Source organism: Paroedura picta, chromosome 2, assembly GCF_049243985.1.
Source record: "Paroedura picta isolate Pp20150507F chromosome 2, Ppicta_v3.0, whole genome shotgun sequence".
Classification (NCBI taxonomy): Eukaryota; Metazoa; Chordata; class Lepidosauria; order Squamata; family Gekkonidae; genus Paroedura; species Paroedura picta.
Window position 1 is genome coordinate 146027998 of NC_135370.1, and position 72089 is coordinate 146100086.

The 72089-nt window shown below is 43.2% G+C and overlaps 1 protein-coding gene across 2 annotated transcripts; it reads right to left on the reverse strand.

The window, feature by feature from the left end:
* Positions 1–16836: 16836 nt before the first annotated feature.
* Positions 16837–46101, reverse strand: MBIP (MAP3K12 binding inhibitory protein 1). 2 transcript variants are annotated; one of them, XM_077323136.1, is made up of 9 exons: positions 45895–46085; positions 37886–38005; positions 35942–36163; positions 35744–35840; positions 34931–34996; positions 27020–27172; positions 22849–22946; positions 20388–20426; positions 16837–18248 (listed from the first exon to the last, which is right to left on the reverse strand). In XM_077323136.1, exons 1-9 carry the CDS (start codon positions 46036–46038, stop codon positions 18144–18146), a joined length of 1044 nt encoding a protein of 347 aa, XP_077179251.1. In that variant the 5' UTR covers positions 46039–46085; the 3' UTR covers positions 16837–18143. The 2 variants fall into 2 exon arrangements, with proteins under 2 accessions (XP_077179251.1, XP_077179250.1); XM_077323135.1 differs by lacking the exon at positions 37886–38005 and having other exon boundaries at positions 45895–46101.
* Between the last annotated feature and the right edge of the window lie 25988 nt (positions 46102–72089).

The window sequence follows — 72089 nt, forward strand, 5'->3', positions numbered from 1 at the left end:
GCCAAGGTGACCAGAAAACCGGGGCCATAAGGCAGGATGTGCCAGCGGCAGTACGGCGGTGGCATGCAGGCCCCCTTCCCTCCTTCTCCCCTCCCTCCCTTCCTCCCTCCCCAACTGGCCTTAGAAGGGTGGTGACAGTGCTGCTGCAGCTGCCATAGTGAGATGCAGCGGTCATGCTGGCAGCCATTTCAGCCCTTAAGAAGGTACATGGGGGTGGGGGAGGTGACAAGAATGCTTCATCATGTTATGTTAAATCGTCTAATTCGGCTTTAAGAGAGTGGCAGCAGCCACAGGTATGGCCTGTAGAGACTGTCACAGGTAGTTTGGTTCTAAGACTCCAGCTCTTACCTTGTTAGCCAAACACAAGTTCACTTTACCCATACCATTTGTGGTGAGAATAAAGCTCTCAGGATTCTGAATTATAGTGAATAATAGCAAGATAGTGTTCTTTGAGAGTATTCCTCAGACCTCTACTGCTTTTTCTTGTTGGTGTTCAAGATAAGTACTATTCACAGCTTTTGGTATTGTTGTTTCCACAAAAATATGTTATCTATAATGAGTTCACCTGTAGCCTGAGGCAAAAATCAAGCCTCCAACCTCTCTCTGTTTAATAATTACTGTATATGCAAACTGCATAGATTGTTAGTACACAAGAACAAAACATAGGTGGAACTTGAACCACACAAATATTGCTATTTTTTCTGAAATCATGACTCTTTTACTAAGGGTCAGAACCTGTCATGGTATAAAATTAATCATTTCCATGTTCAAGTTATTTATTCTCCATCAGCACTGTGTGTGACCACCTGTGTAAATCTAACATTTGAAATACAGAATAGTACAGACGCACTGGGAAACCAATATGGCAATATAAAATATCCAAATTGGACGAATATAGAGTCGTCTGAAATATTGGTTTCCCAGTGCGACTGTACTTTTCTATATTTGTCTCTTCACTGGGACCCACCCCTCCCAGTTTAAACATTTGAAATACAGCTTTTCCCATTGTGCCTTTGCACTGAGGATCCCTCCCAGCAATAACTAGTTTCAAAGAAGCATTCAGGACATCCCAGAAACCTCATGTGGTGCAGTGTCAGGTTCAAACTGGACACCCATTCAATACCCTACTCAGCTATGAGAGCCAACTGCTCTCTCTCTCTCACTTTAACCTGCCCCTGGGGCTTGCAGGGGAGACAGATGGCATTTTGGTGAAGGCGGGAGGCCTCCGAGCTGGCCGGTCTCCTTGGAGGGAAGCATGCACTGGCAGCTTTTCAGGGGTTTACACCCTGCCCCGCCCATCGCTGATGTGAGCAAAGGGCTTGGAGTGACCCACTGGGACAGGAGCGGCTGGCAACCCCTCCCCCCAATCTCCAGACTGAATGTATACGGGCAGGTCTTTGGATGACATTCTCTCCACACATCAACTAAAGACAAATATAAGCTTTTGATAAATGCAGATTACATGTAATGTTTATTTTTCAAGATGTTGACATTAAATCTGCTTCTGAGATGGCATTAGCTATCCTTGTGTATAAGATCACTCTTCCATCCTATATTGTTGGTATATTATAGGCAATCTATAGTATATGATAGGGTATATACTGCCCTAATTAGAATCTGCCATGATTTAATCTCTGGTTCATGTCCTCTGGGCTGTTTATAGCTGTCTAGCTTTATATTCCATGAGTCCTAATAGTTTCATTGGATTTACATAAGCTCATTTGAAAATATCATGCTTGGGATGATAACATCAAGCATCTGCAGTAAGTGTGCACTTATTGAGAACATATATCTTGAAACTTCACGGAGGGAGGAAAAGACACTTTATGCCAGATCTTGAATGCACATTTACTGTGAAATAAGTGAATAATAATACTAGGTTATTTTGGAAAGTGTTCTTTTATGCAATCTCTGCATTTAACACAATCACAAAATGGCAGCCCAACAGGTGGTCTTTTCATAGTGTTAAGCCACAACAATTGGAACAAAAAGGACACCAGAATCTAATGTTCTTCAGAATTTAAAAAGGCTGTTCACTTCCTTTTGTGAATTTTCAGATTTAGCCATGTTCATTATTGTTGAGCCACAAATGCAAGACATTCTTTTTTGACATTCTGCCATAAATAGACACTGACTGAGGCTGACTAGCCAGCTAGCTGTTTTGTCACAGGCTAGCGGAAACGAGCCATTTAACAATGAGTAGGCACTCTTGGCTTTTAAATGGCCAAGGAAAGTACCTGTTTTGACATGCTGCAAACCTAGCAAAGTCTAGGATAACAAAAGTATATTTGACAAAGGATGAAGTTTCTTTTCCGATATTTCCCCCAGAAGTAAGTATTCCATTCTGGCCTAATGAAGTTGCAAAGACGATTTGGTGTCACGCTGACAGCTCTTGAAGGTTGGGAAATAATATAGTTGGGCTTTGTGGACTGAACCATTCAAAAAACCTCCTCTGGGAAGGCCCATTATTTTAAGGAGTAATTATGAGTTTCATGGGTCAGAAAAGAGGAGAGGGGAATAAGATACTTGTTTGTTAGAATTTTAAAAGCAGTTAAAGTACTTTGCTATAATAATCAGGCACCCAGTTCTATGCATATTTATTCAGAAGTAAGTCCGACTGAGTTCAATGTAGGTAACTGAGTATAGCCTCACTCTTACAAAAGTGACAATGGAGAACTCCATTCCCATAAAGTTTTCAGTGGCATTAATTGTGCTTACTTAGGAAGCATATTTTTTATAATGAATTTGCTTGCCTAAGTAAAGTTCAGAGCATAACTTTGAAATATTCTTTCAGTTAGATGCTAATAGTGGCCGACTCACCTCCAGACACCATTGATGGCACAGAGGGTGGTAAGGAGGACATGCTGGGGGAGGGTGAGAACAGCAGCGCGCAGGATGGGCATGGCACTGGCATGTCCCACCTGAGACGTGGGATGAGAGGTGTGAGCTCAGGGCACTTTAAAAGGCTCCACATGTGTGGAGCCCACCTCATCCACCAGAACCGCCATCAGAACAGCTTGGCAGGAGGCCAGGGGTGGACTGAGAGGGCTGGGGGGCCTAGTGGAGCAAGCGAATGAAAGAATGCTGCAAAGTGGCTCACCTGGTCCTCTGGCCCTGGGACTCGCAGGGGGTGGACAGATGGCATTTGGTGAACACGGGAGGCCTTCAAACCAGCTAGTCTCCTCAGAGTACAGCATACACTGGCAGCTTTTCAGGGGTTTATGCCCCACCCTGCCCATCGCTTGGAGAGACCCGCCAGGACAGGAGTGGCTGGCAGCCCCCCTCCCCCAGACTGAAGTTGGGGTGGGAAGGGAGGGCAGCCACACAGTGCCCATGTGATGCCATAGGGCAGGAAGAGTCTAGGCTCTTCATGCCTCAGGATAGGTCAAACAAGAGCATGCCCACGCCCTGGGGTGTGGGTGGGGATTCCCAGGAGGGGCCAGGTGAGTGTGTTGCAGGCCAGGAGGTGGCTGGTGGGGAGGCCTGCACACCCAGGCATTGATGGTTGGGGAGAAAATCCAGTGGCAGCAGAGGAGTCCTCCAGTGACAGGAGGGGCAAGCAGCATGCCCAGGTGGCATGGGGGTGTCCACATCAGCATCCGTAGGCAGGGTCCAGGGGCCTAACTCTAGTGGGGGCAATGCAAAGGGGGCCATGCCCCTCATCTCAGTTTTGGGTTGACAGGTGCACAGCATCTCCCTCCATTGGGTCCATGCAAATGTGGCAGTGTCCCAGGCTACAGTAATTCAGGCACCTCAAAGGCTGTGCAGGCCTGGCCTTGGGGATGGCTGTAGGGAAGCCCAGAGTGCAACACGGAGGCCAGCAGGGGCTACCCCCACAGCAGCCTCAGGCAGGTGTGACCCGGGACAGATTGTTCTTCATGGTGGATGCAGTTGGAGCACAAGGCAGAGCCACTATCTGGGCCTTGGGAACCCCCCTCCAGTGCTGGGAGGGGAACATACAGGGGTTCAGTGGGAGAGCCTCTGCGTTGCAGGCAGAAGGTCTCAGGTTCAACCCCTGGCATGTCCAGCAAGTCCTCTGCTAAAACTCTGAAATATCCTGGCCTATTTGGGCAGGCAATTAGGATCTCAGAATCATAGCGTTTCTGAGGTACCTCCAGGATTTAATGCAGGAACTATATTGATTTACTAACAGTCCAGGAGTGGGCAGTCAGTGACTGTGAGCACATAGGAATGACTGGGGCAAATCCCAGAGGTAACTGCCCAGTGTCAGCAAGGTTCCTGTTACCCCAGTATGAGCCTGGCACTCTGACTGGGATAGCACTACGTTGACAAATCTCGTCAGATCTCAGAAGTTAAGCACAGTTGGCTTGGCTAGTATTTCTGATGGGAGGTTTCCATGGAGTGTCAAGGCCTGATGCATGGGCAGGCTATAGCAAACCACCTTTGAATGTCTTTTGATGACCTTATTTCTGGCATTCCCTCCCCAGTCCTTTGGGGATGGGCAACTGGTGATGTGTTTTCAACACTGCCTGATACCTCAGAAAGCCTGGTGTTTGTGACTCCAGTTAGGATTTCATGGACAACAGGATGAGGAAGACTCCCTTTGGAGCCTGAAGGTGGAATAATTTTGGTTGATTTTCCATATTTTGGGTCTGTACCTGGACTGGATATGCAAGGTGCCAACATCTTCCAGATGGTGGCATGCACCAAGGTTCCAACATCCTCCAGATGGTGGCATGCACCACTTACCTTGAGAATGGCGGCCACTTAATGTTGCCTTGGCCGGATTTTCGGGCCTGACGCTTATACCGGTACAGCCAAAATCTCTGTTGCCTTGATAACAGTGCTATTTGCTGAGGGAGGTGGCTGCCAACTGGACACCCCCCTGACTGTGCTTGCCTGGTCTAGTTTACCTTTTTGGTCCTGGAGCAAAGCGACCTTGATTACTACCCATCTGAGGGTTTTTAAATTATCACAAGTAGTGTTCTAATAATAATAAAACTCCACATAAGGCTTTGTATGTTTTTGCATATAACAACCCATGCTTGCTTTTATTTTCCCCTAATCAAATATTTGAGTATTTGTTGCTATTTAAACATTAAATTAATATGAGGTACTTTTAACATTTGTTTACTAAATATGTCAAAATAGACACCTCTGAAATCTCATCAAAATCTATTTAGGGAAATGGATAATTTTCTGGAAAGTTTTCCAGTAATTTGTCCAATTCTAATTTTTCTGGAAAATTCCACATCACTGCTCTCTTTCTCAGTGTGTGTTGGCACAGTGTTCTCCGGCCACATATGGTCAGGGAAGAGCTAGAAAGGAGATAGCTGGAACTGAATTAAACAACATACTGGTCCAGTACAAAGAAGCTAGTCAAAACAGTCTAAAAAGAAAGCGAAATAGAACAAATACTGTGTTAATTACAGTATTGGTTATGCTGTTTTGTTTAAAGATCACTTTAAAAACACACCTATTTCAGTGTCATACATATAACCTGACTGAAACAAAATTTTAATAAATAAAATGAAAATATGATGGCTTCGAATTCTGCTAGCATAACAACCTCTTGGAATCATATTCAGGGAAACTCTAGGTCCTGTTTCTTAACCTTCCCATTGTGGGACTGAACAACAGAGCTAATTGGCTTTTCCAGCTATAGATCAATATACCTTTTTCCTTTTCCTTCGGAACTCTCTTAGAGGGAAGCACAGGCATTCATAATACAAAACCGGACATGTCCATAAACAAACAATATACTCACAGACACACGTGGCTGTGATTTTATGAACTTAGGCAGATTGTGAGTGGGTGGGAAGGAAGGGATGTGCCAGCGTTTGTCTCTTGGGGCCCTTCCTTGCATTCTCAGGGAATTGCTGATTGCCACTGTAGGATGGTAGTTGAATTTCCTCCAGGCCAGGCTGGATTCTGGAGATTTATTGTGGGAGGGGGGATCACTTGGGCATGAAATTGGAGACACTGTGGGTAGGCTGGAGATGTCCCGGAGGACTGGAAAAGAGCAAACGTTATTCCGATCTTCAAAAAAGGGAGGAAGGATGACCCAGGAAACTACAGACCAGTGAGTCTGACCTCTGTTGTGGGGAAGATAATGGAGCAGATATTAAAGGGAGCGATCTGCAAACATCTGGAGGACAATTTGGTGATCCAAGGAAGTCAGCATGGATTTGTCTCCAACAGGTCCTGCCAGACCAACCTAGTTTCCTTTTTTGACCAAGTAACAGGTTTGCTGGATTGGGGAAATTCGGTTGATGTCATTTACTTGGATTTTAGTAAAGCTTTTGACAAGGTTCCCCATGATGTTCTGATGGATAAGTTGAAGGACTGCAATCTGGATTTTCAGATAGTCAGGTGGATAGGGAATTGGTTAGAGAACCGCACTCAAAGAGTTGTTGTCAATGGTGTTTCATCAGACTGGAGAGAGGTGAGTAGCGGGGTACCTCAGGGCTCAGGGCTCGGCCCGGTACTTTTTAACATATTTATTAATGATCTAGATGAGGGGGTGGAGGGACTACTCATCAAGTTTGCAGATGACACCAAATTGGGAGGACTGGCAAATACTCCGGTAGAGACAGAGTTCAACGAGATCTGAACACAATGGAAAAATGGGCAAATGAGAACAAGATGCAATTTAATAAAGATAAGTGTAAAGTTCTGCATCTGGGTCAGAAAAATGAAAAGCATGCCTACTGGATGGGGGATACGCTTCTAGGTAGCACTGTGTGTGAACGAGACCTTGGGGTACTTGTGGATTGTAAACTAAACATGAGCAGGCAGTGTGATGCAGCGGTAAAAAAGGCAAATGCCATTTTGGGCTGTATCAACAGAGGCATCACATCAAAATCACAAGATGTCATAGTCCCATTGTATACGGCACTGGTCAGACCACACCTGGAGAACTGTGTGCAGTTCTGGAGGCCTCACTTCAAGAAGGACGTCGATAAAATCGAAAGGGTTCAGAGGAGAGCAATGAAGATGATCTGGGGACAAGGGACCAAGCCCTATGAAGATAGGTTGAAGGACTTGGGAATGTTCAGCCTGGAGAAAAGGAGGTTGAGAGGGGACATGATAGCCCTCTTTAAGTATTTGAAAGGTTGTCACTTGGAGGAGAGCAGGATGCTGTTTCTTCTGGCTGCAGAGGAGAGGACACGCAGTAATGGGTTTAAACTTCAAGTACAACGATATAGGCTAGATATCAGGAAAAAGTTTTTCACAGTCAGAGTAGTTCAGCAGTGGAATAGGCTGCCTAAGGAGGTGGTGAGCTCCCCCTCACTGGCAGTCTTCAAGCAAAGGTTGGATACACACTTTTCTTGGATGCTTTAGGATGCTTAGGGCTAATCCTGCGTTGAGCAGGGGGTTGGACTAGATGGCCTGTATGGCCCCTTCCAACTCTATGATTCTATGATTCTATGATTCTAGGCAAGTAGCTGTGAGTTCCTGCATTATGCAGGGGGTTGGACTAGATGACCCTGGAGATACATTCCAACTATGATTCTCTGTCCAGCTGTCCCACTCCATTCCACATAGCAAACTGCTTTTGAAATGTGAAAGAAAACTTCCAATGGCAGAAAGGCCTGCTTTTCCATATGAGAATGTATAACATTCTGCTGGGCAACCTCAATTACATCAGGCACCCAGAATGGGGGGGGGAGGGGATGATTACATTTTCTGGGAGCATAGGCACCTCACATAAAGTTACAGCCAAGCACCAGTGAGAGAACATCTGAGCTCTCCTTTCCTTCATCCTTCCCTTTCTGCTGCTACTACTACAACTTCAATGAAAGGAAGAGCAGAGGAAAGAGAGACAAAGATCATCATGCCCCAATACTGCTGCCATCAAAGCAGCAACACCGAGGTCCCTGCCATTGCTGCTAGTACCAAGGGATGCTTCAGGCGGGAAACGGAGAAATTAAAATGACACCAATAACACGAGTGTCCTCTGGTACATCACTTCCGGATAGAACCAGCTGTCATCATCACATGCCACCCCCAATGCTTCCCAGCCTTCTCACCAGTTGCCAGGCTCAGCCAGACAAGGGACCCTAAGGAATCTGAGAAATTGGTGGATATTATGTCTCCTCATCTGTTAGTGGAAATGCCCTTATTTTAATATTGTTGGAGCCCAACTACACATGATTCCAGAGTTAGAATGTCTAGTGTACAAATCTGTCCCTAAAAATGGCTGGGTGGGTGGGTGTTGATATGGATTGTCTCAGTCCCTCTATTGTGTCTGTCTTTCTCCTTACTGTGAATTAAAATAGCCTTTCCCCTCCAGTAAGCATTTTCCCAGGTAAGGCAGAGAAAGCAAGCATTTCACCACTTAGTTTGTTGTGTGAATAAAGCAATTTTAAAACTTTTTCAAAACCTAAGATATATAACAGTTGGCTATGAGGGTTACCTGGCCCGTGGTCTAGATAGCTTTGAAACCTCAAGGTTTACTTTGTAGTAAAAGTTTCCAAGAAACTATCAGGTACTGAAGGTAGCCCCAAGTGTTGCCTGTTAACGACAACCACAGAAATGAAGCTCTGCTGTGCCATGATAGCAGAGGAAATTGCTTGCACTTGTCCTGTATGGAAGAAAATCTATTAGATGGGGAAAACACATTATGGCTGAATAGTAGCTTGGCTCCATAATATTTGTACATGTTCACTGCAAACATACATTTAGCTGAATGTCCTGGACAATTGCAGGAGGATGAGCTGTGGTGCTTGATCAAATATTTGAATAAATACTGAACTATTAACATGACATCCCATGGGAAGGGATGAACATGGGGGCAGAGAGTAACTTGATGGGATAATCAAATTAATTTTAAGCCCCAATACAACTCCAGTCATACCTGTTCAAAATGATGTCTCCATATGGCTCTCCATAATGACTCTATAGCTGATTGTGGTATGTTTACTTTTAATAGTTACTTTAGATTGCAGAAAGGTGTTCAACCTCATCGAGTTCCAAATTTCACTCATTGTGTCATTTATATGCACAGAGAAGATGATAATTCTTATTTACAGCAGAAAATAGGTTCTGGCAGCTGATATATCTTCACAACTAGTTTAATACTCCCTAATGAGAGAAGATTTTGTGAGAAGGGTACATAGGCCATAAGGAAAAACAATTAGCAGGCAAATATATTAATAAATCATTTACTTGCCTTCATTGTGGATTTTCTGCAAAGATCTATTTTAATGTCCCAGCCGAATGAATCGTTCATGCTATTGTTGGGTTTTCCTCTATTTGGCATTGAATAAAAATCAGTACAATAATAGTATAAACGGCATGCAAATAGTTATCAACAGTAGACCATCTGTATTGGCCAGAGTTCCATGCCTCAATTAGGTGGTCATGAAAAGCTAAACAGATGTGGATGAATTGGGGGGGGGGGGAGGACCCTGAAATGGACTGAATGCTGCTGTTTGTTGTTCATGTGCAGACCTTTTTCAATAACTCAAGATGGGTAAATTGCACTAATTAACCTTTTAAAATTAGATGATTTCTAAATAATAGGTTTTAAACAATGCCTGTTCTTTGCATTGTGGTTCTAAGCACAATTTCATTTGAAGATTTACAGAGGTGATTACCTAACCCTGGCTCTCTTTCCTTGACAATTATTTTATGCTTGTACCCATATCCACTTCTCTGAGGAGGGTGATTTGGGCAGCTTCAAAACAATAATGAGGTGACATTCAAAAACTCTGCTTATTCCTTGTTCTGGGAAGAGGAAGTTCTACTTCTGCTGTTGGAATGGGCCAGATCCCACTCTTTATGGAACTGGTCAGTTATGTCAGAGGTCAGGGTTAATGGCACAATATCTGTGGCTCTCAGAACAGGCAGAGGCTTATCTTGAATTCCAGCTTGATGATCTCAGTGATTGCAGTATATTTATTGTGCTACTTTCCTGATGACACACCCCAAGTGGACAACAGTGCATGTGTGTGTGGAGGGGGGGGGAAGAAGTATGCTAGTCCCCCCTTACACATGATCATTGTGCTCACATTCTAGTGTCTAGGCATCAGGAGGAGTAAACACCAGCATGGTCATTTCCACTTCCCTATATGCTTTCTTTCCCCTTACATATGTCATCGGAAGCGGGCTCCTAATGCTGTTCAAAGGAGCTCCTTCCATATTACAATCTACGCATCATCACATATATGCAGCAATGTACTCTGATGTTGCCATAGATTTCTGCACATGGTTTTTGCTGGATTCGATTTGAAAGCCTGCTGCCTGAGGACAAGCAGGCTGCATCCAGTGAGGGAGTAGCCTATATATTTTTGCTCTGGGATTCCTGTATGTAGCTGGGTACCTAAGAGCTGTTAATATGCTCTTAAGCTTAGAAAGTGACTATTTACTAAGCAGTTTATGTAGTCCTGCAACATTTTGTGAACTAGATAAACAGCAAGTCAAGGGAGGCTACACCCAGACAGTAATAATTTGCATATATATAGTGCATTCGCTGCTTAAAGTTATCACCCAAATTAGTCTGCACATTCCAGGAGATGAGGGCCTTGAAGTTATCAAAATGGCTGACGTACTTTTTCATGCAATAACCCTGAAAAATCCCAGTTCAATAGGCAGGTATTTAACAGTGGTTTTCTACTGCCAGACACTGTTGCCCTTGGAAGGAAGAAGGTGGCTTCTGCTAATTTGACTCTTCCGCTGCTTAGCCCCACATTGTGACCAGTGATGTTCCTGGATCTCCTCAGAGCCCGAGAGCAGCACTTTGGTAGCTACACATTTCCAGTCCACTCATGTATTTTGTGTCCATTTTAATGGGGTTTTAATGGGGGTTTTAATTGGACATTAGTAACCCACCACGAGCTGGTATGGGATTAAATAATAATAATAATAATAATAATAATAATAATGTTTTTGTTTGATACAACAAGTGATGTTTGCCATATTACAAGTAGTGCCTGAACCTTAGAAAGTGGGTTTCCTAATGCAACCCGGCTAATTTGTGGCAGATCTAAAATTTGGACTGGAAATCTCTAGAATTATGATTGATTTGCTGAGCCACTAACCTTAGTACTTCAGAATACCATTTTTCTTGTTGTTCTGGGTTGGTGTACGGGATTTCTTCACTGTGGTCTAAATTGAACACAACTCTTGTTTACAAGGCGTTTACAACTTTCCCTCAATTCTTTCTGCACAATCTATTGTCTCAGTTATGCTTTTCTCTGCAATGGGCATTCAAAGCCATTAACGGACCAACCCCTCAGCACACAGGGTTTTTGTATGAAATGAATTCAGTAAACTTTACAATTCCTGCTTCTGGAGCCATCAGGTCACCAGAATTTAGCCGGACAACAGGTTTGTCATTTAGTTGTACCACTTCACACAGTCAGGCTTCCTTGTATGTACTGCAAGCTGTAAAATAAGAGATTGTCAGGCAAAACTGAACATTCACAAGAAAATGGACTTTTATAGTGTGGAATGGACTTGAGGGACTCAAAATGATTTGTAAAGTCGTTTTCTATTTGTTAACTTTCTCTGCTGTTCATTTTCTCTTTCTCCATCTCTCTAGCTGAGCAAAGTACTGTACCACAGTGCAATTTTCTGTGCCACTTCACTTTTACTTGAAGAATATACGTTCCCATTCCACCATAGCTTGCTGTAGATAGTGCATAAGTATGTGTGAACTCTCCAAACTGGAAATGAATAACTAGTTGCTCAGACTGAGGTTTAGACCCAAAGGCTTTATAGAACCATTTGGAATTATATTGGTACCTTGAGTCACTGGAGTCTCTTGCTGAACGCTTGAGCAAGGAGAAAATCAACAGTTCTTACATCATTTAGCATGTTTTCCCCAGAATAAGCAGATACAGATCTTACCAACTTCCATGTTTTGATCCACTGTATTTTTCTACTAGCCGGGGTTCAACAGTGGAAGACCAGGGATTGGGAGGGCGGGAAGGCTTCAGTAACTGGATCAGGGCACAGCTCTGCTCTCAGTTGTTGTTTTAAAATGCTCCTTATGCACATGGAAATGTTTTTTATATGTGGATGGAAGATAGCATGTCTTTCCCCCCCACCAGGGCTACTGGTAGCTAACAGTGTCAGAGAATTGCTGCTACTTTCATGTGAAATTAAAGATATTCAGAAATGACAAAAATTGATTTTCACTGATCTCTTGTGGGGGAGAGAGAGAAACACAGACAGATGCATGTGCACAGAGAGCTCATATTCTTCTTTATCATAGATTGTTTTCATACTTCTTGTGGTTTGGTCTTGTCTTTCGTAAGGGGAAACACTGCCTAAACTAGTCTGCTCTGCCACAGCCTGCATTCCAGAGTGTAAAAGCAACATATTTTGTTTTCTACCATGCAATGCTGCTGCCTGTTGAGGGGAGAGGCTGGCATGTTATGCCTCTGACTCTACTCCTCCCTTCCATCCTGCAACTGACTCTCTTCCAGGGACTACGAGTAAAATGTTTGTCCTTCTCCCTTGAAGGCATGCTACATATTGTGAGGGGGGAAAACTTGGTTTTTATACCCTGCTTTTCACTACCCAAAGGAGTCTCATAGCAGTTTACAGTTGCTTCCCTCTCCTCTCCCCACAACAGACCCCTTGTGAAGTAGGAAAGGCTGAGAGAGCTCTGACAGGACTGCTGGGTCAGAACAGCCCTCAGAGCTGTAATGAGCCCAAGGTCCACCAGCTGGCTGCATGTGGAGCAAAGCCCGGCTGGCCAGATTAGAAGCCGCTGCTCTTAACCATTACACCATGCTCGTAGGACCCAACTATATGACTTTTTCTCACCCAGGTCTGCCGTGCCAAATCAAACATTCGTAGGCAAGCATATACAGAGCCACAGATTAGATCAGAGAATTGCAACCAAACAGAACTCCATTGCTTATAAGACAATTCCTGCAAAGCCAGGGAGGACAGCACAATGACAGGCAAAAAGTGGGAACAACATTATGTACAGAATGCCTATGGAGATGATCCTCTTTGGCGTGAATTTTAGTCAACTCTTCCGCATAGATGCTCATCAGATGGTTGTTGTCACCATGTTCTTTTGCTACCTTTCCTGTTTCTTTCCCTAACCCCATGCAACTGTGACAAGCAGACAGTGATAGGCAGAAATAACAGTGGTTTCCAGAGACTTACCACTGTAATTATTTTCAATGATGATTGAGTAAAAGTAGTTTGGAATAGAGGAGGTTTAAATTCAAGGGGTTGTCGTTCTTTACTTAATTTCCAAAATCACACCAGTGCTATCTGACAGGTTGAAGCTAATGGCATGCATTAATAATAGGTGGACATTTAAAAATCTATTTCAAAATTATACTTTACAGTCAGACTCCCCCTTTAATTTTTATCCCAGATTATTTGCTCAGCATTCAGGAGTGAAAACTCCTCAGTGGTAGTGCAATTCTCTAATTAAAAACAAAGAGATCGTTTATGATTTATTAAGGGGAAAAATCTATTACTGTTCTAAATAATGTTAGATAGAATAGTGAACAGTTCAAGTTTCCTGAACCACTCATATTTCCTGCTGATGTGAGGGTTGTTCAAACAGGCACTTCACTTTTTGGTTTATTTATTAAAATCATGCAGTCGCCTGTAAGAAATTAGCTTCCTAGAGATGAATCACTCCTTTTGCAGAACAACTCGCAGCACAAACAGAATCAAAGTAAGACCAATTGGTACTGGTCCCACCCCCTACCCACCCACCCTACCCACCCACTCAATTAGGCACAATGTGGGTGATTTATTTATTTATTTATTGAATTTCTATACCACCCTCCTATAAGGCTTAGGGCAGTTTACATTTAACATCATGGGTATACGTCATAATCATAACAGTAATCATAACAGTGGTTCCAAATCAAACAGAGTATTATAACAAATTCACATTGTAACAACCACTTATAACATGAACCCATAGGGGTGTCTGGGGGGACCAACAGATGTTGTTGGGTTGGCCAGCCTCAACCAAATGCCTGTTGGAGAAGCTCCTTTTTAAAGGCCCTATGAAATTGTGGAAGTTCAGGAAGGGCCCTGATCTATTCAGGGAACTCCTTCCACCATGTGGAGGCCAGGACAGAGAAGGCTGTGGCCCTGTTTGAGGTCCAACGTACTTCTCGGGGGCCAGGGATCACCAGCCGGTTGGCGGTGGCAGAGTGGAAGGCTCTTGGGGGGTGCAGGCAGAGAGACGGTCTCTCAGGTACACTGGGCCCAAACCGCATATGATGGTTCTCATAGGATAGTTTTTCTAAAGTATTTGTTAATTTGTGTGGTTGTACTTGTTATTATGAAAGTAATACAGATGAACTGAACAAAATCTATTGTAAAAACTGTCAGAATGACCAAACAGGAACAGGAACCCTTGTAACTACCTTGAAAGGATCTTTATTTAATCTCTAAAATGTTCTATCTTATCATTCAGGATGTATTACACTGTTCTTGTTATTCTGTCACAAAGATCAAAACTACCCCATCAGTGTTCAGGCACTAAAGCACATATTTTTAAGAGGGAATAATTTATTCCCCTCTTTTTTTCTTTTTCATAGACCAGACATGATTCTAAGACTTGAACTGAAGGTTGGACATTTGTATTCAGATTGAAGAACTTTCTAACCCTTTCTGGTTCAGTGGGACAGCAGTAGAACCACCTTTCAATAGGCAGTAACCCTATCTGGCAACGGGAGCTTTGACTTTTGAAAGCCTATACTCGAAAAATCTTGTTTCTAAGGTGCTACTGGGCCCAAATCCAAGTCTTTTACTGCAGGCCAACATGGATACCCTCTGAAACAACCCGCTCGTGTATTAATTGCAGAATATAGTCACACGGGGCATTTATTCATCATATATTAAAACCTTCTACCATGGAAGATATGGTAAGTACAGAGCTCTCAAGAAGGCTTCCAAATAGGTAATGACCAGGTCCAAGAGGGTTGAAGTTTAGCAAAGGAACTAGATCATTTGCCTGTTAAACGCACTCTGGGACCATATGTACAATACATGATTTGAATTTAAGAGTCTCATGAATAAGTTTATGTACAATATTGTTAACTAGCCGCCACTGACTTATCAAGAATTTTAGCAAAACCATAATACATCAAAAGGCTGCCATGAGGATGGAGAAGAGTTGTTCTCTCTTGCCCTGTAGGGACGGACCAGAACCAATGGGATGAAATTAATTCAAAAGAAATTCCATCTAAACATCTGGAAGAAGTTCCTGACAGAGCAGTTTTTCAGTGGAACAGGCTTCCTCGGGAGGTGGTGGTTCTCCATCTTTGGAAATTTTCAGAGGCTGGATAACTATCTGATGGAGAGGCTGATTCTGTGAAGTGCAAGGGGGTGGCAGGTTACAGTGGATGAGCAATAGGGTTGTGAGTGTCCTGCATAGTGCAGGGGACTGGATCAGGAGGTCCTTTCCAACTTTATTATTCCATGATTCTAGTGTGAATCACAATTATATATCATGAAGGTCAAAGTATACAAGACTTGAAAGATCTATAATCAGATTTCCTAGTGTGTCTGTAACGGACTGGGAAATTTGCTTTGGGCAAGGCGTATGCCTAACTTTCCTTCCTGATGTTTCCTAAATCCTTCCTAAATTCCCTTCCTAATGCTTGGCTAATAGCTTTAGTCAGTGAAGTGCATTTAGACCATAGAAATAGAACAAAATACAAAGTTAGACATACGCTTTGCCCAAAGTAAATTTCCCAGTCCAACCCTAATGTACGCCAGTGGCTCTCAACTGGGGGTTGGGTCCCCTTTGGGGGTCGAATGGCCCTTTCACAGGGGTTGCAGCAGGGCAAACAGCTTGACTGGGGAGTGCCATCCACACAAAAGCCTTGCAAGTAGATTGAGATACAGCGTTTGTCTGTCTGGAACAGTGGAAAAGAGATCGGCAAGTTGTATGAGACCAAGTTGTATGAGGAAAGGTTGAGGGTGCTTGGTCTGTTTAGCCTGGAGAGAAGTCTAAAAGGTGATATGATAACCATCTTCAAATACTGGAAGTGCTATCATAGAGATGACAGAGCAGAGTTGTGTTCTGTTGCCCCAGAGGGTTGGACTAGAAGCAATGGGTTGAGATTAATTCAAAAGAAGCTCCTTACAGTTAGACCGGTTCCTCAGTGGAATAGTCTTCCTCCGGTGGCGAGTTCTTCTTCTTCGGAAGTTTTTAAGCAGAGGCTAGATCATCATCTGACATAAATGCTGATTTTATGAAGTTAGGCAGATTGGGAGTGGACGGGCAGGAAAGGATGTGTCAGTGTTTGTCTCTTGTGACCTTTCCTTGCATACCCAGGGAATTGCTGATCGCCACTGTGGGATGGTATGAGCCTCTTGTGGCACAGAGTGGTAAGGCAGCCGTCTGAAAGCTTTGCCCATGAGGCTGGGAGTTCAATCCCAGCAGCCGGCTCAAGGTTGACTCAGCCTTCCATCCTTCTGAGGTCGGTAAAATGAGTACCCAGCATGCTGGGGGGTAAACGGTAATGACTGGGGAAGGCACTGGCAAACCACCCTGTATTGAGTCTGCCATGAAACGCTAGAGGGCGTCACCCCAAGGGTCAGACATGACTCGGTGCTTGCACAGGGGATACCTTTACCTTACTGTGGGATGGTAGATGAATTTCCTCCAGGCCAGGCTGGATTCTGGAGATTTTTGGGAGGGGATCACTTGGGCATGAAATTGGGGTCACTGTGGGAGGGCAGGTAGTTGTGAGTTCCTGCACTGTGCAGGGGTTTGGACTAGATGACCCTGGAGGTCCCTTCCAACTCTGATTCATTGTAGCCATTCTGCCCCTCATTTGTACCAACATGTGTACAATAAAGTACTTCCTTTAAAGTGATGCTTGTGAATACGAACACAAAAAACAGAGAGGTTAGACTGCTTCCCAGTCTGCTTATTAACATTTATTATGTACTGCTGCTGTGTTTGATATCTATAATAACTAGTAACCCACAAAAAAATCCAATGGGCTTTAGTTAAGACAGAAAGAACAGATAACTTTACACAGCCAACCCTATTATTTCTAAAACAGGTCAGTTTATAGCCACACAGTAGCTATAGTCCTATTTGCTTAGGCTAATATGTATGCACAACGGAGCACTTTGGAATGTGGGACTCTGCCCTGCAAAACTGGTTTCGTCCTCTTACGTTAGTTATAACCCCAGACATTGTAACAGGAACTCAATTTGGGATAGTGGAAAACCTATTGGTAAACAGACCTGTAGAGGCACCCGTCATTTGAACACACAAGAAGGGCCCTGCTGGATCAGACCAATGGTCCATCATCCTCCTGTTTCACACAGCGGGCAATCAGTTCCTCCAGATGGTCAATAACAGGGAAAAGAAGCTGAGGCCTTACCCCAATGTTCCCTCCCTATTTTGGGATCCATATCCCTGAGCTGAAGGAAGAAAAGGGGTCATGCACAATACCTACCAAGAACAGTCTAAGAGGGTGATAATTTTTTCCCAGGTTGAACAAATACGAGGCTAAAATTTTGAACCAGTGCTTAATCTGTGCACTCACAATCAAAACTACAAGATCAGGAACACTATCTAAAAGGCAACGCTGCCCTACAGCCAGCCATGAAGTCTTTGGTATAACTCAACCAATTGTAATTGACAATATATTTATACATTGGTTCAGTACAGAAATCCAGTGTCAAAAACACAAACTGTATTTGTTGGTAACTCTTCCATCACACTGTAAATTGAGGTAACAATTCTGACATCCTCTATCAGAACACCCAGTCCCATCATACAAAACTGCAATTGATTTCACAGTTATCTTAAGTTCTATCAGTCTCTCTTATTTATGTCACAATGCTATACAAGTTACATGAACAAACCACATTGCCTATTATATAGTCTTTGGATAGAACAATAGTCACAAAGACACTCTCCTGACCCACAGACATTACATATAAAACATACTATTATTTTTACAGAATGAAATTGAAGTAACCCTTCCATGTATAAGCAGTTCTGCTGATCTTCCTTTCCAACGGAAGGGATGAAATAGTCGTAACATTAGTACCAATGCACTCTTCATTCTGAAGAAGTCTGCTTGATCTTGGTTTCTAGCATCAATTAGACAAGTCTGTATGACTTGTTTAGTTTCTTTTCTACCATGCCTAGATAACAGTACTCAGACAGTCTTAAAAGAATTAAGCACACATGAAAGCAAGATGAAGTCACATCAGAGAAGCTGGTCAACCACCTTGGACCTCTCTTCATTTGTTTTTCTTAGTAATGTTTGTTTAAGTGCATTGATCTTCTCATCAAGTTCAACCAAAGAATAGTTCTGTAATTTAGAAAGGAAACATAAATTTAATATTTAGGACAGAATCAGTTTTATAAACTATAAAAAATAAAAAACGTGCCAGAGTATTTCTGAATTGAAAGCTCCAATTGCTGCATTAATAGACAAAGAATATTTGAGCAGCAACTGTGTTTCATGAGTAGTCTTTTGTGCAGGCAGATATTGAGACTGTGTGCGTGTGTGAAGGCCACTGTGGAAAAGATTTCAAAAACTTCCTTGTAAATTAGGAGTGCCTCTCCTCCCACTAGTACTTTCCCACCAAACTGACAAACATGACTGGGAGGAAGGGCACTACTTCCCCAGTTCTCTCCAGGCCACCAGTGGAGACCCGAAGAAATTAAAGTTTCAGAGAGTTCACAGCAAGGCAGAAGGGAGTGCCTGCACATGAGACCACTTGATAAACAACAGTTACAGGTAAGTACAACTCTTGTTTTCTTCCACCTATCAAATAGTATTTTATAGCCTAATGCACAGAAGCAACACTGATGAACTAGGGAGGACAAACATTCAGTTCCATTTAGTAAAAACCTCTTGCAATAACTGAGATCCAGTAATAGTAATAGATTTATTTACTTTATTTACTTCATTTATATACTGCCTTTCTCCCCACAAGGATCCAAAGCAGCTTACATTATTTCATGACCTCTATTTGATGCTCACTATGACCTTGGGAGGTTAGGTTGAGAGAGTGACTGGCTCAAAGCCACGCAACAAATATCCATGGCAGGGTGGGGAACTGAATCTGGGTCATACAGATTCTTAGTCCAGTCCTACCACTACTATGCCATACTGGGCTCTGTCTGTTGTTGTTTGATGTAGTGGTTAGGAAACTTCTAATCTGGCATGCTGGGTTCAATTCTGCACTCCCCCACATGCAGCCAGCTGGGTGACCTTGGGCTCGCCACGGCACTGATAAAACTGTTCTGACCGAGCAGTGATATCAGGGCTCTCTCAGCCTCACCCACCCCACAGGGTGTCTGTTGTGGACAGAGGAATGGGAAGGTGACTGTAAGCCGCTGCTGTGAGCCTCCTTTGGGTAGGGAAAAGCGGCATATAAGAACCAACTCTTCTTCTTTCTTTAAAACAACACACACCCATGGCAGCTAAAATTCGACCAAAATACAGATATCAAACAGTCTGTCCATTACATTGGACTAGCTTTCCCAATTTTGAAAGTTATTTGAGTTTAAAAGGTGATTATCGAGGGCAAAAGAAGAAGGGGACGACAGAGAATGAGGTGGCTGGATGGAGTAACTGAAGCAGTAGGTGCAAACTTAAATGGACTCGGGGGAATGGTAGAGGACAGGAAGGCCTGGAGGCTCATTGTCCATGGGGTCGCGATGGGTCGGACACGACTTCGCACCTAACAACAACATTATATATATACATTATATATATATTCATGGTATTTGGAAAGTGAAGAGAGAACTTTCTGCTCCCTCCAAAATAGTAGAACTCAGAGGCAGTCAACAAAACTAATGTGCAACAGAATCAGAAGAGAAAGGGCTTGCATAAAGCATAAAATATTATATTCACTACCAAGATGTGGTTATGAAGAATGCCAGCTTTGCTTTAAAACAGAAGATACATCCACAAAATACTGGACCACATTAATCTTGGGTCTAATCCAGATGTGCAAGAAGAAGAAGAGTTGATTCTTATATGCTGCTTTTCCCTTACCCGAAGGAGGCTCAAAGAGGCTTACAGTCGCCTTCCCATTCCTTGCAAGAAGTACACATGTCAGTATTGCCAGCCCCAAGGTGATACAGTAGCATGGTTTCTCATGCAAGCCTGCAGACACTACAATAAGCAGACTCAAACACTACCAAAGCTGTCTGGAGCTCTGATCCTGGCATAGAGTTTTTGATGGTGACCATAAGTGACCACATGTGAACAATTAGATTACTTTGATAGCTAGTGTTAACTGGAAGGCATAATATGAATGCTGCCAAACAATGTGAGTTTGATTTGTATGCGTTTGTGTCTGTCAGGGAAGAGCTACTCAAAGGCAGGATTGTTTACATCACAGGGCAGAGGAAGAAGAACATGGGAGTGAAAAGGAAAGGAGCAACTGAATCCCCAATACATAATTACAAAGATACATTAGTAAATTTCACTTACTTGATTTGGCTGACTTTTCCTTCTTTTGCCAGACAAATTCTACAAAACATCAACAAACCAAAATGTAAATAAAGCTTTATATATTATTTTTATTTAGTAAATTTTTATACCGCCACTCTCAGACCTGCTGGCTCATAGCGGTTTACAATAAGCATAGCAATAAAAATCACAAAACCCTATATATACACAGTTGCAACAAATGTAGTAAAATATTACCTATAACAATAAGAAATCCACTTCCATCACCTATCTGTTTCACATAATATATTTCTGGTAAGGACTTGAAGGTCAAGCGTATCTCATGGCTTAAGTACCACTCAACGATTTACACCCATTCAGGGTGGTCATCCTGCCTGGATGAAATGTGCCTCCTGATCCCAAAGTGACAATCAGCATTTTCCTGGGCATACAAGAAATGGCCATAGGAGCTAAGCCCTGCAAGCCCTACTGGAGGCAGTAGCAATTCCTCAGACCAGTGGTCCCCAACCCCCGGTCCGGGGACCGGTACCGGTCCATGGATCAGTTAGTACCGGGCCGCAGTTCCTCCTCATCCTCCTTCCCGGCTGCTGCCTAGGGGGCTGCCCTGCCACTGGCTCACCTTTTGGTGTTCTCCAGCAACCGCCATGGCTAGGGCTTCCCCTCAGCATGGCACTGCACAGCTGCTGCTGGCAGCATCCCCCAGTAGGCGGCAGGAAGTCAGGGGCGCCAGCGGGAAAGCAAGCAGAGCAGGAGCTCGGGTGGCGGAGGGCCTTAGTAAAATTGTCAAGTGTCGACCGGTCCCCGGTGATAAAAAGGTTGGGGACCACTGCCTTAGAGTAGACTACTAGCTCTGGGAGGACTATAACGACCATGCTAAACTGCTGTCCCCTGGAAGTGGGCTGGACCTAGTGTCAGCCATGGCAACACTAGGGCTCTCACAATGTTGTTGGCCCTATTCATCAAGCAGACCACACCCTGAATCTCATTTTCGGCGCAGGTCTGAATGTGTTTCTGATCACAGCTAATGCCGTGCCCTGAAAGCTCAAGGTAAGTCTGCCAACTCCTCCTCAGTTGGGCACTGAGCTGATTTTAAGCTTGCTCATGGAGACTTATGGATCCAACTGGATTCCTGAATGGTCTCTAGGCAGGAAGGGTCCAAGTGAGGAAGTGACCCAGCTCAACCTGGATGGTGTGCAGCTATCAGCAGCTCGCTCTGCCAGGAAACTGGGTGTGATCTTGGATGCTTCCCTCTCAGGTCACAAAAGTAGTGTGGCTGGCTTTCTACCACCTTCGCCAAGCCAAGCTACAAGATCCCTACTTTGCCCCAGAACACCTAGTCACCATGAGTCACGCGATGGTCACCTCTTGGCTAGACTTCTGCAACTCACTATACTATACCCTTAACTTTGATCCAGTGGTCCAGAACGCTGCAGCCAAGATCCTCACAGCAACACCATGGAGGTCCCACATCCAGCCCATTCTCTAACAACTGCACAGGTTTACCAGTCGAATTCCGGATCAGGCTTAAGGTTTTGATAATTACCTTCAAAGCCATACACGGTCTGGGGCCAGAGTACCTGAGGGACTACATTTCTGCCAATGCCCCTGCAGCTGGCTAATGATCCCTGGCCCCAAGGAAGTCTTCTTGACCTCAACCAAGATCAGAACCATCTCTTTCCTGTCCCCCACCTGGTGAAACGAGCTACCAGAGGAGATCAGGGCCCTAACGGAACTAAAACAGTTCTGCAGGGCCTGCAAAAGGGAGCTCCCCCACCAGGCATTTGGTTGAGATAGATTGAAGCTAACATCGGCTGGGCCCCCGAACCTCTCTCTCATAAACCTGTATGACTGACCTGACTAACCATGGGTCTGTTAGATCATTTACTTTGTTAAAACGTTATTATCTCTGTTGATTGTTATATTATTGTTGCCTTTCATTCGATATAGTCACTGAGTTTGATGTACTGTTCTTGTTTTTGTTCCATGTAAACTGCTCTGGGCCTTATGGGAGGGTAGTATATAAATGCAATGCAATCAATCAAATAAACAATCCCTTCTGCCTACCCACTTACAATCTGTCTAAGTTTACAGAATCAGCATTTCTGTCAGATGGTTATCTAGCCTTGCTTAAACACCTTCAAAGAAGGAGAACCCACCACCTCCCTTCCTGATGCAGGGAAAATTTTAAAATCCAGACATATGATCCCCCCCTCCCTTAATTTGAAGGATTCCAGGGAAACTGTTGCATAAGTATATCAACTTAACTCTTATAAAAGGAAATATTTACACCTATGCAGTCGGTCCAAAAAGGGAGAGGGGTCAAGAAAGGGAGCAATTCCAAGTAAACAATGAAACTGGTGCAGAAAGCATTGAAAGGGCCTGTTGCAAACTGATGTAATGGAACAACTATTTTGTCTTTAATCCCTCCCATCAAACCCTCCCATCAAAATATGGCTATAAATGGACAAGAAGAGTTACTTACAACAGACTGAAAATATTCTGGTGACATCCCTTCCAGTTCAAGAATTTTATCTTCAAGCTTTTTAATTCTTTGATAAATGTCTTTCGGTACTGGTCCACCTACATATATATAGTTTTTCAAAAATGAGAAATATCAGAAAATCTACCATGACTAGAAATCAAGTCTCAAGGCCACCTATAACATTAGTCTTCCAAAGATGTTAACATAAGCGGGTAGGGAGAGAAAATCCGAATAAAATCCGAATAAATCCGTCAGGGGAAATCTACTATGGACCATTGTGCTATCCTTACTCAGTTACCAAATATAGTGGGAGATATGGCAAAAATTGTATGCAGCTTTTCTGGATTTGAAGGGAACATTTGATTTTATCTCTAGAAATTTACTATGGGATAAACTGGCAGACTCCTATACTTATTAAGGAAGTTACATTCCCAAACCAGCTGTCAGGTCAGATATAGCCGGCTTGGAAATCTGACACCTAAAATTACAACTAATAAAGGTGTTAAAGCAGGGCTGTGTTTTGGCTCCTTTTCTCTTCAATCTTTTTTTGAATGATCTTGTTCCTATCTTGTTCGGCATTGATGGGCATTGCCCAAAGCTTGGGCAATTACATCTCCCTGCGCTTTTATACGCAGATGATGCTGTGTTACTTTCTTGCTCATGCATTGGTTTGAAACATTTGCTTTATGGATGCTTAGAGTATTGCAAAGTAAACCAGCTGGTACTGAATTATGAAAAATCTAAGATATTGGTCTTTTCCAAGGTTTGGAAACCCCAAACTTGGAATATAGGGGCAACGTGCTGGAGCAAGTCAAACACTTTAAGTATCTGGGGCTTCATTTCCAATATAACTTATCCTGGGCTACACATAGGAGATATGCTATAAATACTGCAAAAATACACAAAAGGAGATCAATATGTGCCCACAGCACTAAGGGGTTTTAATGCCAAGTCTTGCTCCCAACTGCTATATGGAATTCTAATATGGATCAATGCACTCAACCAAGATCTCGAAGATGTGCAACCTAATTTTCTGCAAAAGATTTTAGGTGTTCCAAACTATATACCATATGCAGTGCTATGCCTGGAACTTAATCAAATATGTTTGGCTATTAAAGCCTGGTTGATAACCATTAAATTTTGGCTTCACTTGATTTTTAGTTTGGAAACAACGAGTCTTACATATTTAATGCTCACAGAAAATCGATCCAATTGGATAGAAATGGCTGAACATAAAATCAGAACCATCAGAATACCTTTGGACACTTTATATTTAGATTCATTCAGGTTTGCTTATAGGAAAATCAAGTGTAGAATTCTGGATATTGAATTACAAGAATTAACTAGTATAGCGGATAAAACATGCTCCCCACTTAGGAATTCGACCTAGACTGGAGTCTACAGCTCTCTATTTTTATGAATTAATTAATCCACAATGGAGAAGGACTTTTACATTAGCAAGGTTAAATGTTTTACCCTCTGCCTTGCTAACTGGGAGATTTAATAACATTCCCTATGAAAATAGAATCTGTCCATGTGAATTGAATTGTATTGAATCTGTCTTGCATCTTCTATTGTATTGTCCATTTTATGATGGGATTTGAGTCAAATTTTTATCCTCCTTTTTAACTAGGTGTGCCTGGTGGTGGTGGTGGTGGTGGTGGTGGTGGTGGTGGTGGTGGTGGTGGTGGTGGAGGAGGAGGAGGAGGAGGAGGAGGAAGAAGGAGAAGAGTTGGTTCTTATATGCCGCTTTTCCCTACCCGAAGTAGGCTCAAAGCGGCTTACAGTCGCCTTCCCATTCCTCTCCCCACAACAGACACCCTGTGGGGTGGGTGAGACTGAGAGAGCGCTGATATCACTGCTCGGTTAGAACAATTTTATCAGTGCCGTGGCGAGCCCAAGGTCACCCAGCTGGCTGCATGTGGGGGAGCACAGAATCGAACCTGGCATGCCAGATTAAAAGTCCGCACTCCTAACCACTACACCAAACTGGCTCTCATTAGGATGCGTGCAGCTAAACTTCAAAGTTTAGAATTGTTTACTTCCATAATTTATATGTTAGTATAATGGTTCTACTAATTTTATTATTATCCCTTGACTTTTACATGTCTGTAATGGTTTTATTAATTCTATTGTCCCTTTTATCACAGTAATAAAGGATTGTTGTTGTTGTTCCTCTCAAGGCAAAACACACAAAAAGAAAACAACTTCCAATTGTGTCTAAGGTATCTGGCTGGAATTTCTAGTAAAATGAAATGCCTGGATCCAAGTTGGAAGCTTTCCTACTTACGCACAAACTCTGATTCAGGGTTCCAAATGGAATTGCAAGAACCACTGGTTTAATGTTTTGCTCTGGATTCTAATATTTAAACAAAACTGCTTTTTCCATTTCTATAATCCTCAGAAAATATACTCTATGATGATACTAAATTCATCAGAATTAATGAAATTAGACTGTCCGCAGTCTGGGAGGTCTGTATACTGGCATTCATTGCATTTATTTTATTATTGTGGGTAACAGTGTTTTTCCTGCTGAGCACCTGTATTTATACATCACCTACTTCATATTAGAGCCTCTTGTGGCGCAGAGTGGTAAGGCAGCCACCTGAAAGCTTTGCCCATGAGGTTGGGAGTTCGATCCCAGCAGCCGGCTCAAGGTTGACTCAGCCTTCCATCCTTCCGAGGTCGGTAAAATGAGTACCCAGCTTGCTGGGGGGTAAACGGTCATGACTGGGGAAGGCACTGGCAAACCACCCCGTATTGAGTCTGCCATGAAAACGCTAGAGGGCGTCACCCCAAGGGTCAGACATGACTCGGTGCTTGCACAGGGGATACCTTTACCTTTACCTTTACTTCATATTTTGTACGTGTACTATACTGAAAACAAAGCATGACTTGCAGTGCAAATGAAAGTCATTAGTTCAGATTTACTCAGTCTGTACTCAAGAACTAGGATGGGAAACACCATCATGCTTCACCTATATATTCTAAAGCAGTGGTCCCCAACCTTTTTATCTCTGGGGACCGGTCAACGCTTGACAATTTTACTGAGGCCCGGGGGGTGGGGTAGTCTTTTGCTGAGTGCCACCACCTGAGCCCCTGCTGCACTTGCTTTCCTGCCGGCATCCCTGACTTCCCGCCGCTTGCTGGCCGGTGCTGCCAGCAGCAGCTGCGCAGTGCCACACCGAGGGGGAGCCCCAGCCATGGTAGCCACTGGAGAGCACCAAAGGTGAGCGGGTGGCAGAACAGCCCCTGAGGCAGCAGCCGGGGAGGAAGACGAGAAGGAGCCGCGGCCCGGTACCAACTGATCTGCGGACCGGTACCGATCTCCGGACCGGGGGTTGGGGACCACTGTTCTAAAGAATCTTGGAAGTTAAACGTTATTTCCATTTTACAGATGGTGAAGCCGGTAGTGACTTGGCAAGCCCCTAAGCAAATGGGTGCTTTTTTTTACTCAAAGGAATTTAAAAACTGGACAAACATTACAATTATCTTCTTAAAGTTTGTGATGTGAAGAGACCAGCTACTATGGGAGATGATTCCATTCAAGTAGTCATGTATGGTCCCTTCAGTATCCCTGGGTGGAATGCAAAACCACACACCTTCAAAAGCCATGCCCATTCAATCCTGCATGACACTTCGCCCTCTCAAAAATAAACAATGGCTACCTGGGCCAAAAGCAATGGAAAATGGGTACAGAATCCTCTTTCTATGGACTGATTAATCCCTCCAAGTGACTACATGGAAGAACTCAGTCTTCAAGAGATTATAGCAGAATAACAACAGCTGTAATGTGAGGTGATTAAAAGAGGGTTTTGTGTAACCACTGCTACCATGTACATAAGTCTTAGGTCACCATTATAAAGCCGTCTGTCAGACTTGTCAGCTAGCCCAAAGTGATTGTGAACACTTGCAGAAACGATTCTTAAGAAGGCCGTGGGAGTTGAGAAGACAGTGCAATTTACAGTACTTATAGTACAATTTAGGCCTACCAGAATCAGCTACTTTCAACGATTTCTCGCTGTAATTTTGGAATCCAAAAACTAAGTGGTATGGCGTGTAGGATACAAGTGTAGCCTTTCATACAATTGCTCCAAGAATTTACATCTTTGCCTGTTTCTGAAAGAATCGTACCACAGAGTCCAAAATATAACCAAGTCTCTCTACTAACCTGCATGTAACCTTAAATGAGCTTCAATATTTTGTAGTCGTTCTTCTATAGCTTGATTACCACAATCACGAAGAAGGGTGTTAGCTTTATGAATGGATCCAAGAGCACCTTCATTTCTAGTTTGAGGACCATAGGTATTTACAACTCGAGAAACTAGAATGAGAAAAGGCAGGCAGTATTAATCTTGACGCAAAAAGAAAACAGCTCACACATCACCATTTGATGATAGAATATAAAGCTATTTAATGTCCGACTGTATATCTGCCTTTAACTGCAAAAGCCATTCCAAAGTCCACTTTTCTGCTATTAATTGACAATATCAGGCAGAACATGCATGTTATACCATTAGCTACTGTTCAGTTACTGGGCTCAATTCAAGATGCTGATTAAAGATAGAGAAGTGCTGGGTCAGTGGGAAGGGGAATTCCACCAGAGGGGGTCTCTACCTCATGGAGCGGGGGGGGGGGACGACTGTACATAGACTTCTCTTCATAGAGGGGGAATTCCACCAAAAAATCTCTGCCCACTGTAGGGAGGGGAAACTGGACATAATCTTCCTTTCATAAAAAAGGGTGTGTGTGTGCATGACAAGAGATCAAACCATAACAAATCAGGAAGATATTTTAGCATGAATAATTTAGGTGGGAAACTCTTAATTTGGAGGAAAAATCAAGCTGTAAATATTATTCCAACAGGGACAAGAAAAAGGGGGGTGGAGAGAGGGATAGGAACCTTTCAAACCATCATTCCCCAAATGAGAAACACTGTATATACATCCGGGACCTCATTTTCAGTGCAGGGTTGGACATGGATCCAGTCATGGCTATTGCTGTGCCATGGTGGGACCACTATGCTCTGAAGACCTGGCTAAGTTTGCTAACTCCCCCTCAGTTGGGCATCAAGCAGATTTCAGCTCACCTGCAGAGACTTATGAATCCAACTGGATTTCTGAATGCTCTGCAGGACCCAATGCCTCCTGGCATTTCTCTAGATGGACAGGGCAGCAACTGGCATGACAGAAAGCTGGCTGCCATCAATGAGATCGTTCCTAGACGTCCTCTTCACTGCAGTCTCAAGTGTGCCCCCTGGTATACCGAGGAGCTCCACAAGAAGAAATAGGAACTGAGACGACTACAGCAAGTTTGGAGGAAGTCTCGTGGCAAATAATCGAGAACATCTTATTGAATGCAGATGAGAGCCTATGAGATGGCGAAACCAGTGAAACTCAACTTGCATCACATCTGCACACTCACACACAGCTCATCTATTCAGGATAGTTAAATCCCTCACCTTCCTCAATAAGGGTGCCAAAACAACAGCCAATTGAACATTAGCTGTGAGGCATTTGCAAGCCATTCCGCAGTTAAAATCTTGACTCTCCGCCACAACCTTCCTCCAACTTTAGACACAGAAAACGAACCAGAGGCCCCTTGGCTGCCTTTGGATAGAACCCTGAATTACTGCAGATGAATTTCACTACCTGAAGTGGACAGGATGCTAAAAGCAATGAGGCCAACCACTTGCCCATTAGATCCATCATGGTCCTGCCCTTAACCTTAATCTGGAAACTACAATTGGTTCAGAATGCTGCAGCCAGGATTCTCACAAATACACCATGGAGATCTGACATCCAACCGGCACTCCAACAACTCAACTGGCTCCCAATTGAATTTCGGATTAGGCTGAAGGTTATGGTAATTACCTTCAAGGCCATACACTGTTTGAGCCCACTGTACCTGCCTCTCTGCCTATAACCCCCAAAAGAGCACTATGCTCTGCCACCACCAACTGGCTAGTAATCTCTAGAATCATAGAATAGTTGGAAAGTACATTCTGGGTCATCTAGTCCAACCCCCCGCAGAATGCAGGACACTCACAACCCTATCACTCATACACTGTAACCTGCCACCCCCTTGGACCTGGCCCCCAAAGGAGTACATTGGACATCAACAAAGGGCTGAGCCTTCTCTGTACTGGCCCGCACTTGGTGGAATAAGCTCCTTGAAGACATCAGGGCCTTGGTCAAATTCCCAACCTAAAAGCAGTGGTCCCCTCCATGACCTGAATGATTGTGACCTCCCAGGGGCTCTGTTAAAGTTTTTCTATTGAAAATTGTTCAATGGATTAATGCTGGTAATCTGTTAAACTTATTGTCACACTCATATTTACTGTTAAAATTGTTAAGAATAATAGAATCATAGAGTTGGAAGGGGCCATACAGGCCATCTAGTCCAACCCCCTGCTCAACGCAGGATCAGCCCTAAGCATCCAAGAAAAGTGTGTATCCAACCTTTGCTTGAAGACTGCCAGTAAGGGGGAGCTCACCTACTGAACTACTCTGACTGTGAAAATTTTTTCCTGATATCTAGCCTATATCGTTGTACTTTTAGTTTAAACCCATTACTGCGTGTCCTTTCCTCTGCAGCCAACGGGAACAGCATCCTGCCCTCCTCCAAATGACAACCTTTCAAATACTTAAAGAGGGCTATCATGTCCCCTCTCAACCTCCTTTTCTCCAGGCTGAACATTCCCAAGTCCCTCAACCTATCTTCATAGGGCTTGGTCCCTTTGCCCCTTCTTGAAGTGAGGCCTCCAGAACTGCACCAAGTACTCCAGGTGTAGTCTGACCAGTGCTGTATACAACGGGACTATGACATCTTGTGATTTTGATGTGATGCCCCTGTTGATACAGTCCAAAATGGCATTTGCCTTTTTTATCGCTGCACCACACTGCCTGCTCATGTTTAGCTTACAATCCACAAGTACCCCAAGGTCTCGTTCACACAGTGTTACCTAGAAGCGTATCCCCCATCCAGTAGGTATGCTTTTCATTTTTCTGCCCCAATAAACAGAACTTTACACTTATCTTTATTAAATTGCATCTTGTTCTCATTTGCCCATTTTTCCATTGTGTTCAGATTTCGTTGAACTCTGTCTCTATCCTCTGGAGTATTTGCCAGTCCTCCCAATTTGGTGTCATCTTAAACTTGATGAGTATTCCCTCCACCCCCTCATCTAGATCATTAATAAATATGTTAAAAAGTACCGGGCCAAGCACCGAGCCCTGAGGTACCCCGCTACTCACTTCCCTCCAGTCTGATGAAACACCATTGACAACAACTCTTTTGAGTGCGGTTCTCTAACCAATTCCCTATCCACCTAACTATCTGAAAATCCAGATTGCAGTCCTTCAATTTATCCATCAGAACATCATGGGGAACCTTATCAAAAGCTTTACTAAAATCCAAGTAAACGACATCAACCGATGATACTGATATGTTATGTTATGCTGTAACTGTTATTATATGATGTTCCACGTATCCCATAACATTCCATGTAAACTGCCCTGGGCTATATTTGAGGGGAGTATAAAAATCTAAGAAAATAAAATAAATAAAATTATTAACTACAATGCCCTTCATGGCCTAGAACCCTAATACCTGTGGAAAAACCTCTCCTACTATACTCTGCCATGACATCTTTGATCATCTGAGCAGATCATGCTGAAGGTTCCTCCCTGTAAAACAGGTAAGACTGGGAACTGCCCACTCATGTACATTCTCTGTGGATGCTCCCATCTTGTAGAAGAGCAGGCCTGAAGAGATCAATCAGTTAGCTTCTCTCAGTACTTTCCTTTCTCAAAATATGCAAAACAAAAAGGTTGAGGAGGGCATTTGTATATTGGAAACAGAACTGCAGATGGACATAATGATATAGAACAGTGGGTCTCAACCTTGAGATTGCCTGGCCCCTTCTGCGGGGTCCCCAATTTGGTTGCCACCAAGGTGGCGGCAGGCAGCTGCGGGGGCCAGAAAGAACAGCGGCTGTCAGCAGGTGATAGTAACAGGCGGCAGAGTGCGGCAAGGAGCAGCAGGGGTCAGTGGCGGCAGCCGGCATAGGAGGGCAATGCCTACCTCCACACCAACCCAACTGCTGTACGCACACACGGGCACAACAGACGGGGCAGTGTGGAGGCCCTCCGCCCTCCTCCGCCGCCACTTTCGACTGGTGTTACCTCAAGGCTGGCGAGCAGGAGACGGTAGTGGGTGGAAGTGGGCGGTGGGTGGCAGTGGAGGAGCCATGGCAATGGCTGCCTCCATGCCGCTCCGGCTGATGGGCGCCTGCTTGCGCGTGTCACGCGTCGCACAGGCACACAGGAGACTCTGCAAGGCCATGTCAGGGCATTTTGGCACAGGGGTCTGTGCGCCTGGGATGGCTGCCTGCACTCCCTCCTGGACCAAAACACCCTGCTGTGGCCTCACAGAGGCTGCACCAGGGCTTCTCAGCCCACAGGTGACTGCACCCAGGACGGCTGCCTGGTGTGCCATCTCCCAGGCTCGTCTGCCTTTTTTGGGCTGATGGGGGAGGGGAGCAGAGTCCCCCCCCCCCAGCAAAAGCCCTGGCGCGCCTCGGAGATGGCGCGCCAGGCAGTCATCTCAGACACACTCACCCATGGGCTGAGAAGGCCTGGTGTGGCGTCTGCAAGGCTGTGGAAGGGTGTTTCGGCCCAAGAGGGAATGCAGGCAGCTGTCCCGGCCACATACATCCCTGGGCCAAAATGCCCTGACATGGCCTTGCAGGGTTCCTCCCTCCCACAATGGAAGCCCCAGTGATCCTGGGAGATGCCGTGCCAGGCAGCCATCCCATCAACAGACGAGTGCGAGCTGTGGTGATTTTTCTTTCCCTCCCTCTCTCTCTCTCTCTCTCTCTGCCTTTCTCTCTGTCTCTGTTTACAAATGTATGTTGGGCCCAACATTCCTCAACAGCTCAACACATAACCTCCATCCAATAGTGTACCTAGGGTACAGAAGCCATGGCATGCACTCTGGGTGCCACTTGATGAGGGGCAAAACTGCCAGCCTCCCCCCAAGAGCTCCTAGGCACAGCAGCGGTCAGCTCAGCATGATCCCCATGCGGCAGTAGTCCGGCCATGGCACTCAGGTGGATCTGCAAGGAGCACATGGTGGCTTGTTCAATCACCCAGCACTCGCCACAGAGGGACGGGGCAGGCCAGCCATGCTGTAAATAAACACCACACTGCCCACCTGAATGATGCCCTGAGCAGCCACCACAGCCTTCCACAGCAACCCCATGCACCTGCCAGCTCCCATCCCCTGGAGCAGAACCACCTGGCTCACTTGTTGGCTGGCTGAAGCAGCACTTACAGCTACATGAATCCTTTAGGGATGGGTCTGGGCTCCAAGCCAGTGAAGATGGCGATGGCTGCACCACCACCCAGCTAGAGGTGCAACTGTTAAAAAGCAGCCAGTTGCATGGTCCGCCAGCTGTAAAATCCATCCCCTTTGCCTGCCCCTTCCTTGGCCTCAAGCCCTGCCCACCCACCCATAGTGCCTAATTGGTTAGGTACGCTACTGCTCCCACAAATACACAGTTAACAAGCCAGACACAAACTATGGACTCAAATGCCAGTTTACCACCACAGTTTGCTGGGCTGATTGCATGGACATGTCATGCTAAGCCACAAGTTTTATTCAAGCTATGTTTTATAAAATGTGATTTACTAGTTTCAGAAGGCATCCATAGTTTAAAAGAAGCACTCAGGTAACAGTCTAACCAAGAAGAGGAAACGTTGTGATTTTATTTCTAGCCAAATGTTTTCACTAGGATATAATGAACAGTTACTTCCTGAAGGCATCACACAGCATCTAGTAAAATCAAAAACAAGCCACCAGATTTAGAAATGGAAGTCAACTTTACTCCAAACGGAATGTACTACTATTCATAGACATGGTTCATATGCACTTGAACTTGGGGAGGCGGGGAAAAGATCCTTAAGCTCACATATTGCTGCTACTCTTCTCTCCCTCTCATGACTGTGGTCAAAAAAATCAGTTTTGTGATACGTTTTGTGTTAAGTCACTTTTTTTCCTTGATCAGATGCAACATCATTCTACGGTTTATCAGAACAGACAAGAGGAAACATTACAAGTAAGAGGTGGAATTCACTACCTGTGATAGCCACAAGCATGTTTAAAAGAGGACTAGACAGATTCATATAGGATACATCCCTCAATGGCTGCCAGCCCTAGTGATTAAATGGAAAATCCATACACAGAGGCAGCAAATTTCTGAATACCAATGCTAGGAAGCAACTTCAGGACAAGGCCTCCGTGTTCTTTCTATTAGCCTCCAGAGAAACTGCCCGACCCCTGTGAGAAACAGGCTGCTGGACCCGATGAAACACTGGTCTGATGCCATGCCTGCGTGTTAAGTGCCATCAAGTCAATTCCAATTTATGGCAACCCTATGAATTAATGTCCTACAAAATGTCCTTTCATTAACAGCATTACTCAGGTCTTGAGGGCTGTGGCTTCCTTTATTGAGTCAATTCATCTCATGCTGGGTGTCTTTTACCTTTAAATGATGCTGTAGAGCTCTTCTAACGTAACACATCAAAACAAGCAAACTAGTATCAAATCAGTTTTGGTAATCAGTTTTTGAACTGAAGGAGGGTAGTATATACTCAAGTTTACTGGTTCTGATAAAACAGCAAGATTTGAATTGTTATATATTTATTTTGAACTTGTATACCATTGCTCTCAAAGAGATTCACGGTGGTTCACAGTAAAAACAATACAACCCCTAAAAATCCCCATAACACATTAAAACATGGCCATACATTCTAACCACTCCCCTGTCCAGCTGCGGGGAAAAGATTTGTGATCAGAGCATACAGCGACAGCTTGGAGGATCCAAGCCACAGTCTTTTGTTCAGATGCTAGTTGCCAAACTAGACATGATGGCACCATCATGGCCATTTTAATGTCATTTAAAAACTGGGAGGACCACTTCACTTGATTTATTTATTTTGATTTTTATATCATCCCGAGTACAAGATACAGATTAGAGTTTAATTAGATTAAAACAGAGCAATAATTAAAATAACAGGAAAACAGCTCCTAGCCGAAATTTCAACGTTGGGTGCCTAAAATCTAGACTCTCCTGCGTTCTCGGTCTGGATCCCCCACAATTATGGTAGATGGCAACATGTGGATTGGGTGGGGCCTGATAGAAGTTAGATGTTCACATTTTCATCAGCCCCAACGAAAGCCTGATGGAAGAGCTCCATTTGGCAGGCCTTGTTCTCACTCAGGCAGGGCCTGGATGAGTTCCAGGAGCTCATTCCACCAGATAGGGGCCAGAACAGAAAATGTCCTGGCCCTGTTTGAGGTCAGATGTATCTCCTTGGGGCCAGGGACCACCCATTGGTAGCAAAGTATCATGCTCTTCAAGGGGTGGAGATAGTAAGTCATGGAATGGGGGAATGGAGGGGGAGGAGAATGCCTCAACATGCCACATTGTGTTTAAGATATTTTAAAATGAGTTTAAATTGGCAGCAGCGTCCTTGTTAGTACAACATGTTTATTGTGTTATCTTGTCAAACTGACTTCAAAGCAAGTCCCACTGAGCTCAATGAGGCATAGGACTGCAGCTGGATAATTTCTTTAATTAAAACTACACATGCACATACATTTCTAATACTTGTTTCAGCAAAACCACTTTTGAATAACTGATGGCAAATTTTTCTAACACAGCTACATAAGATGCTTGCTCCTGACTTCTAAAACAAATTAAAATGGCAATCTAATGTACAAGTTTAATTTAAGGGGGGAAGCCCAATGAATTCAGGGGCATCTCACTTACAGATACATTTTGATATGATTAGGCATACATCTCCCCAGCTTGGGTCTTAGGGAAGAGAGAAATCTTCTGTTCTATTGTGAAACAATGTATCTATCTATAAAGCACTGCTGCTTGGCTCAAGCACCTAATAAAACTTACAGTCCTTTGTCATACTAATTGTGTGGTTTATCCTTCCTTCATCATCAGTTTAGAGAACAAAACCCTTCATTTAGAATGTTGATAGCAATGACAAATAGTAATGCTTACCCTTTATATGACTTTTGAATCCTGGATAAGGTGTGAACACCGCATCAGTTCTGGCACAGCTGTTTTCTAAAGAAATTTTAAAGTAAGTAATAATTAGGGTTATTATTTTTAAAACCTACATTTTAAAGCCTGAACAGAGTAGGCCAACAAATCTAAACAAGAAACAGTATACAGAAATGTTGTTGCTGCTAATGTTCACGCTGGGTTCCAGTTACTTCATCTAAGAATAGGGTCCTTATATCTTCCAAAGGATACCATGAACTGTTAGTTATACTGTAGATATTTTCTCCAGGAAAATGGCATTCTGGGGATGATTGGAAGAGTCATCCAGAGTCAGAAAATCCTCTTGATGGGTAGGAAACAAACACAGAAAGCCCCATACTGGATTTATTTTGAATGTTCATAACAAAGCATACCACTGAAAAGTGTATCTGTTTTCAGGATGCACTGCTCAACAAGCTAAATACCTGTACTTCAATACAATATTTACTATATTTAAGTGAATAAGTTAGTTTACAAATGTAATAGCATTCTGGTTGCCCCAGAAACCTGATGGGACTATATCAGAAAAATACATTTAAATTGAAACAAGTTTCATTTAAACCTCCAGGACTCACCTAAGTGTGGGATTATGGTGTTGTAAAAAGTGAAACAATATTCTCTGCATTTAGTCTAATAAATAACTTCTATATTATATTAAAAATCTACTTTTGCTTTTTTACTAAAAGGGTTTTCTTAAAGAGACGATCAAAATACGGAGTGAGAAATCATGCTTGGAGGACTAAGAAAATTAAACCCTGACTGGATAGTTACCTTGATTACAATCAATAACATTGCAAAATTCTCTGACGTTATTTTCATTGATCTCAGCTTGCTTCCTTTCAATGAAGGCTGATATTCTTCTGTCAATCTGCAGGTAACAGGAACAACTTGTATTTAGATTTCATTATTGCCATTCAAAGTGAAAGAATTGGCTAGACTAGGGGGGAAAAATAGCCCCGAGTAACTTACTTCAGCTTTCCTAGCTTTTATCTGGACCACTTCTGGATCAAAATCAGCATACATCTTTTTCGGGCTTGCAGACCCACAGCCTGTATCTTTCACTTCCATCTGCCCGTCTCTCTCTATTACACTTGAATTAGTCTCACACTTTCTGCCTTCTGTCTTACTAGAATAATCAGTGGGCATAGTGCTTTTTTCTTTAATCAAAGACTGGAGTTTTTCTATAAATGGCTAGGCAGAGGGGTGGGGGGGGGAGAGAGAGAGAGAGAGAGAGAGAGAGAGAGAAAGAATGAACTCAAACTGACAGAATATTTTTTTAAAACTAGAATTTTAAACCAAACAGCTTATAATAATTGTAGAGGCCATATGCTATTACCTTTGTATATGTAATCCAATCAAATTGGAATTAAAATATAGCATCTCCAAGTGTCACTGCCCTCCTGATCAGTGCCTTTTACTAATCTACGTACAGGGGGGGAAACCCTCTCCCTAGAGGGTCCAGCCTATCTGAGCAAATCTGCCTGTTACTCATCTGTTTTGTACCAAATCAAAGCATCAGCCTTTGGCACCAATGCCACTTAATTTACATGTCATTCAACTGCTTACTCAGAACATTAAGGCTTAAGTATTTTTCCTTCTTAACACAAGAGCCAGGACTCTCACTCTGTTAAAGCTCTTGCTTTAAACACTACATCATTGGCAATGTCTCCACTTGAAACAGCAGCCATCCAAAATGCATGAGAGAATACAAACACTGAGCTCCAGACATGTGCTTCTCTCAACACAACCAAATCCCAGAGAAAGCTAAATAAATACTATTTTTTCTCATATTATTCAAACGATTAATACTTGTAAATCCAGCAACAATGAAAGGTATAGGAAATATTAACCATACCCATAGTTCTCTTTCCTCACTCAATTATGCTAGATGAGGTATAAACACTCTGAACTTAAAAGCTTGTATTTTACACTACCAACTGAATTGTATTAGTTTTGAAATAGAAATAATACAGCTATTTAAGAAAGTTACATTGTTATTTCGCACACAGATGAAATAAAAGCTTCTTTTCCTCCTTGCTACCCCATTAATTGTAAAAAAACTCAATTTTTTATTTTTAAGCAATATAGAGTCTTAAATGAAGGCACAAATATTTTGAAACTTCTGCTATCAAAGCACTGCTAGTGCTAATGGGAGATATATAATAGCATTCTTGTTTTTTTTCAATGTGTGCCTTGCGCAGATGTTCCTAACACCTTTATTCAAAAGTAAGGCAACATTGCTATAAGCATATTTATACTGAGGCACCATGCAAAGCAAAAGGGCTTATGCTACCAGCTGACCAAGATGTCAGTGTAAAGCAGAAAAGTAGAATGAATTAGAGTTAGTAAAGCTTTTAAAAAGTCAAATGAAAATGATGTAACAGCAATTGGTTACTTGACAAGATGAAACATTAAATGCCTAAGAAGTTACTTAGAAATTAAAAAAAAACTGCTGAAAATATGGTTAATTGCAGAGACATACCAGGATGTTTCACGCTGGGATAATGCCACTTCTTGATCCACTGAAAGCACTCCACGAACCGCAGAACTCACCCAACGCATGGAATCATTATCATAGCATGACACACACCTGCCGTGTTATTGCTTAATTATAACCCACCACAGATGGAAATGTACTGCATTTACAATGCAAGTGCAGAAATCAACATGACTGCATTTGTACAGTCTACTTACCCACTGTAACCTACAATGCAATTCCCATAACTCTTCTGATAACCGCTTGAGATAATAGGTTTTAAGTCCTTTAGGAAGCTCAGTGAAATGCGCAAAATGATCACACCATTTTCTTAACCAGGAGTCCTAACCTAGAAGCTGAGATTTTGCAGAATGCAAGCTTGCACCAAAGAATTAGTTTGAGTTCTTGAGTTTCAAAGGGTACAATAAAACATATACCTGCAAATCTGAAATATGCTGCTGCAGAGCACTAAAGAGCAGCATGGGCTGAAGTGCTGATGTATGTTGCAACTTGCTCCAGTCGATGTTAATTTTCACAACATCTTCTTCAAGATTAAGCTTCAAAAGTGCAAACAAACAGTGTCACAAGGGGACTTCAACGCAGAAACCTTATCAACTATACAAATAGGCTAATATCCTGAATGAGACATTCCTCTCAGTCAAAAACTTAAGTGAAAGCACACAGGGGGAAAAAGTAGAACTACAATTCTTTTTCAGCAGTATGCTCTAATAATTTCTTTTTTCTTTCTGTTGGTACCTTGTAGTTCTGCTCCATGATACTGATTTTATTACATAAAACACAATTTACATTTTGTTTATACAAACGGCTGTTACCAAATTTGAGTACTGTACAGTTTTAATTTTTTTTTATCAGTTTCATTTAAATCAGTGGCTCTTTTATTTTTACAAAAATGTTTCTCTAGACTATAACATTTGACATCACAATTATTCATGCAAAGCACTTCAGAATGAAGGATTATATATAGTCTGGTAGTTGCAGCTCTCATTTAAAGGTCTGTGAAGGTTTAGCTACACTTTAAGCAAATATGAAAAATCACCATTAGGAAATGTGTTAATTACAAAGCCAGAAATAAAGGGCACCTTGTCCTGAGAACTTCTCTTGCACACATCCCATTAGAAAAAAGTGAGGGTTCTGCAGCAAAATAATATTGTGCTGTGTAAATCCCAGTCACTCCAATGGGACTTCCGCTGGAAACATTCTTATGGATTATTTCCTCTCCTTCTTTCAGAAGCTTTGTATTTTGTATTCAGCTTTTGTATTCAGAGTGAATACAAAAATAATTCCTACATTAACAGTAATGACATTTCTGTTAATTCAACAGCTCTCTCCTAAACATGCGTACTCAAAACGAAATCCCACTCATTTAAACGGCACTACAGCCTAGTTTATAGGTGCAGAACAACATGCAGGATCTGGAGCAAGAGTCTAATCTGTAAGTGGAGGAACCCATTTTTGAGGGTTCTTCATTGTTAACAACAAACCTCTTCCCCAAAACCCTTGCAAGTAAAACAAAAGGTGAAGGCAGCAAAAAGATGAAATCTGGACTAGAACCTTTCATGTTAGTTTTTTTTTACTCGCAGAAAGGATTTTTGTTTTTTGCAAAAATGTGAAGCAGACTTTGGAAGTTAAGGATCACATCCGCAATGGATCACCTCAATTTGCTCAATGTGTAGGCCAGCCTAATTCTCTAGGAAAGGTACACAGGATTGCCACCCATGTCTATTAGTCTCACAAACACATTCAAAGTATTTGTGATTGTTTCACTAAATACCTTAATTGAAAATCTGGTAAATCTATAAGCACAGATGCAAATCCTGTCTGCGCAACTGAAGTACAAAAAACTCCCGAACCCCAACATCTAAATGTCTGCCATTGCCTGCTGCATTAGAGAAATGGCTATATGATGATATAAACCTCAGATTCTCACTTTTGAATATTAATCTAGCCCTCCCCTTCAGACATTTCTTAAGGTCTAGGTCCTTTAGGCCAGGGATCCCCAACCCCTGGTCCGGAGACCGGTCCCGGTCCATAGATCAGTCGGTACTGGGCCACAGCTCCTCCTCATCCTCCTCCCTGGCTGCTGCCTCAGGGGCTGCCCTGCTACTCTGCCGCCGGCTAACATTTGGTGCTCTCCGGTGGCCACCATGGCTGAGGCTCCCCCTTGGCATGACACGGAGCAAGCAGAGCAGGGGCTCAGGCGGCGGTGGCGACGTCCCTCAGCAAAAGACTACCCCCCCCCGGGCCTCATTAAAACTGTCAAGCATTGACCGGTCCCCGGTGATAAAAAGGTTGGGGACCACTGCTTTAGGCTACAGTAGGACCAAATTTTTTAGCTAATGTAGCAATGCCATTTTAGAGTACAATCTAAGTACTGCTTTCAAGGAAGTCATAAAGAAATATCCTGGTTTTAGATGTCTAGAGGTCTAATTAGATGAAAGATTAAACATGACTTGGGCTGGGGGGATCCTAATTCAGTTTGTTTACCTTAACATAGTGCTACAGGAGAAAATAACCCCCTAAGTGTAGTATTATGGCAGGAGGGGCTTACTTTTCTTTTCACCCTGCACAGGGCAACCCCCCCCCCACACACACATTTAAGGTGAGTCCAAGGTCACATATGTTTAATGTATCGTCTAGTTCTTAATTACATATGTAGAACATTCTAGGCTTCTAGATGGCACAAAACATTCCAACTCTTTTTATATCTCTTGTGAACTCCAAACAAACAATAACAAATGAAATATGCTTTCTGTGATATTGTACTGATGATCCCATCTTTAGAACCTTTGAAGAAACAACAGTATAAATATTATTCTATCAAGAATGTTTAAGAATGAGATACACAACCCATGCCATTCTTTTTATAAGAATTGATTCAATGACAATTTAAAGATCCTAATAAAAGGTATCACACAGATAATATTTTTGGCTATAAACAATTAGTCCAGGAATAAGATAACCTTCTTAGAGCCAAGTATATTTTTCTGCTGCTTTTTGAAGGACTGTTCCTAGTTTGCATGAGCAGAGAACAAAGGCACACAGAAAGAGGAGATGCAGGTGAGATCACACACTGGCAGAGAGAATTTCTCCATGACTTTACTCTTGGTTGTTCCTCCTTACACTTTGACTTGTTTACTGTCCCTGGTTATTTTAGCCTGCTACCCACAGTCCTGGCCTTAACATCAAAAAAATCATAGCCCGCTCTTCCCTGATCATGTTCTTACAGTTCAGTCAACCCATAATGCCAGGCAAGAATCTGGTTTCACAGAGTAGTCATGTTGTTCTGCAGTAGAACAGTTAGATTTGAGTCCAATTGCACATCAAAGAACAGCAAGATTTGGGGGTTATGAGCTTTTGAGACTTAGAGCTCCATTCAACCAATCCACTTATTTTCCTGGCTGTTCATTTTAAATTTTTGGAGCTATATGAAATCTTCTCAGGAGTACAAAAAGTGCATATTTATGCAGAAGTAAATGTGTAAATATTTAATCTTCTGGTTTTTCTTTGCAACTGAGTTTTTTCCTAATTGGAAATTCCCACTTGGCTTCATTCACTGTGCCGTCCTGTTGACACACAAGAAAATTCAGGTAGTTTCAGCAGCAGGTCTCTTTATTACTTCAAGTTCAAAGGAAATTGTTGAAATAATTTAAAACTAACAGTCAATAAAATAAGTGGATTGGGATGAAGGGAGCTTTGACTCAAAAGCTCATACCTGGCAAATCTAAGGTGCTACTGGAATTAAATCTAGTTGAAGATCTGGAAAAGACTAGTCTAAACAATCCACTGGATCTCTTTAAACTCTATGGATTGTATAATAATTGAGACAAAACATGGCAGCTTGTGTATGTCAAGCTTTCCTTCGGTGAATAAAACACCTGTAATTCTTTTCCCCCCAAGTATTTGCTACCTTCAGTCACAAATTTCCTTTAAAACTATAGAAACAATCAACTTGGACAGAATTTACTATCAAGAATTTATGCTGAGAATCACTGTTGGCTTAAAAACGTATTGACCCGGATGCCACCCCCCCCCCCTTAACTACCTGCTCCAACTTGTCCCCCGGGTTGGTGGCTCATGCTACTGTGACAAATTACACCGTTAATAGTTCAAAGCTCTAACTTCTGCACATTGCAAAAGAATCACAATGCAGTCTACAGTTAATTTTCTTATTAGCAACATAGCTACGGATTCCCAAACATGCAATGAGAAAGTAATGACTCCTCAATCAATCCCAAAGCAGATGAGGCAGATCTAGATGGCTCTGAAGGTGCCTTCCAGCTCTATGGTTCTATTTCTAAGCATGTGCAGTATGTTTTTCTATAAACAGGACTTCCCTCTGCTCCCCCCCACCTTTTCAAAATTATTGCACTGAACAGAAAAGAAGTAGATGGGAACTTATAAGAGATCACTGGATTAAAGTAATTATTCCTTTTCACATTTTGGATTTTAATGCAACAATACTGATGTACCTCCTGCAAAGATGGTTACAGCACAAAACTTTTCCCTTCATGCAACAACACAGGGTAACAGTATAAAATAGAAGTTACTTCAGCCTGCTTAATTCAAATCAGATACGTTCCCCATTCTATAATTGCAATTTATAAACAAAATCCAGAAAAAAATCATTCTATTAAGAAAGTCAAAAATTAGGTAAAGATGCAGGAACTTGAATGTGAGCAGGGACTGTCCCTTGTTCTTTCAGAATCTGGAAAACTTCTGTAAGCACAAATCTGCCAGCACTGAAAGAACAGGGATGCTTTTGTTCAGCTCAAAGATCAGTAGGCACAATGGCAGACTTCTGTAACAGGGCTATGTTGCAACCCTCCTGTACTCTCTTCCATACTAAAACTGCCCTATATTGAATCAAACTACTGGTCTAGTCAGTATTGTTTACACTGGCAGTAGCTGCCCAATGTCTCAGGTACAGGTCTTTCATGTGACCTTACCTGGTCCTCTGAACTGAGATGCTAAGGACTATCTTGGGACCTTTCCTCTTGCCAAGCAGATGCTGTTCCACAGCCTCTCTTAACAGAACCCAAGTTCAATGAGACTTGCTTCCAAGTAAACATGCAGAAACTTTCAGGTCCCATTTAAAAAAAAAACTTGCTTCTGCAACTGGAAAGGTATTTTCACCCATTTTCCCCTTCTCCTTTCACCAAGAAGTATGTTGTATGCAACAAAGATATAGATGAACAGTATATTAGGTTTCTGATACTCTTATTTTAACACATATTCCAGACCCAGAAACAAAAGGTAACACATCTCTGTTAGAGTACAAAGGGCCAGTTTTTCCACTGGTGAAAAAGGCAAGAAGGGGTCCCCTTTGATCATCAAAAAGGCTATGTTTAGGAATATGTGGACAAAGGCTACATGTAATGCAGGCTATAATAAGGTGAGGAATTGTCTGAGACTGAGCAAAAAAGCTGGTTGAACCCAAACAAAAACTTATGTTTCATTTCACATCAGAATGTTTTATTGTATGAAATTTATTTTTATTTTTTAATTTTTATACTGCCGCTCTTCCAGTGGACGTGCGGCAGTTTACACAAGCTAAAACAGTTTAAAAAGTACAATAAAACCAAATGTGTGTAAAATTCACATTACTGCTTATTTATATGTAAACTTAACTTTATACCATTCAGTGATGATAGATACATTAAATTCTTAACCTGGTATTTCCTACCAACTCTAATATTCAATGAAATGGAGATTCTTATGAGAAATTGGGAAGAGGTTTGGCTAGCTTCAGAGGCTGGTTGGTTGTCATGGTGAAAACAATCAGGGTTACCTGTATAATAGAACATTTTTGGCAGAACTTAAACAAAACTAAGATGAGTTTGAGATTAGAATTTATGGTAGCAATAATTAGAAAATATGGTCATAAAAATACAAAACCCTGATGGATAAAAAGTTGGTCTGGCTCCAAGAAGCAAAGAAAATTCTTCAAGGCATACTTATTGATGTGGACAAATATTTCACAGAGAATGTTTCCACTTTCTTCTCAAATGTTCAATGTTAAGAGCTTCTCAAATGTTCTTTTAAGAGCTTGTAAAGATAATTAGATACTCTTCTAAGCAAATACGTCAGAAGGCTTTCTTCCCCAGGCCTTTATGTTACTTATTAATATACTTTTAATCCCCATTTTTTTATATACACAAAAGACTTATAATCTGATTTCATAGATGTGAGTTTGTGGCTGCAGTCCTAGGAATCCGCTCTTGAGTATGCTCCACTAACTAACATGGGACCTACTTGGGAACAAGACCTGTTTAAGATTGCCATTCTCTATATATAAATAGAGAAGGCCACAAAAATCCAAGGTAGAGATGAGGACTTGAGATCCTAGATCTAAATGTGGTTTTCATGTGTCTGATGCCCACCCACTAGATGTGACTGGCAAATATATAGCTTCAGATTGTTTACCAGTTGTGGCCAGTTCTGTCTCTTCCAAGTTCCTTGATGAAACCACTTATCAGAACTACACAATCTCTTAATTATCTGTCACTGTAAGAAATCCTCTTCCATCTTGTAAACAATTCTGTCCTCTTGTTTTCATCCTCTATGACTTTTCAACTAACTTTTTGAAGTCTGGACAAGAGCTAGTAAAGTGTATATACTTTATCAGCTCTTATATCTTACCATCAATGTAGCTAGAGACAAACCTACTCCTGGATCAATATGTGCTTATCTTTAATTGAAAGGCATGTAAAGGCTTGAGGATGCACTGGAAAATTTTGAGAATGGAACCACATTTGCCACACTTTGTCAAGTCTAAGAGCTTTGCTTTTTGTAGAGTGACATCATAATGTAATCCTTACAGTAAATGAGTTTTACCTCTTTCCAAATGCAAAATGGATACTTTCAAGCATTTTTTCCCAAAAAAATCTTGAAGCTAGTTATATAAATGTGATTATTTGAGATCTGCATGAAATTTTCCTTTCCTAATTACAGTCTACAAAAAAATTCAACTATCTATACTATTGCTTTAGATCCTGATAAAACATTGTGTTTTTAACAGCCTACCCCAGCTAGTCTGTTCTTGCCCAATCTTGGAAGCTAAGCAAGGACAGACCACCTAGGAAATCCAGAGTCACTATGCAGAGGCAGATAATGGCAAACCATCTCTGAACATTGCTTGCCTTGAAAACACTAAAGGTTCGGCATAAATTTGCTGTATCTTGATGACACTTTCTGTCACCATTTTCCATTCCCAGTGTTACGATATTATACAGTTCACAATAAGGGCAAGGTTAAAAGGAACAAGGGTTAGGGCAAGAGCCCTGTATTAGTTTCACAAGGTTAAGAATATGTTATCTGAGAAAGAGGTATTCCATTAACACAAAACGAACAGGGTAGCAATGCACCCATGATCCCAGTATAAAAGCTTAAACCAGTGGTACTCACTCTGTGGGGCACAGAGTCACATTTACAATCAGCACCAGCCCTAGCATGAAGCCAGCACCTCAGTGACGCTTAAAGCGTTCCTCTGATGGCAGCTGTTTCAAGCTGGAAACCAAGGAACAACCATAGTCTCCATCAGGTAAGGGCCTCGTCTGCTTTTCTGAAATGTATGATGGGTGTCACATTTTTAATTTATTATGTTACATTGGGAAATGGTGCTTGGAAGTGGCCCATGTAGCCCCGGGTCAGTGTGTATCATGGGCATAAACCAAATATATAAATTAGCACTAGCATAATGTTTAACACCCAAACAGAAATCACCTCACTTGAAAATGAATTCCCTTGATTACAAGGAAACATTCACTTATAGTGTTGTCCTAAACAATTATTCTAAACCTACTGAAGTCAGTGGCTTTAGAAATCTGTAATTCGGCATTATTATTCGGTGGAATCCCCTTGTATAAATCATCACCATGACATCAGTGGCTCTGCCTTCCATGCTGTGTACTTATTGTCAAAATTTAGGAGACTGGTAATCCCAGTAGTTTTGATTACACAGATCCCAGAGTGATAGCCAAGTTGCAGCTAAGCCAAGAGCAGCCAAAAAAAAAAAAAAAGGCTTGTGACACCTTAACAGACAGATTTACTGGGACAGCAGCTTTCGTGGGGGTTCTGTTATTGTTACTCCTCAGACTATTTACCCAAGACTCCAAAACCGAGCCTGGGCGTGAGACAGTAAACACGAGGGCAGGCACCTGAAGCACTGCACGGCTTTGGTCAAGCTCTCAGGCAAACAAGGCTTCGGAGCAGGAGGATTTAGAGACTTCCCCGAGGACAAACCTGATTCTGCTGCCTCCGCGCAGGAAACAGCCTGGGCTGGCGCTTGAGGCCCCATTAAGCGAGCGTCCTCTGCTGACACCAGGCGCCTGCCCCGCCCACCCTCCCGCTCTTCACAGCAGCGGCCCCCCCGCCTGCCCCCCTGCTTATTCCCCAGGAGCCGCCTTTCGTGGTCGTTATCACTGACCTGCCCCACCAACTTGGGCAGCGCGCGGAGGCAGCTTTCCAAAATGTCTAAGGCCGGCTTTTCTGTCGGGTCCTCCAGCGGAGCGGACGCCGCCGCCGCCACCTTCGAGCCGGGCTCTCCCGCCGCTTCGGCAAGGGAGGCCATAACGGCCGGCCCGAACAAATAACCGCTCACCGAGAGCAGGGCCGCACCCCGCCCCTCGCGGCCCGTCGCCTGAAGATGACGCACCAGAGAATGTGCTGCTGAGCCCCGCCCACAAGCGTTCCTGACGGGCCAGTTTTTATGCAGGCTCGAGCGCGAAGCTGGAGGGAGCTAAGCGGGCGCTGCTTTGCTCCAGGCGGTCGACTCGGGAGTTTGTCGCCGGTCCATCTGTTTTCCTTTCGAGGCTGACAGTATGGAGGAGCGTTAGATGGGCTGCCAAAGGCTGTGCTGACGCCTCGGCACGTTTTCTCTCCCCATGGACGATTAACTTCCTCCATCCGTTCTGTCTAGCACAAGGCTGATACATGCAGATCATGCAGTAAAAGTGAGATAATGCAGCAAAATTATAAGTGTGTGCATTGGAGCCTTCTGGACAGAGACGCCTTCCAGATCTGCAGTGCCAGGCATGTAGTTTCAGATGTTGCACCCTCAGAGTACGTTCTAGTGGCTTAGTGGCTGGACTGTGAACCAAGCTATTATCTGTTCAAATCTCGCCTCAGCTATGAACTGGCTAATAGTGGGATCCTAACCTTATATCTTCGTAAATCCATTTGGAATACCTGTCATGAGTCTATGGAAAGTGGTGGATAGAAATTTTTAAAAAATTGATAAATAATAATGTTCACTTACCTTGCAGATTGTTGCTAGATTAGTAAAATAAATTATGAGGCCCATAAAATACTACATAAATCTCCAGCAGCACATAAATTCCTAGTCTGAAGAATAAAACAAATTACCCTTATAGGAAAAACAAAAAGCAGTCTTAGCAAGAACTCTGAAACCCCATAGAAATATACATTAAAGAAGTAAGAACTTTTCTAGAAGTTGAAGAAATGTTTGAAGAAAAAAACTTCAGTTGCTCATTAGAGGGATATCTGATATTCTGATAAGATGCAGCCCTCTTCTTCAGATAGGTACACTGGAACTTTTTTGTCCCTGGCTATTGTCTATTGATTTGTCAGAACTGTGTACAGTACTTAGGTGAATGATTCAGCTTTTTGTCCTGGCAGAAGCAGCAGCAAATGAAAAAATAGCTTCCACTCAGCAAGACAAATACGGAAAGAAAGAAAAGAAAGAAAGCTTTTTATTTTGAATTTTCAAGCTTGGGGGTGCTGGATCCTATGCATGCATCTTAGTAAGAAAGTGATTATATATCTGCGTGCTTATTTCATTTATACCTTACTCTTCCTCCAAAGAACTCAGCAAGGGATCAGATTTGTCTTTCTCTGTTAACTTCAATGTAAATTCTGGGACAGAGCTTACCTCCTGGTGAATTTGAAAATCTGACACAGGGTGGTGGATGCAACTACAAAATGTCAGGGGATCAGTGTTGCATACTCCTTTGACAGTCTAACACAGAAGGCCTCAGGCCAAGAAGGCTCCCCCAAGGATGTGCTTTCTGGGAAAAGGATGTCGAGTGTGGGTTCTTAGTAATGGAATGGACAGGACAGACCCTATGTGACCTAGTAGAGAGGAAGCATCAAACTTCCAGTGGTCCTGTTTGCGAGAGACAACCCCCTCCCCTGTAACTATGCAGGAGACAACTGTTGCCAACCCTGTTGCAGACAGATGTGTCTCTGTCTGGGCCCATCCTCTCTCCACTGGCAAGATGAATGGCAGGCCAACCCCCTACACCCTGGTGCAGGAACCAGCCAACCAAAGCCAAGCCTCCTGCCCTGCCTGGGCCCAGAAGACTCCCACATGGGAGATGGTTGACTCCCTAGGCTCATTTTTCCTCCACAGGTGAGGTGACTAGAGCCTTACCTGGGCCTAGGATTCACCCACATGGTAGGAGTTTTATTCCCGGGGCCCTCCCTCGACAGATAGACAATGTGATTGCAGGGCAAGGCCAACCCTCGTCTCCTGGCTGGGGCCCAGGATCTGCTCACACAACTGTGGGTGGCTTCCTGGGCCGCTTTCCCTGTGAATGGATATTGTGATTATGGGGCAGAGCCAATGCTCTAGCTCTTCTTGAAGCCTGGGAACCACTACACAGTTGCAGGTTTTGTCTTTCTCTTTATCCCTGGGCTCACCCTCCCACTGTGGACAACGTGACTGCAGGGCAGGGCCAACCCGCCCACCCTGCATGGGGCCCAGGAGCTACCCCCAGCCCATCCTTTCTCTGTAGACAAACAACATGATTACTGACCTTAGGGCCTGAGATCCATGCACACAATTATTGGTGGCTGCATCTCCCCGGGCCTACCTTTCCATGGCGGTCAAGGTGATAACTAGACAGGGACAACCTTCCCACCAAACCTAAGGCCTGGAAGTTTCCTGCATAGCTGGCAGGTGGCTGCATAGTCCTGGGCCAACCCTCCCAGCCTGTCTGGGGCCTGGAAGCCACTCACACAGTTGCAGGTTGCTGTTTGTCCCTAGGTCCACCCTTCTTCTGTGGGTGGGAAATGTGATTAAGGAGGAAGACTAACCCTCCTGGTCTGCCTGGCTGTCAGGAACCACCTGCATAGTGGATAACTGCATGACCCTAGGCCCACACTCCCTCCATGCACAAATGAGTGCAGGGCAGGGCCAACCCCTCTCCACCAGTTCGCAGGTGCTTGCATCTCGCCAAGCCCACCCTCCCACCGTGATCAAGAAGATTACTGGGCAGGACCCACCTTCCCACCCTGCTCTGTTCTTGAGAAGTACCTGCAAAGTGGTGGACATGGCTTGCACAGGTTTAGATCCCATTTCCTGCCGACTTTTTTTACAGTCAAAACAACAAATAAGACATGCAGTAGCAAGAAAGTACACTCCAAAAGTATGCAGAATACTGTGTACAAAAACTGGAGGCTCTTATTCAAAACATGTATTACATATTGACAAATAGCAACTCATATTTGTTATAGAAACTACCGTCAGTAATTACCCCCAAAGTCATTAGTCCACACATTGCACAAAAAACCTCTGGAAAATACTTTGTAGGTTATCTTTACTTGGCTGCTGGAAGTTTACATGGAATTGCAAACACTGACAACATTCCAAAAGATAAGAGTCCTCTTATAAACAAATGAAGACCAACAGTATTCCAGGGTCAGTTAGGACTCACAAGTACAGCATGCGTTAGGAGACTCTTATGCAAGGCTGTGGTCCACTGGACTTGTTGTAGAAATAACAAGATATACCTGTGAGTCCCAACTGACCCTGGACGAAGATTTTTTGAAATGGTAACATACCTAGTAATGCTATTGATCTTTAAGAAAAGATAATCTACAAAGAAATTATTTTCCAGAGGCTTTTCAGGCAGTGTATGGATTACCTTGATTTCGGTTGGTTCCCTTTGTTACATTCTGCACTGACACGATTTCTCACCTCTTATTTGTTACACTCGTATTATTTTAATAAAATAGAGATCCAGTTTGGTATAGTTGTTAGGAGTGCCGACTTCTAATCTGGCATGCCGGGTTCGATTCTACACTCCCCCCACATCCAGCTGGGTGACCTTGGGCTCGCCCCGGCACTGATAAAGTTGTTCTGACCGGGCAGTGATATCAAGGCTCTCTCAGCCTCACCCACCTCACAGGGTGTCTGTTGTGGGGGAAAGCGGCATATAAGAACCAACTCTTCTTCTTCTTCAGTAAGGCTTGATAAGGTTCCGCATGATATTGTTATTGACAAGTTGGTAAAATGCAGTATGGATCCTATTACTGTTAGGTGAATTGATAACTGGTTGACAGATCATACCCAAAGGGTGCTTGTAAATGCTTCATCTTCATCTTGGAGAGGAATAACGAGTGGAGTGCCTCAGAGATCTATCCTGGGCCCTGTGTTGTTCAACATATCAATAAATGATTTGGATGAAGGAACAGAGGGGATGCTTATTAAATCTGCAGATGATACTAAACTTGTAGTGGTAGCAAACACACCAGAAGACAGAATCAGAATACAAGATAATCTTGACAGGCTAGAAAACTGGGCTAAAATGAATTTCAGTAGTGATAAATGTAAAGTTCTTTATTTAGGTAGGAAAAATCAAATGCATCACTCTAGAATGGGTGAGACTCGACTTAGCAGAAGTACGTGTGAAAAGGATCTAGGGGTCTTAGTAGACCAGACTTTGAGCATGAGTCAGCAATGTGACTTGGTAGCTAAAAAGGCAAATGGGATTTTGGGCTGTTAAAAGTAGTGACCAGATCACATGAGGTGATGTTACCACTTTGCTCTGGTAAGACATCACTTGGAGTATTGTGTTCAGTTTTGTCACCACAACTGAAGAAAGATGTAGAGAAACTGGAACATGTCCAGAGGAAGGCTACAATGATGATGAGGGATTTGGAGACCCTGTATGAGGAAAGGTTGAGGGAGTTTGGTCTGTTTAGCCTGGAGAAGGCAACTAAGAGGTGAATCTGGAATGGAGCTCATGACCTTGTGTCAACCTACAGTAAACACCCTGGAGCAGGATACGCATGGACCATCCAGCACGATGAGTAGGATTGGATGGCTAATGAACGAAAGGAAATCCCCCAGAATGCCATGCTGGCTGCGTTGTGGACGTTGCCATTGCCCATCTATGATAGAACAGGTTACCAGGATAAAGGGTGGCTGCAGCTTGAACATGCTGCCAGCAACAGCTTTTTCCATGGAAGGGTTAGCCATGCATGTGCTGCTATCTTGCTGCAGTAACCTTGGTTTGGGGAGCCAATGCCAAGCAAGCACCTTGCTAGCAGGATGACTAGAAGGAATTCTCAGATGCATTTGGGGACCTGGACTTTGGTGGATTCTGATGAACCGCTCCATCTCCCTGCTCAGAGAACTAAATTGGCTGAGTGAATTCCTCTGATGGGGTACAAACAAAACAAAGCCAGGGATGGCCCTGGAATGTATCCAACCCCCAACACCCCAGGACAATTTGGCCATGCCACATAATTGCAGACCCAGCTAGTAGGCTGAAAGGCCACAGTGATTCTAGACAGGGAGCCCATTGAATATGGAACATGACCAACCTCTACAACAGTGTGAATCCATGGTGTTGTACCTGACCCTGGGTGGTCTCTGCTTTTTAAACACCTATAATCACATAGCCAGGAGGCAGGCCAAAATGGCATGGTGGCTGCCAACAGGGAACCTGTTGGATCTGGAACATATCCTGTCTGGCTAAACAAATATGCTATGTAAAAGTGGAATTCAATTTTAATTTTTCCACCCTTTGCAGCAAACAAACAAACAAAAATTAAATTGCAGTACAGAGGAACCCAAGGCAAAGGAAAGTCCCTGACTTGGTAATCTAGCTAAGCAATCCCCCTGCCATGCCCCTCAGCACAGTTCTTTCGCAAATGCACCCTCCCTGTTTAAAACCACTAAGTGATCAAAGGGAACATGTGCTCATCCTGCACTTATATAGATCTTAGTCCCATAGTGATGAATGGGAACTTTGTTATTGGCAAGCAGCAGTGTCTATCATGCTTTGAAGGGTCCCTAGTTAAGTTCCCAAGACTGGAAAAAACCACCCCCACCATTGTCTAGCATTTTTGTGACAGGTTTTGTTTCCAAACAGACCCGAGCTGCCTCCAAAAACTCAGAGACCATGTGCATGCCGAATGTCACGTCCTGAATCCTGATTCAGCCATCACAACTTTTGACTCATCATATGGTTTCTGCCAATCCCTACTCCCCAGTCTCTGCCCCCAAATGTCCAGGAATTTTCAAATTCAGAGTGGCAATCCTATCCTGACTAAACAGTCCCAGCCCCATTATTATTAAATTGTAACTACCTTTGAATGTAAAAGAGTTTCAAAAGCGATCCAGGTAGATGTTGGGGACAGGGAATTACTACATTCATACAAGTCTTTCTGCTTCCTAGGGTATTTTGGGAGAGGGTGTAGCTATTGCCATGGAGAATGTTTTAGCTTTAATTAGGGTTGTCAGCTGTAGGTTAGATAATTCCCAGATATCTGGAGGGTGGAGCCTGTGGTGAGTAGCATTTGTGGAGGGACTTCAGCAGAGTATAATGTCATAGAGTTTACCCTGTAAATCAGCCATTTTCTTCAGGGGACTAGAGATCAATTATCTGTAGTCTGTAGACTAGAGATCAATTGTGATTCTGGGAGAACTACTTATTTATCATATAGCTGAGTTACATAGAGGGAGGAATTATGCTCAAAGGAGCCAGCAGTCTCCAATCAGCCAGTCAGGACATTGGAGAATATTTAAAATTTCATGAAGTTCCTAATCTAACTATACTAGAACCATCTTGGTGTAAAGTCTAAGAGCAGTTCCCTCTAATCTGGAAGGGCTGGGCTTGATTCCTTGTTCCTGGGTGACCTTGGATTATTTACAGTTCTGTTAGGGCTCACATAGTAGTTCTATCAGAGCTCTCTCAACCCCACCTACCTCACAGCATGTCTGTTAAGGAGAGAGGAAGGGAAGGCACTTATAAGTGGCGTTGAGAGTCCTTCAGGTAGTGAAAAGCAGGATATAAAAACCAATCCTTCTTCTCAATGCACATTTCCACCAGTGCCCTCTGTAGGAGACTCATAGAATAATAGAGTTGGAAGGGATTTCCTGGGTCATCTAGTCCAACCCTCTGCACTATGCAGGACACTCACAACCCTATCGCTCATCCACTGTAACCTGCCACCCCCTTGAGCCTTCACAGAATCAGCCTCTCCGAAGATGGAGAATCCACTCCCCCCCGTAGAATCCTGTTCCACTGAGAAACTGCTCCAACTGTTAGGAACTTCTTCCGGATGTTTAGATGGAATTTCTTTTGAATTAGTTTCATCCCATTCGTTCTGGTCTGTCCCTCTGGGGCAAGAGAGAAAAATTCTGCTCCATCCTCCATATGGCACCCTTTTAAATACTTGAAGATGGTTATCAGATCCTCTCTCAGTCATCTCCTCTCTAGTCTAAACAGACCAAGCTCCCCCAACCTTTCTTCATACGTCTTGGTCTCCAAACCCTTCACCATCTTTGTTGCCCTCCTCTGGACACGCTCCAGTTTGTCAAGCTACTTCAACATGGGGAGCAGTGGTGGCATCCAACTTGGCCCCAGAACACCTAGCCACAGTGATCCACGCAATGGTCACCTCTAGCATGGAATTCTGCAACTCACTCTATGCAGGTCTACACTTAACCCTGAGCTGGAAACTACAGCTAGTCCAGAATGCAGTGGCCAGAGTCCTTACAGGAACACTATGGAGGTCCCACATCTGGCCCGCTTTTCAAAAACTGCACTGGTTACAAGTTGAATTCCAGATCAGACTTAAGGTCTTGGTAATCACCATTAAGGCCATATGTGGTCTGGGCCCAGTGTACCAGAAGGACCGCCTGACTGTCTATACCCCCAAAAGAGCTCTACACTCTACCACTTCCAACTGGCTGGTGATCCCTGGCCCTAAAGAAGCATGCCTGTTCTCAACCAGGGCCAGCGCTGTCTGTATCTTGTCCCCTACTGGTGGAATGAGCTCCCTGAAGAGATCAGGGCCCTGCCAGAGTTATCACAGTTCTGCAGGGCATGTAAAATGGAGCTCTTCCGCCAGACATTTGGTTGAGGTTGACCGAACCAACAACATCTGCTGTGGTCCCCCAAGAAACTCTTCCCAAGAACCGATCCCTGAACTGACCAACTTATTGGACCGTAGTTGAAAATGTTGTCACCATTGCTGTTGGAATTGTTGTATGGAATTGTTGTCACTGGTCGCTTAAACCAGAGGTAGTCAACCTGTGGTCCTCCAGATGTTCATGGACTACAATTCCCATGAGCCCCTGCCAGCAGTAGTCCATGAACATCTGGAGGACCACAGGTTGACTACCCTTGGAAAACTACTGTTATTGTTGTGTTGTTTGAAGTTGTTGAATTGTACTTATCCCTACATTCTATGTAACCCACCCCGAGCCACAAGGGAGGGTGGTATATAAAACAAACAAAGAAATAAATAAATAAAACTCCAAAATGTATCTGCCTAAAGGATGTGCCCTTTATGCCTGTAATGTAGGGAGTTCTGACTCATGAAAGATTATGCTGGAATAAGTCTGTAAGGGGCTTGTAGCAGCCAAAATGAGCCATGCAACTAAAGCAGAGTTGCCAATTCTGGTTTTGGAAAATTTTGAAAACGGGGGTGATGCTGGGGGCAGGCATGGTATGGGGAAGACCTCAGGAGCATATAATGCCATAGTATCTTAAAGATTAGTTGTAATTCTTGTATAATTGTTTTAATATGTATTTATATACATATGTAATAATATATATTAATTAGTTGTTTTAATATGGATTATCTGGTCTTTAATTATTTACATTATTTTAAAGATGTGTGTTGGGTGTGTGTGATTTTAATGGTTTTATACATTTTAAAAGCTGCCTTGTTCGCCCTTGTCAGGGCAGAAAGGTGGGATACAAATTTTGTATATAAATAAACAAACAAATGACTGTCTCGTGGTTGTTTGTAACCTTATGTACACAAGTTTCTTTGGAATAAGCCTAGTGAACGCAGTGCAGGTTTGAGTGACCCACCCTTCTTCTGAGGAAATTTGGATATGGTTTTCTCATTCTTCATGCTATCCTTATGGAGTTCTTGCATTGTGCAAATAGCTAGACTAGATGACTCTGGAGATCCCTTCCAACTCTATGATTCTATAACACTGTGAGGCAGGTTCAGTGAGTTTATGCCAAAACAGCCATTTCTACAAGGGAGTGGATCTCTGCAGTCTGGAGAATAATTCCAGGAGATCTACCTATAGGTCGGTAACTAACCACCATCAATGTTTGGGTTAGTCTCCGCGCTTCTGTTGGACTGATTTTGTGAACTGGTTGCCACATCCTACTTTCTCAAGTGGGTTGAATGGCCACATTATGATCTGGACATGGGTCGAACAATTCACAATGCAGACTGATCAAGTGATCTGGCTTTAATACCTTCACACAGTGTTATGGGAATTAACCCTCCATCCCTTGGGATGAGAGCACAGGATTGCTCAAATACCGCCCCACACCCCCCAAAAAAGAATAAACTGAAGTTATGATGGGGTTTATGAATGCTATACTGTTTTTACAGCACAACAGTTCAATTTGAAGTTCCTTTTATATCCTTTCTATTTTTATGCATGCAGCCCAAAAGATGGACCTCTGACAAGCCATAATAGACTGCTCCTTTCCCAGGTATCGCCTGCTTGTTTCCTTTATCTGTGAATAGGAAATGGCTTAAAGGCACCTGTGTTATGAAGGTCCCAGGGGCAGCTGCCTGGCTACTGAATGCCTGATTATGTGTTAACATGCTTTGTCAGATATTGGCAGAATCTGTTCTCTTCTTTTGCCTTTTCAGCAAGGGTGCCATTGATGGACTGACTACCCATTTATAGAAATGTTGTCCATCAAACTGTGAGGAGGGACAATGGTGTTTTTCTGTGGCCAGTGACTGTGGGAAACTTTTCTTTGGCTATTCAGGCAATTTTTGTAGCTCTGCTCTGAAGAGGAGAGACTGATGAGTGCTAAAACTACAATTAAGCAAAGCCAGACTTCAATGGAAGGCTGTAGTGTAGTCTGCTGTTCTCATTTTTTTTTATTTGCAGGAGAGAGAAAAAAAATCTATGGGTTTTCACTTTGCTGTGTGGCATTCAGCGGGGGGCTATTACAATCCTAATTTTTTTTTCCCTTGGACCACCTAATTCTAAGTAAAAATTAAATGTAATGAGAGCCACTTGGAGTTCTGAATATTTTAAAGCATAATTCCCACAGAAGGGATTCGACCTAAACTGCAGAGAGCATCAGTTGGCTAATTATAGCTGCATTTATATTACAGCAGGTGTCAGATGCAGTCATCTCAATAAAGTCCACATAATACTCAGGGGGAGAAAATAACAAAAGCTTTTCTTTGAATGTGGGTACTAATTTCTGTGAGGTGTCATATGAGCACTGATACTTCTCCTGAGCAATAAGAAGGATGTTGAGACTCTCAGAATTTTTTTTGTGTGTGTGCTTTCAGATGAGTTGACACTGTAAAGCACTTGCTAGACAGACTTGGCAGATGTTAGGAGTTAATACCAGCATTACAGAGGTTAGAATATAATGCAGAGAGTCTTATGTAAATACTTTTAGATGATGGGCCCATTTGAGAAAGAAGTGCAAGCACCGTTCCAGCTCACTTAACAAAAACTAAAGAGGCCATAGTGGAAGAACTACAGTTCCCTCAGACTGTCTCTATTTTGGGATTGTCATGGATCTTCCAAACATGAGAGGAAGAGGGCTACTAGAAGATTTGGCAAAGACAAATCTTTAGTAAATACCCAGTCACACCCCAAATTTTTACTAGCTGTAGCTTGGGGAGTCTCTGAGTCTTCTACACCTCATGACTGCAATTGACTGGTGACCCCTTCAAATACACTAGAAATCAGTTGACTGAGGTAAAATGTGATGGCTTTTCATCCTTTCAAGTCTCTTGTGTCTGTGGGTTTCAAACAGGTAACCAAAGCTGGATTAAAAAGACATGTTGTGGCCCCAAACTATGTCAAGTTTAAAAGACCCATTACATTATCCCCTCGAAAGTAATTTAATTATTTGAGGGTATTTTTCCCCATGAGGTCCTGGATTATAGTTTATTTAATCGGTACATAAATCCTATTCTACATTAACAATACTTGAAAACTAATAAAACAAAGAGTATGAAGTGGTGTTAAATAGAGAATAAAAATCTCTCCTAGAGAACAAAATCATTATATGTCTGTCTTGAACAGGGATGCCAGTCCCCAGGTGGGACTTGGGAATCCCCTGAAATTACAGCTCATCTCCAGGTGACAGAGATTAGCTCCCCTGGGGAAAATGGCTGGTTTGGAGAGTGGACTCCAGAGCAGTATTCTCCACTGAGGTCCTACCCCACCCCAAATCCCACCCAATTCTGGCTCTACCACCAGAGTCTCCAGGTCTTTCCCAACCCAGAGCTGGCAACCCTAATCTTGAAAACCTTGTTTTCTAGTCTCCTCTATTTAGTACCAACTTTTAAGCATTTATATTCCTTCTTCATGTTTCAAGGCAGTTTACAGTATTTGTTAAAAACATTCTCAGTTAAGACCAAAAATAAAATAGCAGAGCCAAAACCTCTCTCCCTCTTCAAAAATGCTGGCCATTCAAACCCCCACAAAAGCCCTTGCAACTAGGGCCCTTGCAGCACCTCAAAGCCTCTCCTTACCTCTTTAGGGAGCCTGTTCCACAGAGTCAGAGCCATGTTGGAAGCGGCCCAGGTTCTGGTTGATGCCAGACAGGCTATCCTAAGTGATGGGATAGATGACAGATGGCTGCCAGATGACTTCTGTGGGCACAAAGAGATATATGGAAAGAGACGGTCCATGTTTCCTTGCAAGTGTCATAAGGCTGCCATGCTAATTGTTATTCTTGCTTTATAGTGGTCCTGCCCACCCTTTAAGCAGCAGCCAGCAATGGGAGCTGAACATGGGAGATCTCCTGTCCAATATCCCAGACCCCAGTGGGTAACAGGCACCCCAATGGATATGAGGAGGGGAACACAGCAGGGGGTTATAGAGCCCACCCTCCAAAGAAACCATTGTCACCAGGGAAATTGATCTCCGTAGTGGAACAGCTGTAATTCCAGGATATCCCCAGGTACCACCTGGATGTTGGCAACCCTAACTTTCTCAGACTCCTCCTCATTGTCCTCTTCCTTCTCTGACTCGTTGGGCAGCTATTCTCCTTATAAGCCACTAGGAGCTTATTTGCTGGTTGTTGTTGTTTTTTTAAGCCCGTAGCTTGCATATTGATATAATGGCATGTCAGTATTTCTGTTATCGGCTCAAAAAAAAAAAAAGACCCCCCCCCCCTTGAGTACTGAATGGCCACCATGGTAACTGGGGCAAGGGGAAGAGTGGGGAAAGCTGCCATCTGGAAATCCTGCTGCTGTGCTGCATGAGCAGCAACACCAGGGCTCCCATAGAAAAATATTGCTGTGTGGGAAAAGATCATTTAATGATTAAATCTGGAGTATTTATGTCCACTTTGCTTTCTACTTGCAGATGTTTCTGGCTTTGCTTTTGAGCATTATGAGTTTCATTCTATGCCTTTAATATATGAATGAAATGAAAGGGGTAGAAGGCGGTTTCTATGCCCCTGTGTTTTAAAGTAACATTTTAACCTGTGCCCCTCCATTAGCCCACTTCCTGATATCTATAGTCAACGCATCCCGTGGTTTCCTCCTTGTCCCCCTCTCTCAAAGCATGTAGGGAGTAGCTGAATCTTTCTTCCTTGGTCTTTTCCCTGTACCATTTGAAGGCATGTGTTCCCCTTGCAAGGATGCCTCTCCTCTTGGAAGGCAGAAAGCTGGATGGTCTTTGAATAAGGCTAAGCCCCTGCCTTCCCCAAAGCTGTACTGAGCTGCCACTGATCATCGGTTGTGGGGGAGGCTTTTAAAGGCCCAGGGGTGGCTCCCCTCCATTGCATGGCCATCCCCTCTCAGGGCTTGGACACTCTCTCCACCCCAGACAGCATGCTTTATGGGAATCATATATTTTTTAATCCTGTAAGCCAATGGTCCCCAACCCCCTGTCCGGAGACCAGTACCGGTCCATAGATCAGTCGGTACTGGGCTGCGGCTCCTCCTTGTCTTCCTCCCCGGCTGCTGCCTCGGGGGCTGCCCTGCCACTCTGCTACCATGGCTGGGGCTCCCCCTCGGCGTGGCACTGCGCAGCTGCTGCTGGCAGCACCCCCCAGTGGGCAGTGAGAAGTCAGGGGCGCTGGTGGGAAAGTAAGTGGAGCAGGGGCTTAAGCGGCAGTGATGACATCCCTTGGCAAAAGACTACCCTCCCTCGCCGGGCCTCAGTAAAATTGTCAAGCACTGACCGGTCCCCTGTGATAAAAAGGTTGGGGACCACTGCTGTGAGCTATCTTGGAGAAACCCTTGAGAGGTAGGGTACAAATTAGTGAGGCAACTAATAGAAGGACAGGGTGTGGGGTGGGAACCAGGGTGGTGGCATTGGGTAGTGGCATGATGTCACCAGATGAAGCCCAGAAGGGATTAGGAACTGCGGAAGACTCTATGTCTAGGAATTTCTGGTGACTCTGTGGTTTTACCAGTGATTCTCAGAGTGGACTGACATCCACTCATTTCCTAGTTTCCCTTGGTACTGATGTCACAACTTCACCTGAAACTTTTTTTTAACATTATTTTTCTCCCACCAGCCACAAGAGCAGCATTGGGAAACAGGAACCAGAGGCAGGAAACTGGCATGCCTGGAAGAATATGGCACCCCTTGGCAACCAGTGAGGGATGGGGGGGGGGAGCTTACCCCTGACCTATTGCTGGGAAGATGCATTTTCAGAAGTTTTTGTTTTATAATCAACAATGGACATAGTACTATTCAACAATATCCATATGCCAACTGCCAATTTTGTTAAAAATCCCCCGAAAGAGAGGAATGGTTGCTATGGGAGACTTTGGCAGGGAAAATGGCTGCTGTGTGGACAGGACCAGGAAAATCCGGACTTTGCTACCCACACAAAGTAGCTAGACTGGCTCTGCTCCAATCTTTCACTGTAGCAAAGGAGATTTTAAAAAGATTGTATAAAAGTTGAGGAAAACCTGAGATATATACAGAAGCACCACAGTGCTGGGGGGAAGCTGGGGGGGGGGATTACCAGTTCCCAACAGTTCTGAGGTCAGAAAAAACAACAGTCTGAGTTAGTATAAAGCACCTTTATATGTAGTAATCTACAGGTCATCAGGCCTCCAACTAGCTTTATCTCAGTCTTGGGTGGAAGTTTTTAATCAGTCTCTTTTAGGGTTCGCTGGGAACTGTATAAGTACCAAAGCTGTGGCATCTGAGTGGTTAAGGACAGAAGTCAAAGATGAGTAACCAGCACAATCATATCTACTGTCTTCTGGAATGGGACGTACAGGACTGGCAAAATCCTACAGTAAAAATTATGGAACTACTATTATTCTATTAAAAGCCATGATCTGCTAGGGAGGGGGAACTACCATCATCTCATACATCTTTTGCTCAACTGAGAGGGAGAACCAGTTTTCCTATCTATCCAGGTGACCTGAGATCTGTAGAGAGCCAAGCTTCAGGGCCATTCCGCACCAGGATCTATGTAGTAAATTGGTTTCGGAACGAAAAAAACGCCATTTTAAATAGTGGAATTCATCGTTATGCATACCTGCCTTTGTAGTGGAATCCAGTTGCGTTTCTATCATTTCCCACAGGTTTCCGGTCTCGACAAAAATCACTAGCCAGGAAGCGATATTGCCGAGCTTTGTCCCGCCCCTGGCCGTCAATCAAACAAGCAGCCAATGGGCGGCCGTTATCATGCTCCAGAAAAGCCCCTTTCCCTTTAAGGAAGGTTTAAAAAACACACACATACACGTTGCAACGAATCTGCGTTGATTCGTTGCAATGGAGAGACCCATCTAGCTAGCAGGTGGTGTTTGAGCTGCCATTTCATCGTTGCCACGCTCCCCCCGAGTGAAAAAAAACTTACCCCCCCCCCCCCCGCACGGACGCGATTTTTGGCCGAAAATAGAGTGAAAAATAAAGGGAAAATAAACCAGCAAACGGGGCTGTGTGGTGCTTGGCGCTTGGTGACTTAAAATAGCTCTGGGGAGGGACTGCAGCTGGGGAAGCCTCGCTGGGTAAACGAAGGCTCGCCGGTGCGTTGATCTCCGCTCGCTCCAAGAAAAAAAATGGTGATCGCTTCGCCGGAAGATCAGAGGAGAGAGCCAGGGGGAGGGGCTTTGCAGAAACTGCAACAATGGTAACGCACAGAACTTTCCTGCTAGTGTTGCAGATTGGTTGCAAGAGTGTAGCACTTTCCAGAGGGTGAATCCACTTTTTGGGATTTCCCTGAAAGCGCTACAACGAAGTGCTTTTTGCAGATTGGTTTCAGGAGTGTTGCAGATTGTCAACGACGTTGTGCATAACAGCAAATTAGTAGCGATTTCAATTTGCAACCATTGTGCAATTTTGAACGAATGCGGAATGGCCCTCAGTATTTCTGAGAGGAGGGAACTATGGGTACAAAATTCCAGAAGTCTGGATTATCCAGAGGGTATGTGTTCAAGGAGCATTTGCCCATTTCTAGATGGGATTGGAGATCTTTTGAGATTAGAATGGATTTCCAGACAACAGAGAACAGTTCCCTTGGAGGAAAAAACAGCATTGCAGGGTGGGGTCTATTGGATTACATCCCTGTTGAGCTCCCGCCCCTCCCCAAACTCAACCCTTCCAAGGCTCCCCGCACCCATCTCCCAGAGTTTCCTAGGCTGTAGCTGGCCAGCCAAGAGCACAGAAAAGTAACGTGGAAAAACAGTAACAAGATATCAGTTTGTAAATAAAAAATTGGGAGAAGACATAGGAAACCTTTGTCTGGGACCTGTAGTGGCACTCTGCAGCTCTACAAAGCTCCTACAAAATGGAAGAAATGGGGCCTTAGTTTTTTATGTGGCCAAAATCAGCAGAAGTTGCCAATGTGGAGGCGTTAGCAGACCAATCTCCTGCTGTGTTCTGGGGCATGCAGGTGACTGGACAGTTTTATGTTTTGCAATCAGTGTATTAGGATCCTCAATTACCTAGAGTGTTGATGTTTAAAGTTCTCTATCCAGTTCAATCGATCACCTTCCAAATGACAGAAGTGCTGCTGAAGCTAACTTGAGTATTACCTCTTTCTGTTTCATATTTGCTACTTTTCTGGTATTAGAGCAGGCACAGTTGCTTGGAGGTTTTCAAAGCTGAAAGAAAATGTATTTGCTGAATGTGTGCCTTCCTGATGAAAGTGAGCAATTTCATGATCTTTACACTTTTCAGATTTCTTTCTCCCGCCATGTCATGGTATGAATGAGCAATTCCTTCAGCTGCATTTGGGGGACTGTGGCAAAATTACAGCACTATGTTCAGTGAACAGCTCTCACTGTGTGAAACGCCAGGTGTCTTAAAACATCTGCTCTGAAGGATGAGGCCCCAGGGCTCTTGAATGGCAGCAGAAAGCACCACATTCAGCATGAAGGTGTTATGGAAGAGATTTGAGGTTTATTGGGGAACTAAATCTGTCTTACTTCCCTGTACCGAATGGCGCAGCTATATTCTCGTACAGTTTAGAAGAAGAAGAAGAAGAAGAAGCAGCAGCAGCAGCGTTGGTTCTTATATGCTGCTTTTCTCTACCCAAAGGAGTCTCAAAGCGGCTTACAATCGCCTTCCCTTTCCCCACAACAGACACCCTGTGAGGTGGGTGAGGCTGAGAGAGCCCTGATATCACTGCCCGGTCAGAACAGTTTTATCAGTGCCATGGCGAGCCGAAGGTCACCCAGGTGGTTGCATATGGGGGGAGCACAGAATCAAACTTGGCTCGCCAGATTAGAAGCCCGCACTCATAACCACTACACCAAGCTGGCTCTTAATTTAATTTAGTTAGATGTTTATACTCTGCTTTTCTTCCCACTGGTGATCCAAAGTGCTTTAGAATATTGTTCTCCCCTCCTCTATTTTTATCCTCGCAATAGTCACCCTGCTTTTGCACACCACCACACTACAGCAGCCCAAAGGGGAAACACTCAGAGAGGAGTATATTCCTTGGCATAATGTACTGGGCTTAAGAAATAATGTGTCTTTCTAAAATTTATCATATTAGAATGGCAGCATAATTTACCAACATAAATCAAGCATAGCTTGATCCCCCCCCCCCAAAAAAAAAGCTTTTCTCTATCATCTCTATCAGGAAGGCTATCATGTGCCAAATGACCAGAGAGAAGAATCCCTGTATCTCACATCCCTTCCTTGATATGTTTTGCATCCTTGTGTAACATCCAAACCTAGATGTCAAGATCACACTTTTCTCCTGAAGCAAAAAATACAAATATATACACTGTTTTCTTAGACTATAAAGTATATTCCTATTCAATAAACCAATTAAAAGACCAGGGAATAACAGATTAAGGCATAATATCTTCTATCTTTTAAATCCTATATTGTTATGGTTCTAGATGGGCAGATATCTGTCACACTGTGGACTATGTATCCACCAATATCTTCTAGACAAATCCTATGTCCAAAGCTCAGTGCTTTAACACTCTTTCTCTTCCATGGTTTGCTCAGTGTCAGCTGGTGTAACTTTCTGAGTGGTGAAGAGGCCTTTGAATCTTGAAACAGTGTGGTGGAGTGGTTAAAGAGATTAGATCCTCTAATCTGGAGAACTGGGTTTGATTCCCCACTCCTCTGCATGCAGCTAGCTTGGTGACCTTGGGTTATTCACAGTTCTCTTTGAGCTGTTCTCACATAACAGTTCTCTCAAAGTTCTCCTAGATCCATCTACACAGCGTGTCAGTTGAGGGGAGAGGAGAGGAAAGTTTTTTGTAAGCCTCTTCAGATAGTGAAAACCAGAGTGTAAAAAACCCAGCTCTTCCTATTTTTTTGAATATAGCTGCTCAAGTGATAACTATTTGAAGCCCTCAGTTGACAAGTGTAGTAGAGTTTAAACATTTTGTGGACATAAATTGCTTACATCTGATCTGACTTTGGACTTCAGGTTAACTATTGTGCTGTTTCAAGATGTTCCTTTAGTGTTTTTGATGTACAAGTAGCATCCATGTATACAAATCCTGCTTGATGTAATAGACACTGGGGAAGAATGATCTTGGTACAGTTAAATATATCTTACTAACATCCAGCTGAAGAACTGTGATGAGTAGAACTCATTCTGAAGAGTCTTCAAAGAATTCAACTAGACAGCCTTCATGGCCAGGATGCTAAGAGGGAAATGCTGCACTGAGCATCATTGGTTGCCTGTGAACATCACTGGCCCTCTCTTTGCTGGGGCACATTTCAGAGTGCTGCTGCTTTCCTTTAAGGGCCTAAATGGACTTGAACCATTGTATAGGCCACAGGCGGCCAAACTGTGGTTTTCCAGATGTCCATGGACTACAATTACCATGAGCCCCGGCCAGCATGGGCATCTGGACAGCCACAGTTTGGCTGCCCCAGTATAAGGTAAAGGTATCCCCTGTGCAGGCACGAGTCATGTATGACCCTTGGGGTGACGCCCTCCAGCGTTTTCATGGCAGACTCAATACGGGGTGGTTTGCCAGTGCCTTCCCCAGTCATGACCGTTTACCCCCCAGCAGGCTGGTTACTCATTTTACTGACCTCGGAAGGATGGAAGGCTGAGTCAACCTTGAGCTGGCTGCTGGGATTGAACTCCCAGCCTCATGGGCAGAGCTTTCAGACTGCATGTCTGCTGCCTTACCACTCTGCGCCACAAGAGGCTCTCACTCCAGTATAGGTCTATCTTTTTACATATATATCTGCCAGTCCATTGAGTTAATCTCTGAAGGCTTTTCTCTGAATATCCTCACCTATTGGTGGGTGTCTGTTGGAGAATTTTTGTTGCTTCTGAGGTGGTTGTTCCTTATTTGAGGAACTCTCACAGATATAGAAAAGAACACGAGTTTGGTAGCACCTTAAAAACTAACAAAATTTATGCCAGGGTATGAGTTTTCATGAGTCACTGCTCACTTCTTCAGTGATTCATGAATCCTCATAACCTGCCACATTTTTATCAGTCTTCAAGGTGCTACTGGACTCTTGCTATTTTCTCTTGCTGCAGACAGACTAACATCTGATCTATCTCATAGGCATGCTTGCCTGGTATTGTCTTTCTCATCTCTTAGGCACCAGGCAAAATCGGTTATGTTGAACCTTTGGTGACCTTTGTTTTCCCTCCTTCCTTGGTGCCTAATTCCATCTAAATACTTATCATGTTTTTTATTGTTGCTGCTGCAGTGGTTGAAAGTCATTGTTATTTTCTTGATTTTTATTGCTTTGCTTCTGTTGCAAGCCACCATAACTGTCAATTAGGACAGAAAGGTAATATACATGACTTTAAAAAACCTACCTGTTCTTTTTAAAAATATGTTTCATGTCTCTTGGAGGTGGGAAATTTCAGAATTGTGTAAAATGTTTTAAGGGTAATGTTTAGGGAATCGTTAAAAACAAAACATATTGCTGACTGCAATAACAGTGTGTTGTGAACTTCAGATGAATTTTTGCAATGCCTTGGCAGTCATATTTATAACAACAAATACTGGTTTTATTTTCTGAACTGAGCCATGATTTCAAAATTGTTCTGTGATAACATGGAAGGACTTCTATTTTTCCCATTCAAGCAGTGTTCCAAGTACCTACATACTACAGGTTACTTTACAGGGCATCTAAGAATCAGAATTCATTGCTGAACAAATCATATCTGCCTACATAATACACAGTAATTTTCATTAAGTGAACAGCATAAAAGGCACATATTCAGACTTGCTTTGACCCAAGAGCACAATAATATACAATCATGCACTTTGTTTTAAAAGCTAACATATGTACCATAAACTCAGTTTACTGTGTGTTTCAGAGGTACATCAAAGCACCTTCAGCTCAAAACCTCACTGTGTGTCATGTGACCCTAAATCTCCTGGAGGATACGTTTCATTTTCACCTTTTCCCTTCTCAGGGCTGCATCCATATTTTTTTCCTCTGTTGTATCCACACAAGTATTCTGAATGGAAGGTCAGTAAGAGAGACAGTAACTGGTCCAAGACTGACCAGTGAGCATCACGGTTGAGGAGTCATTTGAATTCAGCTCTCTTCATTTCTAATTTCAGCGCTCTTAACTAGCGTACCTCACTAATGCAATTTTCAAGGTGCAAACCAGAGCAACTGGCTGGCGACTACCCCACGCTCGACTGGAGAGATGTATGACTTAGAAAAATGGGCCACCCAAGACTGATTGATTCATTCAGAATAATCCCTTCAGCATCCCTGACTTCCTCTTCACACATTACTCTTGATGAAGCAGTTATTAATCAATGCTTTCCTATTGCCCTTCCTATCCGGTACTCGTAGGACCATCAAACCTCTCCCACCACTTTGCCTACCTCTGGTAGAACTATCAGCTCATTGTCCTCTTGCAGTTTGGCAACCTGCATCAGGATACGTTTTGCTCTGCCAATATGTTACCTTGTTGCCTCAGCAGTGTGTATGTGTTTTTAGGCTTCTTGTAAATCCCTACTTGCATGTGGGTCTCTCCTGTTTTGCTCCCCAAAGCTTTGCCATTTCCTCTTCAATTTGGCTGCTTCCATTGACCACATCAAGACTGGTAATTATCACGCATCCCCACAACACATACACACCAATTCTTCCTAGTTAGTTCTTGTGTTTCCTATGTGCACCCATGTTTTATTCTGTTTTATTCTTATTTTCAATATAAAACGCTTTCCTGTAAATATTTTTGGTTATTTTTGAGGGTTCTCATAGACCGTTTATGCACTGGAGGTTGCATGCCAGGCTGCAGGCTGGAGTTTTAGTCATGGCAGGTTGACCCACCTCTTTCTGAACCCACATTTGGCCTGGTGCACCTCATCCGTCCCCAGTTTGTGCTTTTGCACGGGAGCTGGGGCAGCGAAGTGCCCAGTGCATAATCAGTCATAGGGACAAATCCACATTCCTCTCGCTTTGTCTCCAAGCTAATTCCCCCAACTGAGTAGAGCCAGGGGTGCAAACATCATAGTTTATGACACAGATCCTACCTGGCAGGGTGAACAACACTAGAGGAGACTGTCCTCAAAGACTCCTGACTCCAAGCCATTGAGGGCTTTACAGTTAAAACCAGTGTTTTGAGGTGTTTAGTGTAATTTCTAACCATAACCAACCACGTTCAGAGAGTATGGATGAGGAATCAGCAGAGTGCAATTTCTCAGAGTGATTGCCTCAAGGTTCGGTGCTCTCCCTGTGCTGTTTCCTCTATGTTTGAGGCAATTTAATGAGGTTGTCCAAAGCTTTGGAGTTGGAGGTTATCATTGTCTAGGGTTGCCAACCTCCAGGTGGTATCTGACTTCCCCTGACATTACAACTGATTGGCATACTGCATAATTTTACCTCACTCACCTCTGGTGCTGTCCCAAGCTCTACCACCAAACCTCCAGGAATTTAACAACCTTGAGTTAGCAACTCAACCAGAACAACTTTGTAGACCAGTGGCAGAATATGTGACATAATTGTCACCTACACACAGATTCAGCCTGACATTGAATAAAATAAGAGTTTATAAAATAAAATTCTTTAGCTCCTTAAGTGTTGTTGTTAGGTGCGAAGTCGTGTCCGACCTATCGCGACCCCATGGACAATGATCCTTCAGGCCTTCCTGTTCTCTACCATTCCCCGGAGTCCATTTAAGTTTGCACCTACTGCTTCAGTGACTCCATCCAGCCACCTCATTCTCTGTCGTCCCCTTCTTCTTTTGCCCTCGATCGCTCCCAGCATTAGGCTCTTCTCCAGGGAGTCCTTCCTTCTCATGAGGTGGCCAAAGTATTTGAGTTTCATCTTCAGGATCTGGCCTGCTAAGGAGCAGTCAGGGCTGATCTCCTCTAAAACTGACTGTTGTTTTTATCTTGCAGTCCAAGGGACTCGCAAGAGTCTTCTCCAGCACCAAAGTTCAAAAGCCTCAATTCTTTGATGCTCGGCCTTCCTTATGGTCCAACTTTCACAGCCATACATTGCAACTGGGAATACCATAGCCTTGACTACACGCACTTTTGTTGTCAGGGTGATGTCTCTGCTTTTTAGGATTCTGTCTAGATTTGCCATAGCTTTCCTCCCCAGGAGCAAGCGTCTTTTAATTTCTTTGCTGCAGTCCCCATCTGCAGTGATCTTGCAGCCTAGGAAGATAAAATCTGTCACTACCTCAATTTCTTCCCCATCTATTTGCCAGGAATTAAGAGGGCCAGATGCCATAATCTTCGTTTCCTTAAGTGTATTAAGGGTAATTCAAAACCATATAGACATTATTAGTAATAATAATACCACCACATCAGTGTAACTTTGTCATTTTAAAATATATGACCACATTGTTCCAGAATTCCAAATTACTTACTATCTATTTATCTATCTGTGTATGTGTGTGTGTGTGTGTGTGTGTGTGTGTATAAATTAATTCTTTATGCATTTCTATACTTTCTGTGTAGCTTTTAAGTGTACAAATAGCCTAGATTCCTTTACTGGTCTCTTTAAAAAAATGTCTGTGGCATCTACTTCATTTCGCTTTTCATTCTTAGACTTAAAGAAATCCAGAAGTTAGTGAAGCATGACCCCTTCATTCCTGAGACTGCATTGGCTATCCTTAATCAAGCTGTGCTTTTCTAAATGTCTCCATTTAATCTCCTAAAATGCTTTTTAAGACCTTCCCCCCTGCTACAAAGGAATCAAAACTAAATGGTCTGTAATTTCCTGAAGTGTTCCCAGATCCTATCTTAAATAATGACATTAGGCTGGCCACTTTCCAGCCATCAGGTCTCTCCTTAATGCAGTCACTTTGTAAAACCTCTGCTGGATCTTGGATAAACTCTCTCCAACTGTCTCCTGCGATGTTAGATAGAGGTGGCTTGACAATATGTCCTCTAGGGATTGCTATTCTCCCCATGCTCTGTTATGTAATGCAAGATTATTTTTATTATTAAGTAGAGATTGATTTTTTATTGTTATCCAGCATGGAACTGAATATATGTGTGTGCGTGTGTTTCCATATTAAAAACCGGTACCCTCGATATTGTTCACTCAATACATATAAAGAAGCATTTTTTTTTCGCAGTAGGCTGCAAAATTAATTGTAAAATCTTCACAGATTTTGTTTAATTTATAGAAATATTTCAAAAGTTTCAAATGGCATGAAGTGTTCCATATGAAGTTCGGGTGGTAACAATACTGTTTAAAATAAATAAATATCAAAGTAGGCAAACTATCAGTGGAATAATTCTAAACTCTCAATGCAGTCCTGAATAGAGTTACATTTTGTTTCCAGAGCCGTATGGAAGGGCGGTATAGAAATCTAGATAAATTAATGAATGAATGAATTAAATAAATAAATAAATCTTGTTCACCTTGAGTTCAGTAAGGCTTTTGATAACTTTCCACATGATATTCTTATTGACAAGTTGGTGAAATGGATCCTATTACAGTTAGGTGGATTGAGAACTGGTGCTTGTAAATAGTTCATCATCATCATCTTCTTCTTGGAGAGGAGTGCCTCAGGGATCTGTCCTGGGCCCTGTGTTGTTCAACATATTCATAAATGAGTTGAATGAAGGAATAGAGGGGACGCCTATTAAATTTGCAGATGATACTAAATAGGGAGAGGTAGCAAACACAGAATCTGAAGACAGAAGACAGAATCAGGAAACAGGATGATCTTCACAGGCTGGTAAACTGGGTTAAAATGAATAAAATTAATTTTAATCATGAAAAATGTAAAGTTCTGCATTAAGGTAGGAAAAGTCAAATGCATCACTATAGGATGGGTGAGACTAGTCTTGGCAGTAGTATGTGTGAAAAGGATCTGGGGATCTTAGTAGACCAGATATTAAACATGAGTGAGCAGTATGACTTGGTAGCTAAAAAGGCAAATGGGATTTTGGACTGTGTTTAAAGAAGTATAGTGTCTAGATCACGTGAGGTGATACTTTACTCCACTCTAGTTAGACCTCACTTGGAGTACTACATTCAGTTCTGGGCACCACAACTGAAGAAAGATGTAGAGAAACTGAAGCATGTCCAGAGAAGGGCAACAAAGATGGTGAGGGGTTCGGAGACCCTGTATGAGGAATGGTTGAGGGAGCTTGGTCTGTTTAGCCTGGAGAGAAGGTGACTAAGAGGTGATATGATAACCCCCCCCCAAATGGAGTAACCCATCTGTGGCTCTGAAGTAACCCTGGGGTGACTACTAACCCTTGTTGAGAATGACTGATCTAGATCATCTCCGCTGCAGAAGGCCCTTCCCAAACCCATTTGTGCAAGATGAATCCTTTTCAATAGGTCCTTACACTAACAGAAGTACTATTGAATGAAGAAGCATGCTCTGCAGTACTCTGCAGTAGATGTTGCTTGCCTATATGGAACATGTCCATATCCAAACCAGGGTATGGGGCAAATATATGAATTGGTACAATTCCTTTGAGACATATGGAAATGCTGGTGTAGATGCTTGAAGTTAACATTGATGTGTACACAGACATCTTGGTCTGGCTTATTGCACAGAGAAAACCTATTACATTTAATATGTCCTTGTGTTGTAACCAGGTTCAATTCACATTTGGGTGCTATTCTCTCTCAAAATAAGGCCACCAAGGGGAGTTTTTATTTTACAGACATTTGCTAGCCTTCTCAAAGCAACCTGCATAGGCTTACAAGGTGGCCCTTTGCTCCAGGTACTCCCCCTATTTATTTCCAGATACTCCCCCTACTTATTTTCCTGGGCTCCAAGATCACTGCAGATGGGGATAGAGAGGTTGTCGAGAGGCATTTAGCTGCACTGGATGAGTTCAAATCCCCTGGGCCGGATGAAATGCACCTGAGAGTACTCAAAGAACTTTCCAGAGAACTTGCACAGCCCTTGTCCATCATCTTCGGGACCTCTTTAAGGACTGGAGATGTCCCAGAGGACTGGAAGAGAGCAAACATTATTCCGATCTTCAAAAAAGGGAGGAAGGATGACCCGGGAAACTACAGACCAGTGAGTCTGACCTCTGTTGTGGGGAAGATAATGGAGCAGATATTAAAGGGAGCGATCTGCAAACATCTGGAGGACAATTTGGTGATCCAAGGAAGTCACAATACGAGAAAGGAAGAAAGGTTCAAAACACAAACAGAAAAACAGAACCTTTCCAAGGCAATTGGTACAATAAATTTTATATATCAATATTTTTTTAAGGACCAACCAAAACGGTTTCTAGATATACTCCGTTTTCCCAATTTTTCTTCAGTGGTTGATTCTTCAACCAATTTTTCTTCAGTGGTTGCTTTAAGATGCTTAGGGCTGATCCTGCGTTGAGCAGGGGGTTGGACTAGATGGCTTGTATGGCCCCTTCCAACTCTATGATTCTATGATTCTATGATTCCTAAATACAAAATGTATAAATTAATAAAATTAAATTTAAGTTTTAACAATGCAGTAAATAATTATTCCCACACACCTCCATAACCAGTTTGTAGTATCACACCTTACCTTATACTCTTATCAAGCAATTTATATATATATATATATATATATATATATATATATATAACGACGAATTCCACCACAAGAGGCTCTTTGTGTGGTAACTATGGGCTGTTAAATATAGTGAAATGCTTACCTTATGTAGTCGTTATATTCCAGCCCCTCCATATGTCATTGCCAACATCCAGTGTCTGGGCAGTAACTGGCCAGCTACATCCTGCATTTTCAAGCTTCCGGGCTTAAAGCCTTAATGGACCTTTAACAAGCAACTATAAATTGCTCCTAGAGCCTCTTGTGGTGCAGAGTGGTAAGGCAGCAGTCATGCAGACTGAAAGCTCTGCCCATGAGGCTGGTTCAATCCCAGCAGCCGGCTCAAGGTTGACTCAGCCTTCCATCCATGAGTACCCAGCTTGCTGGGGGGTAAACGGTAATGACTGGGAAAGGCACTGGCAAACCACCCCGTATTGAGTCTGCCATGAAAACGCTAGAGGGCGTCACCCCAAGGGTCAGACATGACTCGGTGCTTGCACAGGGGATGCCTTTACCTTTACCTATAAATTGCTCCTTGCTTCCTCGGGTCTGGTTTTCTGAGATGCCACATCCAGCCGTGGTGTTAACATATATTATTGTATTTCTTGCTGATTTTTCAGTTTGTGCCATGCCTACATGTGGAGAGTGGTGTTTAGCACATTGGATTAAGTCTAAAGCAGGGATCCCCAAACATTTGAAGCTTGTGAACACCTTTGGAATCTGACACAAGATCGTGGGTTCAAGCACAAAATGGCTGCCACAGGAAACAGCCAACCACAAAATGTGAAGGAATGAGATTACGCATTTCAGTAAATATAGTATTTCACAGAGAAATCCTGGTTAACAGGGTACCTTCAAAAATAACATATTGTTTTTAAAGTATTTCTTCATACGTGCACAGCTTACCCCCAGTTTTGAACTGAAGATCCCTGTGATGTCGTACAAGTGGCACATGTTTTAAAATCTCACAAACCATCATAAGCTCCATTGTTTTATAGCTCCA

What these genes read in the sequence shown, in the direction of transcription:
- MBIP (XM_077323136.1), bottom strand. Translation starts at nt 46,038, where the DNA reads ATGGCCTCCCTTGCCGAAGCGGCGGGAGAGCCCGGCTCGAAGGTGGCG. An exon ending in TCATTTAAGGTTACATGCAG is followed by an intron (nt 22,947 to 27,019) that starts GTTAGTAGAGAG and finishes ATATATATGTAG; the next exon opens with GTGGACCAGTACCGAAAGAC. An exon ending in GGAAAAGTCAGCCAAATCAA is followed by an intron (nt 18,249 to 20,387) that starts GTAAGTGAAATT and finishes TCTAAATTACAG; the next exon opens with AACTATTCTTTGGTTGAACT.